This window comes from Malania oleifera, chromosome 8, assembly GCF_029873635.1.
Source record: "Malania oleifera isolate guangnan ecotype guangnan chromosome 8, ASM2987363v1, whole genome shotgun sequence".
Taxonomy (NCBI): domain Eukaryota; kingdom Viridiplantae; phylum Streptophyta; class Magnoliopsida; order Santalales; family Ximeniaceae; genus Malania; species Malania oleifera.
The window spans coordinates 10,118,226-10,190,314 of NC_080424.1; the positions used below are offsets into that span (position 1 = coordinate 10,118,226).

The window sequence follows — 72,089 nt, forward strand, 5'->3', positions numbered from 1 at the left end:
GATATAACATGTGTTCTTTCTTACTGAGAGGTGTCTCACCACTACTATATGTACATTTTTACAGGTCCTTTGGGTAACCGGAACTAGCTTCCTGGTGTAGGGAGCGTAGTGGCCGGTGTACTGCTTTAGCGCTTGGGTAAGTGCTAGGACTGTAGTTTTGTTGGGTTGCCATTTTGAGTTGTATTTGGGCACCCAGTTTGTACGTTTTGTTAGAGTCATGTTCTGATCTTGTATAGACTCTGGTATGGTACTGCATATGTGTATATAGATGACTTTTTTCCGCTGCGTATATGTTGTGATTGGATGTATTTAGGGTGCCTGGGAACCCCACGGGGTCGAACCCTCATCCAGTGTACTGTATCTTTTGATGATTTGTATGATATAGGGACAAGTTAGATTATATTTTCACCTTGGGTCCCATTTTCAGGTTCGGGGCATGACACCTTACTCCACCATTGCTAAGAAAAATCCTCCGTATAAAAAGTGGTGGTTTTGAGTGCAATCCTATTGAAAAACAATGGACAATGGAGCAGGGATTTACTCCACAAGAATTTCTGCCTCTTGTGATGAATGATCCACCTATTTATTTTGAAAATCCTCCACAATATAAGCAGCTAAATTTACAAGCTCAAATCCTTCACAAAATTATTTCTTATAATATTCTTCCTAAAGCAGGATCCTTTGATCATATTTCCTTATTCGATTTTTTTGTTATGTGGTGTGCATTCAAAGGCAAGAAATTGGATTTAGCAGCCTCATACTTAAGGGGATGGTCATGAAGCTAGAATCTCCTAGAATTGGACTTCCATATGGTGGCATACCTTCTTTAGTCTTTGCTCACTTCCAAGTTTTCACTCCATCCTCCAAGATAGTGAAACAAACCTATTATAATTTATTTTCCTCCACTACTCTAAAAAGAATGGGTTACAAGAAATATACTGAGGGTTGGATGTATGGAGGAAATAGGCATGTACAACTGCAGCTAGAAGAACCTAATCTAGCTTTTGAAGAAGCAGATATGCTTACATGGTTCCTTCCCTTCTATTAGCATTACTCCAGTTTCAATTCTGACATGAGGGCTGGCTTCACTTCTCTTCAAGAAAAAATCTCACACATTGATGCTAAGTACTCTTCACTGGATAAGCGTCTTGACAAAATATAGAAACATGTCACTAGTATAGCACCTATGGACATTAGTTCAGCACCAATGATTCAGATTCCAATAAAGAGAGTGAAGAAAATGATAATGGCTCACAAAAATCATCAAATGAAGGTTCACAGGACAAATCAAATGAAGGCTAAAGGAAAAGCAGTTGCTACAGATAGTATGCTACACATGCTCCACTTATGGTTGTATTATGCCTTTTTTTTTTTTTTAATGTCAAAAGAGGGAGTATGTGTGTGTGCAAAGTATTATGTTTCTGTTTTGTTGAACTATGTTTCTATGTTAATACACTATGTTTCTATGTTAAATATGAAGTATCTGAAATTATGCTTTCTAAACTTGTGCCTTAATGTGACACTAATTTTACTTTAACTTTGAAGATTTATGCTTATTGAAAGGGGGAGTATTTTTTATCTTTGCTCCTTATTTGTCATCATTAAAAAGGGAGAGATTGTTGGTTTAGTTAGGCTCACGACTCTTGATTTTGATGATAACAAAGTAAGGCTATCTAATTTGCTTCAAAGTGGTGATATTTCAATTATTGAAGGAAAAGTGGATTTTAGATGATAAAAGGGACAATTCCGAAAAGCTCATATCAAAATTCAGATCAAATGAAGCTTAGACCTCAAAATGATATATCTTGAAAGCTCTTGAAAGCTCACAAGGATCAAGGAACATGGAAGGTCCATATCAAATAAATGATCCATAATGAAAGCTCAAAGAAGATTGAAAGATCAAAGATCAGCGATAAAGAGAACTCAAAGCAAAGAAGAGTCAAATAAGTTTTTAGAACAAACTTTGTAAGTACTTAAAGTATGATTCAAGTATGACTTTTCATTTTGAAACTCATTAGGCAAAGAGACCTAAGAACCTTGTTTTAAGTCTTAGAACTTATTTTTCAAAGAAAAACAAATTGATATTCCAAAGATTAAATAAGTAAAGAAGAGAGAGAACAAAAATATTTTAAAACAAGAAACAATTGTTTGATAGGCAACTGACTACACATAGACAGTCAACTACCATGTTAAAGGATTTTAAATAAATAGACAGAGACATGACAGTCAACTGTCTAGAACTGAATAGGCGACTATCAGTGTAAATTAAGATGATTGCTTGTGTTTTGTCAGTCGTTTGTCACCCTTTTGGTCTTTTAAAAAAAACCAAGTTGTTCAGTGACAGACTCCTGACTCCTTGTTGACAGGCAACTGTCACCTTACTATTTTTGAATTTTATACGTGAAATATATTGACAACGGACTATCAGAATCCTCACAATCAACTATCACACAGCAAAATTTTGAAAAACATAACGGACATATTTTGAAATATTCAATTGCTTGGGGCTGAAACTTATTTAAATCTTGGACCCTACTCCAAGTAAACTTGGGGAGCAAGTTAGATACTTTTCTACATCTACAAATACACCCAAGTTAAATTGATTTAAACACAATAATTCAATTCAACATTCAAAATCTCTCTCAATTGTTCTGAAATTCTCAAAGTTCTCTCTTGCTCTCAACTTGTACGAAGTTTACTAAAGTCTTGCTAATTCTAATCACTGATATTGTGCTACAACTACTAATTCTTTCATCCATTGAAAGAATCATACGGTGAAATATTTCTAGAGTTTCAATCTGAATTTCATATTGTAAATTACATTGAAGTATATAGTTTTGAACTATACTAATCAGCTCTTTTATGAGCAATTCTTTGTACATCTATTTGATTTGTATCTTGTAAATTGACGATTTTAAGGATTGTTTGGATCGTTGGCTAAGCGTGAAGATATCGCTTAGAAAGGCGGACTATAGCCTAATTAAGAAGTGACCAAATGTGGGTACATCGTTTGGAGAGGCGGGCTCTAGCCTACTAAAAGAGTGTTGTAATCGGTGTTGTTACGCCCGGCAAATGAACTAACCTAGTGAATCCTTTGGTGGTTTGCCAAAGGCGAGGACGTAGGCTGGGTAAAAGTTGAGCCTCGTAAAAATCCCTGTCTCACTTTTTCTTTCCCTTACTCTTTATTTTCAGCACATATAAATTGTGTGGATGATTTAAATTCTTAAATCATATATACTACATATATTTGGAAATCAAGTAACTTATAGTGTAATTTTGATTTGGAATTGCGGAAACCAAAACGGAGTACGTTGGTTAAACTATACTTTGCAAAAACCATACGAGAGTATGTTAGTTGGTTAACACCTAAAGATAAATTTTTACGAGTTTATTTGAATTTTGAATTTTAGAAAGAGTGTGAATGTTTTGTTGAAAATCACTTTAAGATAGCTAATTCATTATCAAAAGGATTGCAATTAATCACAGGGTTTGAATCAAACTTTCATATTTTCAGGGCTGCAAATAAACAAGAGATTAGTTTGGTTGATAGATCCCATTATCAGAACCATCAACATTCAGATACCTAAATAACATTTATTTTAATTTTTAAATATTTTAAGTCATTTACACTTTTTGTGCAAATGCTTTTGTATGTTTGATAGATGAGAATATAATATAATTAGACAAAATAGAATAAAATTTATCACTTCATTTGGTAGAATGTTTTTTATATGTTTGATAGATGAGAATGGAATATAATTAGATAAAATAGCATAAAATTTATTACTTTTTTTTTTTATTTAAAAGTTTATTCATTTCTATTACTATTTCATAACATTCCGCAAGTTAAATGGAACATTAAATTTTTTATGTTCAATCAGTTGGATAAATAATATTACAACAGCCCTTGTTTTTTTTTTCACTGCAGATTGATGATGTGACCCCAATAGTTCTTAGTCCACGATTCCATTGTCCAAAGTCAACGTAAAAAAAAAAACAAATAAATTACATAGGTAATGATATTTTCATTCTAATTTCTCAAATCTTTTTCCCATTCATTTAGTACTCAATTATTTTAATTAATTAAGTAAATAAACCATCATTTTAGTTTTTAATAAACATAGGTCATTGGTACAATCATATTAAACTAAATATATTAGTATAGATGAAGAATTGAGGGTTCGAGCCCTGGTGGATACTCCTGAAGGAATGAAAGCATGCTTTGGCACGGTGGATACCGTTAGTTATGTCCTGAGGAGTGGATGGCTGGAATGTCCAACTGATTGATTTGAACCCGTGACTGCATCTAATTAACCTGGTCGGCGAACCAAGGGAGAAGGCCGCCGACCCGTGAGTTTGGTGCCGCATCAGGGGGGTCCAAAGAGTGGTTCGTCGATGACTAGAGTTCTCGCGATAATCCATATATATATATATAATGTATAGGATTCATAGTTTATGTTACCTAACTAATTTTTCCAAACATTTTTTTTCTATTTGTTTTTTTTCGATAAACTATAAAACAAAAAACAAACAAACAAATCTAATAAAACCAAATAAATCAACTCGGCTCAATTAAATAATTTATAAGGTCAAAGAATTTTCGAAATTGGCATGTATACTTGTTGGGAAGAGAAGAAAATTTTGAGATTTTAAAATTTTCGCGAACCTCTCATAAGATTTTAAGAATTTCAAGAACATCTTTCGAGGTTTATCAAAAAAGAGACAAATCTTTTCCCTTGTATTTTTTAAAAAGAATTTTTTTTAAGGGTAGATTTATGTCCTTTTGTCAAATCTTAGTAGAGATCTGTTAAATTTTTAAAATCTTAGGAAGGGTGAATTTTTGAAATTTTAGTAAAAATTTCGACCCTTTTGCAAATTTCAAAAGAGGTAAATATCTTCTACTTAATTTTATGATTTATTTAAATCTATCTACGTGGAAGTTGACAATTATTTCTTACTTTGATTTTGTATTGGCCCCCAACCCCAAAGACAAAATCATACCTTGATGAAAATAGTTTTTTTTTTAGGGGTGCCTAAGCACCTATTAGGGGTGTAATCGGTTTATTACAGTTTAGTTATGGGTCAAATCAAAAACTACACAGAACCTTACAATTTTTTAGTATTTCCAAACTAAAATCAAAACCGAACCAAATTTAATGTCCCCTGGAGAACGAAATATTCGACGATTCAGTTACGATTTTTTTTTCGATTTTTAACTGATTTTCTAAATATTCAACAATTGCTTTTTATAACTGTTGTTGAGAATCTATTGAGCATTTTGATTTTTAAATATTAAATGGACAATCATGTATTAACATACTAATTAAGTAATTATATTAATTTATACATATAATTTAAATTAAAATAAGTTTTTTTTTTTTGGGTTTTGGTCCGGTTATATTTTAGAAATCGAAATCGAAATCGAAATCGAAACCAAAACCAAAACTTTACATTTTCTAAGATCGAAACCAAATGCCAAAAAACTTTACATATTCATATCACATTCGTATGACATTGACTTCAATAATTTATCTTTGCAACTTGACAGTTTTTAATGCAATTTATATTACGCGTATCTAGATGCCAATTTGACATTTAGTTCCCTTGGATTACACAGTTTGTGAAAGATAATAAAATACAAATACTTTTCTTTATATTTATTATTATTATTATTAATTGTGACCATATACTATATGTGCTTGCTGTATTTTTAAATTTGTTATCTTTAAAAAAAGTAGGAAAAAGTTATGGAAACTTTTTAAATTTTATTCATGCTTATAAATTACTATTTTTAAAAAATAATATGGAGTCAAGAAAAAAAAAAGAAAATTGTGAAATTTTATATAAACTTTAAAATAGAACTAATTAAGTAAATTATTTTCTTTTTGAAATAATGATAGAGCTGGAGATCCATTTTTTGATAGTTATCTAATAGACTCAAATTAAGAAAATTTATTACTTTTAATCCCAATTATGGCTCAGTATTTGTCTTTATAGGGATAATACTTTACAGCGAAGACTTTCAAAGCCTCGTTCCGTCACTGAACCTGGACGGCCGTGCAGCCAGGTTCATCCGACTGCGACATACCCGCCGACCTAAAGTGCTGAGTTAGTGGAAACCACCGTGGCATTGACCGTTGACTATTGCATTGTCCACTAGCAAACGAAGTCGTTTCATTCCTCCTTTACGGCTTTCGAAGCCCACGCCGAGCGTGGCATTTCCGTAATTATTGCTTCTTCCCCGCCAAAGCAAACCGCAGGGAAAAGAAAAGAACCAGGACTTGAAATCAAACATAGGCAGCGGTGGTTGGGATACGGCAATACCGAACCCATTTTTTTCAAAAAGTTATTTTCTTATTTTTTTTAAAAAAAATCTATGCTATTTTCAAATCTTAAAGCAAAAAGGGTGTCGATCGCGCGTTGTATTCTGTTCATCTTCATTTTCTTTCTCATCTGCTCAGTTTGATTCGCCGAGAAAAAAGCCCAAGCGAATTTTCTCGGCGACCAAACAGAGCATCGTAAGCCTTTTTTCGCCAAGCGCACTCAGTATTGTTACTTTGTCAGAGGAGCATTTGTGTACGTGGTAAATTTCATTAATTTCTAATGAGAAAAATTACCGGAAATGTGGGGAGGGAGAAATCTCAGATTCACTGAACGTGGACGGGATTTGGGCTTGTTCGCTGTGATCTTATTGAAGAGCAGGTCAATTTGGATGATGATTGCATAATAAAAGTAGTAATTATCGATATTCCACAAAGACGAGGGCCATCGAGTGCGGTCGTATGGGAACCCAAAGGGAAGGTGGACACTGGCTCCTCTGTTCTCCTTTTCTGCTTTTGATTGATAAATTTTTTTTATTTTAATCTGCTGTCTTCTTCTTTTTCCTGTTTAGGTTATGAGACACAGTTTGATTTTTTGTGAAAGGGAACTTTTTGGATAGATGTTATCTCGTGCCTTTCCATCCACTATCGACGGCTTTCGTGCAAAGCATGTGAGCTGAGGAGGAAGCAGAGGTGGTGGTGATCTACATATTCTAATTCTATTTTTTAAGCTTTTATTTTTCCCAAAGGGCACTCAAATTGGAAATTACTGAACTGGGTATTTTCTGGGTGTTCATTTTATTGATTTATTTGCATTTACTTGTCCAAGTTTCTAGGCATGATTGGCTGTAATTAGATAAATTAATTAAACAGGATTTTTTTTTTTATTCTTCTCTTTTTTGGGCCAAAATTAAAAATGAAAATGAGTACTGCAGGCGTGGATCAGTAGTATGAAATATAAAAATAGTGATTCTGATTTGAGTAGTTGAATAGTTAAATGATGTTCAATATTGATCAAGTCAAGTTGGCTTTTAGGAGTTTCAAGAGGGACGTACTCTTATTGTTTTATTTTTATTCTTGATGTTTGTTTGGTAATAAACTACCTCCGTTATTCTAATTTTAATTAATATTTAGGATGCTCTGTCTTTTTTTATTTAAAAAAAAAAAAAGACAAGTTCATGCTCAACCAAGGTTTTACTTATAAGGTCTAGGACTTGGTTATTATTGTTCCAATACAAAACATTCTTTTGATTGATGACTAAATCTTCACTATGACAGAGTTAAGCATTTTCTTTTTGGAATTCTTTTTTCTATCCTTCTTTGGGTTCCTGTAGAACTGTAGAAGTGTTTACATCAAAATAGGGCCGTGGACAGGACATTGTCCTACATGATTGTTTGTTTATTATATTATAATTAAAAATGCTCTTTTCAGAGTCTTCTTGTGAGTTGTGAGGTTAGGGATCGCATCTCGCTTTTTTATTTCAATCAACTCAACATTCTTTGCAGCAGCACCATCCAAAAGGGAAGTTATTTTTGTTACTAATCATGAATTTTCAATCAATGTGGACCAAGAAAAGGACTAGGTAAGTTGACGTTGTGCTTCTAGTTTTCAATTAGCTGCCACCTGTACTTACTCCTGAGTCGAACCTCCAACTCTATTATAATGTTTGGTACATTGGAATGGAAAGGGCTAGAGCAGAATTTGAATAAAATTTTCAAGGAACATGTAGAAATAGAGTGATCATTTCATCCCTGCGTATCAAATACTGTGTATTTTCTTCTCTGTGAGCGCAAAAGTTACGGAAGCGATAATCGCCCATTGCATCAATTACTGGTTTTTAAGTAATCAATGGTTGGTCACTTCCAATTTTGATTTGTTCACAATGTTGTATCTGGCATTTAAGAGATCCAGGTTCATAGCATGAGTGATTACATAATCTCTCTTTCTGCTTGAAAAGTTTGACTTGTATTTCCTTTCAGACTCCTATATATACCCCATCCTTCTTTCCATTTGTCTAAGAAAGCTCCTCGTCTTGATTAACTACCATTCACTTAATTTGCTTTGGTTAGATTCAATTCCTTAGCTGTCAATGTGGACTGAACTAAGTTCCATCTTGTCATTTCAATAGTTTTGTTTTTCAACTCCAGATGTATGCATATTCGGACATCATTATAAACTGGGCTGAGCTGAACTCCATCTAGTTGCCTCAGTAGTTTACATTTGTGCATCCTTGATGCTTGCAAGTTTTTGAAATGATATAAATTCTCTCTCCTAGAAACTACAAGGCAAATTGAGATGATGGGTTCATGAAAAAAAAAAAAAAAAAAATTTGAGCCAGGGCATGTGTTACCATTTCTTGAATGTTCCTCTTGGTTTGACGGTAGTTTAAGATTTTGATCCTTCAATTACCGAACATCTGAAGTCAGCATTATGTTTTATTTTTGTGATAGTTGATTTCTTCATGGTTTTCAGTGCATTGCAGGAGAACGTCTAGTCCTTGTCTTTGATGGGTGATTCAAGTAACGAGGAGCTCAAAACAAAAGAGATGGACATTAGAAGCCTGTCATCCTCACAGAATCAGATGCAGAACACACTGTACATTCACAAGGTTGGAGTTCCTTCTAAGCAAAATCTCCTGAAGGAATTCACAGCTACTGTGAAGGAAACACTGTTTGCAGATGATCCTCTGCGCCCCTTCAAGGATCAGCCCAAGTCTCGAAAATTCATCCTAGGAATCCAGACTGTTTTCCCCATTGTTGGATGGGTGAGAAATTACAATCTTTCTAAATTCAAAGGGGACCTCATAGCTGGACTCACCATTGCAAGTTTGTGCATTCCCCAGGTAGATCAGAAACTTAAAATTTATTTTAAAATATGAAATTTTTAAAAGCAATATAGTTTTTCACATTTTAACAATCATGGTAATTCATTGAACTGCTATTACAGGACATTGGGTATGCAAAACTTGCCCATTTGGCTCCCCAATATGGGCTGTGTAAGTTTTGTACAATTCTACAGCTCGCATTCCCATATGTAGTCATTTTGTATTTGTTGTGAGAATTTCCTTCTTTTGCTCAAAATTACAGACTCCAGCTTTGTCCCACCTCTTATTTATGCCTTCATGGGCAGTTCAAGAGATATAGCTATAGGACCTGTGGCTGTAGTGTCTCTATTGTTAGGGACTCTTCTACGGAATGAGATTGATCCTATTAAAAATGCAGTTGAGTATCGGCGGCTTGCATTCACTGCTACATTTTTTGCTGGGATCACTCAAGTCTCCCTTGGGTTTTCCAGGTAACTAGGCTTTGCCTTTGTTTGAAGTACCTGAGCTCCATAAGTGAAAGTGAAATAAATAAATAAAGATTGAATGAATGAATGGAAGAACACCTATGTACAGGCATCCAATGGGCTTAACATTGACCCAAGGATGTGTCTTTTTCATTGCTTGTATTGTTGTTTACAGTTCCTTTTTTGATCTGTGGCTTTTGGTCACCTATTTATTGTTACCAGATTGGGCTTCTTGATAGACTTCTTATCTCATGCTGCAATTGTTGGTTTTATGGGAGGAGCTGCCATCACTATTGCCCTTCAGCAGCTTAAAGGATTCCTTGGCATACAGAATTTTACAACAAAGACTGATATTGTTTCGGTAATGCATTCAGTGTGGGGTTCAGTCCATCATGGAGTAAGTCTTCTCCCCTTTTCCTTTTCCCTGTCATTGTTGCAACTTTTTGGTGCAACAATAAGAATCCCCAATGAAAATCAACCTTTTATTTTCAAACTCAAGTTCTCATATTCACGACATATTGCAGTGGAACTGGCAGACTATAGTCATCAGCGCAACTTTTTTGGGTTTCCTTCTATTTGCGAAGTACCTTGTAAGAGTTTCTCCTTTGTTCTGCTGTTCACTTTAAAATTTTTATTGGATTGTGACTTTTTCCCTCCTGAATTCTGATATCATCCGTGGAACAGGGAAAGAAGAACAAGAAATATTTCTGGGTACCGGCGATTGCCCCACTAATTTCTGTTGTTTTGTCCACCTTTTTCGTCTATATTACCCATGCCGAGAAGAAAGGCGTTCAAATTGTAAGCACTTCTCATCATTTCCTTCTCCTATAACAGCAGCAGCGACAACATGGTAAACTAATTCATTAGCTTCTGTATGAAAGGTAAAGCACATAGAGAAAGGAATCAATCCACCGTCAGTGAATGAGATATATTTCAGTGGTGAATACCTCTCAAAAGGTTTTAGAATTGGTGTTGTGGCAGGCATGATAGCATTGACGGTGAGCTAATCCTACACTTGATCTCCAATTACCAAGATAAATTTGGTTTCCAGCTCTTGTACCTAATTTATTTATTACTTGTTCTTTTGGATGGGTGATTGATTTATCAGGAAGCCATAGCAATTGGAAGAACATTTGCTTCCATGAAGGACTATCAACTGGATGGGAATAAGGAAATGGTGGCCCTAGGAACAATGAATGTTGTTGGTTCGATGACTTCTTGCTATGTGGCAACAGGTGAGAAGAATGCACAAATTAATCCATTATTCAAAGAAAAGCATGAATTAAGTCGTGTGGTTTACTTGAATAGTGCTCAATGCTAAAAATGGGAAAATATGATCATTTCTGTAGCAATTTGAGCCATATAAGCCAATTTCTAGTCGCCACAAATAAATCCATGCATGCTGAGGAAGTCTCAACCGCCTCCATATTGCACCCTCATTCTTTTTTGGAATGAAGTTTTTGTATATATGAGAATGGAAAAAAGAAATGAACAACTGAAAGTTACATAGTTTGAATTGAATCAATATATGACAGGAATCCCCGAGTTGGTAACATGAAGTTAGTATGGGCAAGTGGGGTGAAAATGACTACAATTCAATTACTATTGACGTCTTCTTATTTCTTTTTCAGGTTCTTTCTCTCGCTCAGCAGTAAATTACATGGCTGGCTGCCAAACTGCAGTCTCCAACATTGTGATGTCCTGTGTTGTATTTCTAACCTTGGAATTTATCACTCCTCTCTTTAAGTACACTCCAAATGCCATTCTTTCTTCCATTATTATATCCGCGGTGATCAGCCTAATTGATTTAGAGGCAGCGGTTCTGATATGGAAGATTGACAAATTTGATTTTGTCGCTTGTGTGGGAGCCTTTTTCGGTGTGATTTTTGTCTCTGTTGAGATAGGCCTGTTGATTGCGGTAAGAGTTGGGATATGCATCATGTTGAATTCCTATTTGTCAACTAAGTGTGATCATTCCAGTTTCACTTGAATATATATAATATTTTTGTGTGTTTTTTGTTATGACAGGTCTCAATATCATTTGCTAAAATCCTTCTACAAGTTACGAGGCCACGGACTGCAGTTCTTGGGAAGCTCCCGAGAACAAATGTTTACAGAAACACCCAACAATATCCAGAAGCAACTAAGGTTCCTGGCATTTTGATTGTGAGAGTTGATTCTGCAATCTACTTTTCCAACTCCAACTACATAAAAGAAAGGTGCGAATGTTTAATAGGTTCTCCATGCATGGAATTCCCTCTTTAGACTTTCAGAACGATAAAGAAAACTAAACTCTCATATTATGTATCTAGGAAGCTTCAAATGGCCACCGTGCCAAACTATTTTTTTCTCTTCTTTTTTCTTTTTTCTTTTTTCTTTTTTTATTTTTTATTTTTTAAGTTTGTGTTTTGTGGGCAGTTGAGGGGGTAGGGGGGACTGAAATTGAAAAATATTTGAGCGTTGGTCCCCTCAAAGTAAAATTATTCAATTCCACTCTACAGAAGAATATCATGAGTGACTGCTTTGAAAAACTTAATAGTTGATATGGGAAAAAGATACAAGGGTAAAGTGGGATTTCCCTCTATGCATTAGCATAACTAGTAGGATAAGCAGCATTCTGATCTTCAAAAATAATGACCACAACAACTGAAAAGAACATCACACTGCGTTTGGGAGCATGGATTTCAGACTCCAGATTTGTATGTGGGTGGATTAGGACAAATTTCAATACAACTTTATGTTACATCTTATCCAAATCAAATACAAATTGAAATCCAAATTCTAGGTTTCTCCAAACGTAGGGTGAGAGTTTTGGAGAAATTCCATGCAAAAACTAAGTAGAAGGATATGACCACTGGAGTGTTTGAAATTAACGCCCAGTTAGCACTTGAAAAACATTAAGGTAGTGTTTGGAAGATCGGATTTTGGCCTCGATTTGAATTTGTGTAAATTTGAATGAAATTCAATACAATTTTATAATATGTTGGCCAAATCTCACAAATCTAAATTCGATGCCCGAAATCCGTACTTTGACATATAAGGTAAACCTTAGAGAAAGAAAAGTAAGGTATGAAGAAATTCACTTTTTCATATTTGGCTACCCAAGAAATTGAGACAAAATAATAGAACATGTAGTGAACCTATCAAAAAAATTTTGATTACACATTATTAATCTTTAATTTTTCTAAATTTTTAATCGTATTTGAATAAATTTTCATTCTTGAGTAATATTTGTTCCAGAAAGTAAAACATAAGAGAAATTGTTTTCTTTCTTCTTTTCTTTTTCTTTTCTCATCCATGATCCATGGAGCCTAAACCCCTGACCGCCCTTGGTAAATCAGAGGCCGTAAACTCCATGCCTGATCTACAACACAGTACTTGGGCAAAAAGCCAGCCACAGAAGTTCCCTCTCAGTACACATATTAAATTCTAAAATCAGGAAACAAATCTAAGCAGAACAATAACCATTCATATGCTAACCTGAAAAAAAAAAAAAGAATTGGGTAGCGACACTGACATGTAATATATGCTTTATTTTTTTATTTTGATGTACCCTCATCCAATATGTCAAAAGAATAAGATCACAAGGTCAAATATTCTTGTCTCGCACCATATTTTGCCATTGATTTTTTTGCTACAAGCAACTATGTGCACTAGTGTGTCTGAATTCTTTATCCAAGTATAGATCATTCAAGATGAGTCTAGGATTTTTCGATATTAACGCTATGTTTAGAGAGACCTTAGATTTGAATAAAATGCAATATAAAATTACATTAAAATTTGTCTAAATCTATCCAAAGCCAAATCCAAATCCAAGGTCGAAATTCATGCTTCCAAACACAGCATAAGGATACCTGTGTAAACTGTTCATCATACATCCTGTTGCTAGCTAACTGTCGGGTTGCTCAATATCTGCTTCCTTACAGGATATTGAGATGGTTGACTGATGAGGAAGAACAACTCAAAGCTGCATATCAACCACGAATACAGTTTTTGATTGTTGAGATGTCACGTAAGAAATTCTTATCCAAGTTCTCGAAGTCCATTTTAGCAAAACATGTCATGCATTTTCTACATCATTTAAACTGACTCACAATCTCGTGCTCTCTGCAGCTGTGACTGACATTGACACTAGCGGCATCCATGCCTTGGAAGAGTTACACAGGAGTCTCCAGAAGAAAGATATTCAAGTAAAAAAAATGAACACTAAAACTAATGCATTTCTTGTGGTTTTAGAAACAAGACACTACACATAATAGTAATATTACATTATTACCTCACAGAAAGTACTTTCCGTGCTTTTGTACAGCTCGTTTTGGCGAATCCTGGGCAGTTGGTGATCGACAAGCTTCATGCGTCGAATTTCGGAGACCTGATTGGGGACGACAAGATCTTCCTCACGGTGGCAGATGCCGTCATTACCTGTTCTCCAAAACTAGTCGAAGAAGCTTGACGATTGCCCGAAAACAAAAGCATACAACAGCAATGGGAGTAGAATGGTGAGAGTGAGGAGGTGTGAGAGGAAGAAGATGGGTTGCATATGTATAGCTTGTGTGGTGTAAATTGAGAGAAGTGCTATGGTCCAGTTGGGCAGCGTGCGTGAATGCAGCTGCTGGGGCTCTGATATAAAGGTGGTATGGAGTGTCTGTATCTTAACACAGAGGCAGAAATTCCTGATTAAGTTACACTCTCTTTTTTCTCCTCTTTATAAGAATCGCTATGTGTAGCTGATGGGTTCAATGATAATCTATTGTGCATTTGTGCTTTAGTTCAGGGACAATTCTCAACTTTTTTATTAATATTTTTTGTCTAACAAAAGAAACCAGCTGATGAGATTTCCACTCAGAGATGGGTGTGAGAATGCATTTGGCTTCCTTTGCGTCTAAGTTCATGGGGGGGCCAAAGGGAAACTGCTCCCTTGATGTGCATCCCAGCTCAACTCATATCCGAAAGCAAGAAGCTAACGTTGCTTTACTGTTTTTGTTTTTTAGTTGCTTAAGGATCAACTTTGCCAATCTACTGTCATATTTGTGAATTGTGATATGCCAACTTTTTTTTTTCTATGATTGCGGGATTTGAATTTCGAAACTTTGTGCCGGCCCCCATCTAGTGGATGAATGATTTATGTTGAGACTAAGATTACGCTTAGTTTACAACTTAATAATACATGAGAATAGAAAAGCAACTATATGGGAACTGATACAATAAATTTCACTCGGGCAAAAGCATAATCGTGAAATAAGTAGATAGTCAAATGATGGAACTTTAGAAAATTTATTTTCTATCTATTTTGAATTATAGATAAATAAATATTTTCATTGTCAAGTGCTTTATGATAACACTTATTCTTTTCTAAGCTAACAAAGTGAGTTTTTTACGGAATTAATAAAAAAAATAAAAAACACAGATGTGGGCGGAATGAGCAAATACTACACAATTATACTCAAATCAACTTTTCAGTATTAAAAAAAAATTACAAAACCTTGGGTAGCAGTCAAAGCATGGAAATTCAAAAAAAAAGGGAAGAAAATCTACTTTCCAAAAGTCGATTCTCTACGTCAGCGCCTACAACGATGAGACACCACGCACGGAGCACGGAAAAAAACATAAAATAACCAAACTAACTTTTGGAAAGTCAATTTGGTCCTGCCATCCACGTCGTCGAGCATGCATACACATTTCTTACGTGAAAAGTTACAAAATCGACTTTCTAAAAGTCGGTTTTGACATGCACTTATCAAACCCATTCACGTACCAAACCATGCAGCTCGTGCACTTACTTACCCCCTTCCCCACGTGCCCCCTCTCCTATTTATTCGTTTACTCCCCCTCCCCCCCCCCCCCCCCAACACTTTCACTCATCATTTCTCCTTCTTTCATTTCATTATTCTTCCTTTATCCTCCAACCTACTTCACCACCTCCAAGTGTTACGTGAACTTGTTGGAGATTTATTTGTAGAATTATTTTCTTGCAAAGGTCAGTAACGATGGTGTCAGCTAATTCACGGTTTAACTAATTTTCAGCTTTTACTTTTATTTTGTATATTAATTTCATTTCATATTGAGCTGTTGAGGTATTAATATATTCTATAAGATAATTGTTTATGTAAATGCATATATATATATATATATATATATATATATGTTCCATATTATCGTGATTTATGAAAATTTCTTTATGTTGTAGATAAACTATATTTTTGAAAATTCAGAATGACGTCAAATTTGTCAGCTAACAAAGTTATGATCTAATGATACATTAACGGTGAGATTATACACGGATCAATCGGTATTGAGTACAGTACAAGGCCAACGAAGGCCATTCGAGTTAGAGGAAGGATGAGGTTATAAAGTTTTAAACAAAAAATATATGATGGATTAAATATTGATCTAAATGAGTACATGTTAGAATTAACATTAAGATATCCGTAACAAGGGGGTGGTAGAAATTTTTTGTATGCCAATATCCCAACAAAAGATGATGCAGATGTTCTAATTGCGCTGGACCTACAAAGTTCTTGTTCGAACGTGTATATAGTTGAGATTTATGTTAAATGCATTCCTCGAGGCAACAGTATGGGTGAAGCTCCAACTGTGCAGGGGGAAGCATTTCTCTATCCTCAACCATGTAATGAATACGATACTACTGAGACGAGCAAACTATTTGATTACCTTTCATATGTGACAGCTGTGATGACCCAAAAATATATATACGATTAAAGCATAATTATAATAAAATAAAAATGGTCATTAAGTTAATATCAATATAGAAGTGTTTTTCTGTAGGGTCCTTGATTCCATGTTTGATGCCTAAGAAAGACCTTGTCTTAGCGAGTGCTCAGAGACCATTGCGGCTCAGTCGCTCCTTGGAGGTCGGCCTGGTCAAAATGGAATTTCATAGGATAAACAGGATAGACACTGTTTGTATACGTAAATAAGTATATATATACATAAAATAATGTTTTGACTAACATAATTTGCAGGAATATATGATACAACAATAATAATATAGGTATCATATGTGGGGCCCACAAGACTATATGGGGTCTACTTGAGTCCCGGAGCCACAAGACAATATACGTAAATAAGTACATAAAATAATGTTTTGACTGATATAATTTGTAAAAATATATGATAAAATAATAATAATATAGGTATCCTATGCGGGGCCCACAAGACTGTGTGGGGCCCACATGAGTCTCAAAGCCGTATGGAGGTTTACACGAGTCTCAAAGTTATGTAGGATACATAAAATCGTATAAGAGTTATTGGAGTTACGTACGATCCATTTTGGTCTCGAAGTTGTGTGAGGCCCACAAGACCATGTGTGTGATGACCCAAAAATATATATATATGATTAAAGTACAATAATAATAAAATAATAAAAATAGTCATTAAGTTAATATCAATACAGAAGTATTTTTCTGTAGGATCCTTGATTCCATGTTTGATGCCTAAGAAAGACCTTGTCTTAGCGAGTGCTCAGAGACCATTGCGGCTCAGTCGCTCCCTGGAGGTCGGCCTGGTCAAAATGGAATTTCATAGGATAAACAGGATAGATACTGTTTGTATACGTAAATAAGTATATATACATAAAATAGTGTTTTGACAGACATAATTTGTAGAAATACATAATAAGATGATAATAATATAGGTATCATATGTGGGGCCCACAAGACTATGTGGGGTCCACATGAGTCCCGGAGCCACAAGACACTGTTTATATACGTAAATGAGTACATAAAACAATGTTTTAACTGATATAACTTGAAGAAATATATGATAAAATAATAATAATATAGGTATCCTATGCGGGGCCCACAAGACTGTGTGGGGCCCACATGAGTCCCGAAACCGTATGAAGGTTTTCACAAGTCTCAAAACTATGCAGGATGCATAAAATCGTATAAGAGTTATTGGAATTACGTACGATCCATTGTGTGGGGCCCACAAGACTACATGGGGCCCACAAGACCATGTGGGGCCCACATGAGTTTTTAAAATTTAAATTTAATTCTTGTTCAAAAATAAAATAAAATAAAATAAATACTAAATATAGTTTAAAATTAATAACAATGATAATAATAATGATTAAGAAAAATAATAAAATAATAAAATAATAAAATAATAAAATAATTAGTTAGGTAATGGATTAATTAATAAGGTAAGTAATTAATTAAAAATTTATTTAGTGAGAATGGTGGCAAGCACTCCCAAATGGCCTCCACTCAAGTTTAAAATTAATAACAATGATAATAATAATGATAATAATGATTAAGAAAAATAATAAAATAATAAAATAATTAGTTAGGTAATGGATTAATTAATTAGGTAAGTAATTAATTAAAAATTTATTTAGTGGGAATGGTGGCAAGCACTCCCAAATAGCCTCCACTCAACCCATACCTTGCCCATCCTTTGCCCATTCTTTAATTTTTAAAATTATAATTTCACCCATCTCCCCACACTTTTATAAATTCTATTTCTTCCCCAAAATTTTCCTATAAATAGGGAGCTCTCAACCTTCATTTTTCACAACAATTTTCCAAGGAAGAGAAGGATTAGTGAGTGAAAGAATTTGTGGTGGAGAGAGAATTTTTGAATAAATTCTCAATCACCCACTTTTTCCGATCTCATTTCTTAAAGATAATTATTGTGTTCGTAGCACACGGTAAAAGAAGAAGGTAAGTAAATTTTGATTATGTTAGTTTCTTTTTATTTTAAATTCATACCCGAGCTTATTTTGTACGTAAATTTTAATTATGTCAATTAGTTCCACAAAATTTTCATGAGTTTATTTTCACGCATATTTAATTATACCAGTTCTATCTTTAATATACTTGCATCTATTTTTGGGTTAAGAAATGTTCCAATCTTCTCGGGTAAATTTTCAGCATTTCTTTCTATTCAAAAATAAAATTATATATATATTTTTAACACAAAAATTGTGTGGCATGAGTTTATTTCTACGTTACATTTTTTATGTAAATATGAGTAAAGATAAGATTTTCACGATATTATTTTAAATTGCATAAATGATAATAAGATGATTTTCAAACCCCTTATGGCAACGAAAGTTCAAAGTTACAGATGCTCGGTACCGCAGCTTAAAGTTTATACGGATCAGAGTGCACCCACACTGTTTACAGAGTGGTTATTTATGTTAGTGGATTTCTCCTGAGTGCACACCTGGTTTAAGTCCAGGACTTAATAAGGAAAATCTCACTTAAAGTTTACGTACGTTGATTTAGTTTGGTCGGCCAGCCAGCTAAGTCCAGTCTTCGGACCGCACAACCCAGTCATGGGGGTAAACATGACTTACGGCAAACAGGCCTAAGGGTGGTTTTTATAATATATGTTTATACATATTTAATTACGTATACAAGTTACTGATGATTTGAAGGAAAAGTATAAGTTTACGTGAAAAGGATCATTCTGGTGCTTAAATGAGGATCTAAGGAAAACGTATAAGGAAAAGTATATGTATGTTTATCATTAAATGTTTTTACAGTTTTAAAGTTAAAAGTTTAATTTAGCAGTTATAATATATGATTATAAAAATTTACTGTTGAAATTGATGACAAAAGTTTTATGCAGAAATTTTTAAATTTATATTTATTCTAAAAGCAGTCTAGAAGTTATATTATTAAATATTGTTTTACAAAATTCTTTAAAAGCTCATTTTAGCCACACACTAATAATAATCTTATTTACTTACTGAGCGTCGTCTCACCCCAATCATATTTTATTTCAGATAACTCTGAAGGACATGTCGGAAATCAGGCTTAGCAAGCATGCGGGTGGGGATTAGAAAAATAAAGATTAATTAGAAATATAGTATGATTTCAGATATTTACGTTTGTGTAATTTTCTTCTTTTGAAATAAGTGATTGTAACATGAATAATTAGCGCTCTGGTTTGAATAAAAATTGAGTGTATTTTGCTTCCGCTGTAAATTAGTAGTAAAAAGTTAATATCCCAGGCCCCTCGGGGTCGGGGTGTTACAATGTGGGGCCCACATGAGTTTTCAAAATTTAAATTTAATTCTTATTCAAAAATAAATAATAAAATAAATGATTACTAAAAATAGTTTAAAAGTAATAATAATAAGAATAATAATGATAATAATGATAAAGAAAAATAATAAAATAATAAAATAATAAAATAATTAATTAACTAATTGATTAATTAATTAGGTAAGTAATTAATTAAAAATTTATTGAGAATGGTGGCAAGCACTCCCACATGGCCTCCATTCCCATCCCACACTCAACTCATACCTTACCCATACCTTGCCCATTCTTTAATTTTTAAAATTTTAATTTCACCCCATCTCCCCACACTTTTATAAATTTCATTTCTTCCCCAAAATTTTCCTATAAATAGGGAGCTCTCAACCTTCATTTTTCACAATAATTTTCCAAAGAAGAGAAGGATTAGTGAGTGAAAGAAATTGTGGTGGAGAGAGAATTTTTAAATAAGTTCTCAATCACCCACTCTTTCCGATCTCATTTTTTAAAGATAGTTATTGTGTTCGTAGCACGCTGTAAAAGAAGAAGGTAAGTAAATTTTGATTATGTTAGTTTCTTTTTTTTTTAAATTCATACCCGAGTTTATTTTGTACGTAAATTTTAATTATGTTACTTAGTTACACAAAATTTCCATGAGTTTATTTTAATGCATATTTAATTATACCAGTTCTATCTTTAATATACTTGCATCTATTTTTGGGTTAAGAAATGTTCCAATCCCCTCGGGTAAATTTTCAGCATTTCTTTCTATTCAAAAATAAAATTATATATATATATATTTAACACAAAAATTGTGTGGCATGAGTTTATTTGTACGTTGCATTTTTATGAAAATATGAGTAAAGATGAGATTTTCACGATATTATTTTTAAATTGCATAAATTATAATAAGATGATTTTAAAACCCCTTATGGCAACGAAAGTTCAAAGTTACAGATGCTCGGTACCGCAGCTTAAAGTTTATACGGATCAGAGTGCACCCACACTGTTTACAGAGTGGTTATTTATGTTAGTGGATTTCTCCTGAGTGCACACCTGGTTCCGGACCAGGACTTAATAAGGAAAATCTCACTTAAAGTTTACGTACGTTGATTTAGTTTGGTCGGCCAGCCAGCTAAGTCCAATCTTCGGACCGCACAACCCAGTCATGGGGGTAAACATGACTTACGGCAAACAGGCCTAAGGGTGGTTTTTATAATATATGTTTATACATATTTAATTACGTGTACAAAGTTACTGATGATTTGAAGGAAAAGTGTAAGTTTACGTGAAAATGATCATTTTGGTGCTTAAATGACGATCTAAGGAAAACGTATAAGGAAAAGTATATATATGTTTATCATTAAATATTTTTACAGTTTTAAAGTTAAAAATTTAATTTAACAGTTATAGTATATGATTGTAAAAATTTACTATTGAAATTTATGATAAAAGTTTTATGCAAAAATTTTTAAATTTATGTTTATTCTAAAAGCAGTCTTGAAGTTATAGTATTAAATATTGTTTTATGAAATTCTTTAAAAACTCATTTTGGTCACACACTAATAATAATCTTATTTACTTACTGAGCGTCGTCTCACCCCAATCATATTTTATTTCAGATAACTCTGAAGGACATGTCGGAAATCAGGCTTAGCAAGCATGCGGGTGGGGATTAGAAAAATAAAAATTGATTAGAAATATTAGTATGATTTCAGATATTTATGTTTGTGTAATTTTTCTTTTTTTGAAATAAATGATTGTAATATGGATAATTAGTGCTCTGGTTTAATAAAAATTGAGTTTATTTTGCTTCCGCTGTAAATTAGTAGTAAAAAGTTAATATCCCAGACCCCTCGGGGTCGGGGTGTTACAACAGCGGCTTTGGATTTGAATGACGTCCCCAGTAAATCATTTCAGCCGAAATTTTTGTCAACAAAGATTCAACATAAGGAAGCTACTTTGCATGGATTCAATGTGGGAAGCAGTTATTGTAAAGATCCAAAAAATTAAAAATGATTAAAATAATTAGAAATAATAATAATAATAATAATAATAATAATAATAAATAAAATAATAAATAAACAATAAAAGGAATAGTATGAAAAAAATGATTAAAAAATAAAATATAATAAAATAAATTAATTATTAATTAATTGAATTAATAAATTAATTAAATGTTATTTAATTGAATTAATTAAGTAAATTCAAGTAATGTAATGATTGAATTAAATAAATTGGATTTCAATTTGAAATCCAATTCAATTGAAATCCATACCTTTGTTCACGCTCAAATCTCTCTCCCTCTCACTCACTTCCCAGATCTCCATCTTCGTCTCTATCCTTCTCTCTCTCTCTCTGTCCTCTCATTTCTCGACAGATATTTGGCTAATTGGAAAACGAAAGGTACCGTTAGGTTCCTAGCTCCGCCACCGACATTTCTACTAGAACGGATTTGTTGTAGGAGAGGCGTAGATACCATTCCTGGGGTAAAGTAAATTTTTTCAATTTACTCAATTTCTTCTTAGATCTTCAACCAAATCGACAATCGGGTACCACCATGAGGTCCTAGTCGCAATCATCATCATTTTGGGTGGAGTAAATTTTCAATTTGGGGTTTTTAATCCCGACTTCAAAGCGAGAGTGGGATTTGGGAAAATAAGTAAATTGGTTATATTTGAGGGTATAATTATTTATTTGAAATTTAAGAGCCTAGGAAATATTAAAATAGTATTTTATTTAAGATTGATTTAATTGAATTAGGATTTTTGAACAAGGGTCTGGGTGAGCGCCGCAGGCATCTGTGTGGGATTCCTGTTGGTGTAGTTCAAGTATTTAGGTAAGGGGAAATTATATATTAAATCAAGTTTTACGAAATAAAAGATAAAGAATTATGTTATACTTATGTATATGTTTTGGTATAGGTTTCAAAATGTCAACCATGTAAATTATGTTTCTGAACCTAAGATCGCTTATTTAGCTATGTATATGTGAAAATGGACTGATGAAAGTAAAAGATATTTTCTAGAAAATTATGTAAGAAATGGAAATTATATTTTCAGTATTCAAATGCTAAATGTGAGTTGACTTATTTTACAAGGAATATGTATGAATTTTATTGCTAAATTGTATGGTATGAGTAAATGTAAATTATGTGCAAATATATGTTAAATGTATAAGATGCAGGCTAAGTAAATAATGCATTGAGAATGAAATATAATATGAACTATGCTGCTTGTGTATGTTAATGCAACCATGTAAATGTAAGATAGCTGAAAAGAGTCATGTTAACAGATTCTAGCGCATTTCTATGTGGACTGACTAATAACGGCTAAAGAGTAGTTGTAGTACGAGTGAATGAAATGAAAATGGAATTAAATGGCAATGAAATGACAATGGAATAAAAGGTGAAATGTGAACGATGCAAATGGGAAAGAGTCACTTAAAGTGAAATGAAATGAAATGTTAAAGCTATGAACATGGACAGTTATAAATGGCTGAATAATGACAGAAAGAATAATGTATTATGATATTAGAAGTATTTATGCTAATAGAATATGTTACAACTAGGGTGGGGCATACTCTTCACCTAAGGGCTTGCTAAGAAAGGCGAGTGCGCTAGTAGTATTAGATGTAGCAGTAGGTTGTATAACGCACTAAGGCAGTGGGAACCTACTTGTATGGGCGGGTAGATTTCTCTATCCTTGGGGCCTTCGCTTGTAAACCTTTCTTTGAATTGTGTGAGTACGAGATCAATCTAACACTAGAAGGCTTACTGGGTAAGGTGAGTGCCCTGATATGCTTCAGTAGTGACCTTCGAGTTGCCAAATGTATCAGAGCAGAGGGGTGCTACTTGTATGGGCGGGTAATCACCCCTATCCTTGGGTAATCTCATGGGTTAAATCTTTTGCACGTGATTGATTAGGTTCAGAGAATGATTTCAGAAATTATGTTAATGATTTGCAAATGATGAATAATATGTTATATACAAACCTCATCTTAGCCACACACTATTTTAATATATTGTTTATTCCCTTACTGAGATGTGTCTCACCCGATTACAAATTTATCCTTTTCAGGACCACCATGTAAACGAGCTTAGAGAGCTCGAGGTTTTATAACATTTTTGAGAGATATAAGAAAAAGGGTATTAACATTTTAATGATGTTTTTGGGAATGTAAATATTTTATGTTTTATGTCTTATGTTTTAAGGTTGATAAGAAAGGAATGATTGTGAATATTGGATGTTTTTGGGGATATGTATATATGTTGAATACAAGTGGATGATTAATTCATTATGGTTGGTAGGCAGGTATAGGAAAACTCTAATATTATATGATTGAGGATTATATTTATGTTTTCCGCTGCGTATTGATTTATTGATTATTAGGATTTTTTCAGGTATAACGCATCAGACCACGTTTAAGGGTTCAGTGCGTTACAGTTATCATCACAAACCACAACTATCAACAGAGTATAGGCATGACCAAAGTTCACCTAGAGCTGTGTCTATATCAGTCTTCGAAATAGTTCCATCTATTGTGTTGACTCTACGAGTCCAATCTGGTTTTGATAATGACAAATCAATTGGTATTTGATTTGTGCATTAAGCTTGTGAACATGAACTATATTAAGCATGCACGAAAGGATAACGAGTCATGGAAGTCAAAAGTAAAGTTGACATATCTTGGCAAGATCCATGGAACTCAAAGAGTACGAGAATCAAGATGCAAGCGGCAAAGTTCAAGAACGTCATGGGAATGAGTACTTAGAACTCATGTATTTACATTTTCGTATGATTTAATTTGAGGCTCAACTTATACCTTAGAATGACTTTAAGACTCATACATTTCATGAACATCATTAGGGGACTTTCATGGACTTAAAAATGTTCTTAAAACCATGGAATGTATTTTTATAAAGGACCTAAGAAAGAGAGCAAAGTAGATTTTTAAATTAGAAAGGAAAAATTCAGAAAAAGGGCACTTCGGTAGCCTAAACTCAACCTCAGTCGCCTGAAGAATTTTTTTAGGAGCCTGAAGATTAAGTTCAGTAGCCTGAAGAATTAATGGGAAACACAGAATCTGGCCGAGGCACTTCGGTCGCTTGAACTTGGGACTTCAGGCACCTGAATTCACCACTTCAGCCTGAACCATACTTTAGTCGCCTGACCCTGTATTCCAAGTTAATTTTTCAAATCTTTAAGGGACTTCGATCGCCTGGGCTTCGACCCTAGTCGCCTGAACTTGCGGGAAAACTTAAAATCATATTTTTATTAAAAGAACTCGCGAGCTATTTCTTTGATCCAACGGTTGAAATCAATTCTAAGGGTAAGACACTATATATACTGAATATCTAAATCCTAATAAAAAAGCCAAGATCAACGAGAAGAAAAGAGAACACTTTTTGAAAGCGAATTGAGAATGTTGAGCACTTTGCTATACGATTGCCTGCACTTCAACTTATACTTATCAAGCTTGGGCAAATCAACTCAGAAAAACAAAGGGATCCCATATACTCTTCTTGATTTCATTCTGGTGTTTCTAGTTAAGAGTTATTCTCATAGAGTTTCATTCTCTAAACAGATTTTTTTGATTGATATTCATTTTTCAAAGAGATTGGTATTGCAAAATCTATTTTTGATTAAGTATTAAGAGGTTGATCTTGTGTGTGTGTGTGTCTATATATATTGATCTTGTGTGTGTGTGTGTCTATATATATATATAATCACTTTGATATGATTACACTTGAAAAGAGCTTTAACTATTGATTAAATACTTTAGGTTCAAGTGAGTTTTTCCTTTCAAAGACTTGATATTTTTTAATACTACAAATCCACTTGATTGGATATCCTTGAAGTTCATAAATATATATATTGTTGAAGGATATTTTGTGAAATAGACTACATTAGTTTTTGATCTTTGGAATACATATCGTCAATATATATACTTGCATATTACAAAGATTTTGTTGTGATTGAATATTTGAAAGAAAGCCTTTTGATTTTGATTAATATAATATTCAAGATAAAGCTTTTAATAAGTTCACATTAGATATATTTGTGCATTTTTACAAAGTGAACTAGAACCCTAATATACTTCAAAGCGTTTCAAATATACCTTTACTTGGGAGTTTTTGATAAAAAAAGGATTTGTGTGTTGAGGCATATCATTCATAAACGATTGTATCGTTTCATACATTCTGAGCTTCAAGTTACATCATATGTTAATGTATTAAGAATTTGAATTGTACTCACTAGCTTTTGTTGGAAGCGATTTTGAGTGTTTTACAGATTTCATTGTATTCACGGTTCGGCTTGTGAAGCGGGGTTTGAGGAGAGAGTTGTATCTCTTGTAAGCAGTAGATTAGGAGGGAGTTGTACCTCTTATAAGCAGCGGATTGTAAGGGAAGTTCCGTCCCAATTTAAGGAATAGGGATTATAGTGAAATCCTTGAGTAGGTTGCTCAAGGCGAGGACGTAGGCCGAGTTAGCTGAACTTTGTAAAAATTGCGTTTGTCTTCTCTCTTCCCTTAACTCTTTACTTTCCGCACTACATTATATTATTTGCATTGCATTTGGATGTTAATTACTTTACATACAATTAATTGGGTAAAAAGAACTCATTGATAAAATAATTTTAATTCTGTCATAAATCCATGAAATTGATTTGTTAAATATACAAATAAGGATTAAGTGGTAAATAGGTTTAAAGAATTTTAAAATACCCAATTCATCCCCCCCCCCTCTCTTGGGATTACACCTAAATCAACATATTGTCATGAATGAGAGGGGGCATACATGGTCTGGCCAATGCAACCTAATATGGACTGTGACCATGAATCAGAGGAAGAATAGGATTTACAAGAGGATTTTGAAAAGGTAGACGCGAGGGTATATTAAGCCAGTGGATGGAATAATTATGGGGTTCAGCATGAAGAACTTGTCATGCCTCCTCAGAACACACTTGTGGGTCAGAGAAGGGTACGTGATGTGCCACTATTAGTGCACATGATCGATGTCAAAGTCGATAATACCATAAATGAATTTGAAAGTTCCCTTAAGGGCACTCGATGAGATGGTGTCACAAAATTTGGGAAGTGTATGATTTTTGACATGAAGGATGATCTAATCCACTCTGTGCACATCCACCATGCACAAACACACCACAACTTCAAGGTGATGCAATCCACCCCAACCACATGGGTGGTTAGGTGAAATGAAGACGAGAGTTGTGCTTGGCGGTTGCGTGCAACTCAATGTAGAAAACATGGGCTCTTTGAAATTACACAATACAGAGGGCCACATACATGCATAAATGAGACTCTCTTGCAAGACCACACGCAACTGAAGTCCAGCTTAGTCGCAAATGAAATCATTAAAATTATCAAGAGTGATGTTGGTGCTTCCATTGAATCTTTGCAAGCACACCTGAGGTCAAAGTACCAATACCATGTCTCGTATAGAATGGTATGGATCGGGAAGAAAATAGCAGTTACAAAGGTGTTTGGAGACTAGGATCATATCAAATGCTTCCAAAGTCGATGCATGTTATGTGTGAAACAAATCCAGGTACAAAGATGAAGTGGGTGTGGACAGAAATCTATGATGCTAACAATGCTACTATTTTGACATGTGTATTTTGGTCATTTGCAGCATCAATACAGGGATTTCGTCATTGTTCTCCAATTCTAGGTGTGGATGGAACACACTTGTGCAGGAAATATAAAGGTAAATTGTTAATTGCAACGGCCCCTGATGCAAATCAATAAATATTTCCTGTAGCATTTGCAATTGTTGAGGAGGAGATTTTGCAAACATGGTCTTGGTTCCTTAAGTGCATTCGAGATGAAGTGACTGATCGGGATAATTTGTGTCTTATATCAGACATAAATCCTGGTATTATTGGTGTCACTCGTCAAAATGTTGATTGGAAACTGCCATGTGTGCACCATAGGTTTTGCTTGCGTCATTGTTAGCAACTTCAACAAGAGGGTGCACAATACTATGCTCAAGAGGATGGTTGAAATAGCTGGTAGGGAGTGCCAAGTTAGGAATTCAATGGTATGATGGAAAGAATCCTAATGGAAGGTGGGCTAACTGTAAACTCCTTTTTTGAAGAGATACCTCCTCACATGTGGATGCAATATCATGATGGTGGTCAAAGGTATGGAAACATGACCACGAATCTTATAGAATGTTTTAATGTCGTTCTAAAAGGAACTTGCAGTCTACTGATAATGGCCATTGTCCAGATGACATTTTATCATGTTGCGTAGTACTTTAGTGCTCGGCGAGAGGCATCTCGCCAAGCAATGGAGTTGGGGAACGGTTACACCCCACATATGTTGTTGCAAATGCAGAGGAGGGAAATGGCGTATGCTGGACATAAGGTTATCAACTTCAATATTTAAATGGGATTGTTCAGTATTCAAGCTACACTGCACCAGCCAAATAAGGGTCGAAATATTCAAACAGTTGACATTAAGATATGTTAGTGTACATGTAAGGACTCGAACCCGAATGGGTTATTGCATATAAATTTTTAGCAGACGCACATAAATCTAAATTATTTTTATTACCAGAGCACTAATTTGTTTTATTACAAATATTTGTCTCAACTATTAAAGTGAAAATTTCTAAAATTTTAAAATACACAAACATATTATAAATTGTATTATGCTAAATTTTTATTCTACTCTACTCTTTCTACTCCCACCCATGCACTTACTATGCCAGATTTCTAATACTCTTCAAAATTATCTGAAATGTAAAATAACGATTAGGGTGAGATAACGCTCAGTAAGTAAATAAGATTATTATTAGTGTGTGGTCAAAATGAGCTTTTAAAATAAATGTGAATTTAAAATTTTCTACATAGAACTTTTACCATCAACTACAGTAGTAAAATTTTATAACTATATACTATAATTGTTAAATTAAACTTTTAACTTTAAAACTGTAATTATAATATTTAATTATATACATATACACTTTTCCTTACACGTTTCCTTTAGATCATCATTTAGGCACAAAAATGGTCATGTTCACATAAACATATATTTTTCCCTCAAATCATCAATAGCTCTATACACGTAATTAAATATGTATAAATATATACTGTAAAAATCACTCTTAGGTCTGTTAGTCATAAGTCATGTTTACCCCCATGACTAGGTTGTGCAATCTTGTAGTGACCCAGAGAATTATGATATTTAAATAATGGAATTTTAAACAGGACTTCGTTGACGAACACAGGGGATTTGTTAATGAGAACACATGAGGGGCTCGTTGACGGGGACGTGTCTCGTCGACGAGGGGATACCGAGAGGATGTTTTGGCAATTTTGAATTTCGTCAACGAGGGGTAGAGTTCATCGACGAATTGCCTTCTTGACCTTGTCGATGAGGTGACGTGGCTCGTCAATGAAGGCCAGTGTATAAATAGCTCAAACTTCATTTTTTGGTTGAATTTCGATGCACCAAACCCTCTCTCTCTCCTCCCTTCGTTCCCCATCCCTTCTCTATAAGTTTCTAGGCGGATTTACGCCAGTTCGACGATCTGAAGCCACCACGACACTTGTTGGCCTTACAAGACTTAACATCTTGTTTTGATGCTAACAAACAAGTAGAACTTAACATGATTTGTTTAAGTGATGTATTTTTAGGACTCAATGATGAATGAAAGGTTAAAGAATTCATGAAAGCTTGTACTTCAAATAAGGATGATTATATCAAGCTTGAAGCATGGATTCAAAAATGGATTTAATGATAAAGCTTGAAGATAATGAGAGCATAAAGATTAAAAAGAACTTAATGAAAGCTCAAAGAAAGATGAAGCAAGTATAAAGACCTCAAGGAATTCAAGAATTGGAAATTTGAAGGAGTTTATAGGAAATTTTGTATAAGTACTTCAAATAATTTCAATATGGATACATGAAACTCTTAGGTAAATTTTATTGGACCTAGATACCTTTAAACATACTTGAAAAATATTTTTATAAGATCAAAAATTATTTCAAAAAGGTTAGAATCATTTTTGGAATGAAAAGCACCGAAAAGAGGTTTTTCCAAATGTTGTTAATTTTTCTACATCTGCATTGAGGTGTATTTTTATCTATCAAAAAATATTTATTTTAAAATGTGTTTAACATGAAAATTTTAGGATTTTCTCTTAGCTTTCATTTGACTTTAATATCATCAAATTTGGAGTTACAAAGAAAAAGTTATGACCGAAAAACAAAGGGTACTCGAAGTTGACAGCAACAAGTAAAATGCCTGAATCAGGACAGGCGCCTGGGTGGTCAAGCCAGGCGACTAGCTATGTCCTAGCAGGCGACTGCCACCCTACTGTCCCTGCTGCTCCTTTAAAAATAACATGGCAGGTGACTAGTGGATTGGGGCAGGCGACTGCCACGAACAGAATTTGAAAAAAAACCTTAACGGAAACATTTTTTAAATGGCTTGCTTGGGGCTCAAACTTTGTGAAAACTTAGAGGATACTCCAAGTCACTTGGGGACCAAGTTACATACCTTTTAAAGTCTATAAATAAGCCTCAAAGATCATTGAATCAATGTACTAAGAATTCAAATTTAGCAAAAATTCAAAATCTCTCTCAATTGCTCTCAAATTCTCAAGGCTCTCTCTTGCTGTCAACTTGCACGAATTCAACTAAGTTTTTATTGATCTTCTTCCACCGGAATTGTGCTACAAATTCTAAATCTTTCAAACATTGAAAGAATTAATCGGTGATATACTTCATTGAACTTCAAGTTAATTTCCATATTGTTATTTACTTTGAAGTATATTATAGTTTTGAATTGTTGTACTAATCAGCTCTTTTAGGTGCAAATTCTTTGTACACAAATATTTGATTTGTATCTTGTAGATTGACGATTTCAAGGGTTGTTTGGATTGTTAGCTAAGCAAGGGGATATTACTTAGAGAGGCGGGCTCTAGCCTATGTAAGGAGTGACCGAACGAGGAGATATCTTTTGAAGAAGGCAGGCTCTAGCCTTAACCAAGGAGTGTTGTAAAGGTATTGTTCCGCCCGTCAAAGGGATAGGTTTAGTGAATCTTTTGGTGGTTTTCCAAAGGTGAGGACGTAGGCTGAGTATAAGCCGAACCTCGTAAAAATCTCTGTCTCACTCTCTCTTTCCCTATTCTTATTTTCAGTACATATTTAAATTGCGTGGATGATTTAAATTTAAAATCATATAAATTACGTATATTTGGAAATTAAGTAAACCTTAAAGTTTGATTTTGATTTAGGTTGCGAAAACTGAAAGGGAGTACGTTGGTTGAACCATTCTTTGCGAAAACCATACGGGAGTATGTTACTTGGCTAAACACCCCAAAGATAAATTAACTTAAGAGTTTATTTGAATTCTGAAGTTTGGAAAGAATAATTGGATTTTATATTGAACATCATATTGAAGAAGAAATTTCATATATACAAGGCTTTGTTCAAAACTCACATTCACCACAGGGCTAAAAACATCAAAAGCTGAAAGTTACATATATTATATTGATTGTGATTGGATGGTATAAAGATTTGTTTTATATTCCAAGAGTCTTAAATCTTGAATGATTTCATCAATCTAATAGTGCTACAGTGAACTTAAATTTGGTAAATAAAGTGTGGTTGTGTTGGTTTGGAAATTGTGATTAATTGTTTGATTATTTTTTCTTTCAAAGTGTGGTTGAAGATTGAATATTTAATTTTGTTTAATTGTGTCGTTGATTGATTGTTCAAAAGAAACCAAGTTCTTGTTTGATTGACAAAATAAATAAACAAGTCAAAGAATTGGTTAAATATTAAAAGAAGTTAAAGACTTTAAAAAGAAATTTTTAAAAACCAATTCACCCCCCCCCCTCCTGGGAAGCTATTCCTAATTTCAATTGGTATCAGAGCGGGGTTATAACAAATCTTAATTAGTAGCTATAAAAAGATCTAAATGGCTCAATTAGGCGTAGCTCACTTTGGAGAGGGACAATCTTCAACTAGGCCTCCTATTTTTTGTGGACACAACCATACTTTTTGGAAAAAGAGAATGCAAATATTTTTCTAAACCATAGATTGGAAAGTTTGGGAGGTTGACACAGATGGTGATATAATTCCTACCAAATTAGTAGATGGAAAACAAATCCCTAAGGAAAAGAAGGATATGAAAGACTTAGACCATAAGATGCTACAAGTTAATGCTAGTTCTATGAATGCATTATATTGTGCTCTAGATGCTAATGAATTTAATCGAGTAATGACTTACAAATCAGCTAATGAGATATGGGATAAGCTAGAAGTAACATATGAAGGAACAACGGATGTTAGTGATAATAGGGTTGATATGCTCACAAGCAAATATGAAGCATTTAAAATGAACCCGAATGAATCCATATCCAGCATGTATACTAGGTTCACTCATATAATAAATTCCCTAAATGCCTTAGGAAAAACTTACACTACTTATGAGATGATAAGAAAAATTCTAAGAGGCCTTCCCTCTATGTGGGAACCAAAAGCTACTGCTATCATGGAAGGTAGAAATCTGAAAAACACATCCTTAAATGAGCGTATAGGTTCTCTCCTTACATATGAAATGGCAATGAATGAAAAGAATGGAAAAACCAAAGCCTAAGAATCAATAGCCTTTAAAGCCTTAAAAGAAAACTCAAGTAGTGAAATGGATGAAGATGAAGAAGCCTTCAAATCGAAAAAGCTAGCAAGGATACTAAGAAGGAGAAACAAATTTAAAAGAAGAAACCAAGACTCTGAATTAGATGAAAAAGGAGAAGAAGTCAGCAAAAAGAAATCTAAAAGTAAAACTCCTACATGCTATAATTGCAACAAAGCTGGACATTTAAAATCGAAATGTCCACTACTTAAGAAAGAGTCTAAGAAGAAAAACAAAAAGGTCATGAAAGCCACTACTTAGGATAGTTCAAGTAGTTCGGAAAATGAATCAAGTGACCAAAAGGTTGCTTATACTTGCTTTATGGCTTAGGATGATGAGGAAAGCTCCTCATTCAAATCTTCAAATAATTCTTGTAGTGATGAATCCAATGATGAGTGTATGTCATCTTATGATGAATTGCAAAATGATCTATTCAAAGTACATAAGATGCTAATCAAAGCAACCAAACAAAACACATCATTGAAAAACAAGAATGAAGGATTAATGAAAGAGTTAGAATCAATTAAGGCCGCAGAATTAGAAAAGGATTCTAGAATCAAGAAAATAGAAAGCAAGAATGAAGCTATGACAAAAGAGTTAGAAACTAAAAATCTTGCTGAAAATGAAAAAGATTTAAAAATTAAAGAATTAAAAAGCAAGAATGAAAAGATGATAGAAGATCTTCAATTCCTATCCTCTATAGAATATAAGAAAGATATATATATATATATATATATATATATATATATATATATATATATTTCTGAATTAGAGGATAAGATACGAAAACTATCTCTAGAATTAGAAAAATCACTAAAGAAGGTTGACAACAAGAAAGTGATAGAGTTAAATGATCTCAAAAATCAGATTAAAGATAAAGAAAAGATTATTTATAACTTTACAAAAGGAAAAACAAATTTTGACAAAATGGTAGGCTCCTAAAGAATGTCTCTAAACAAAGAAGGCATTGGATTTAATGGAATTGAAAATAAAAAGAAAAGGAATCTTTACATGGGTTATTTCTCAAAAGCCTCCAAAAATAATGCAAGCACATCCCTTAATGCTTACACTAACACCATATGTTATCAATGTAAGAAAAATGGGCATATAAAGTTTGAATGTCTATTTAAGAGAAAATGTGTGAAAACTAAACAAATATGGAGAGTTAAAGAAACATCCTTTATGAAACCAACCGGACCCAAGAAGGTATGGGTACCGAGATAATAGACTAGTTCATAAATAAAAAACTCCATGAATTAAGTCATTCCCTTTAAAAATTGAGAAAGTAACTTAATTTATGATCAACAAACAAACTCGTTAAAATAGAAAAACTTAAAGAAGAGTTTAAGATAAGTTTGAGAATGAATGACTATATGAGATGTTATATGCTTACATGCCTATATGATATGCTACATGATATGCTTGACTTATATTGAAAATTTATGGCTCACTATGTTGAAAATTTGAGCATGATACTATTGTGTATAAGCATGGATTTTGATATGAGATTAATTCTTGATCATGCATGCTATTGATGAATTACATGGATAGACTTATTGCTTTTTATATTGATATCCATGAGCTATGAGAGATATAATAGTTAAATTGGTATCCATGAGTTGTGTATAATGTGATAATGACTATCTATAAAGTCTTTGGTATCCATGAATATTTTTGGTATCACATTTTCAAAATTTTAATTGCTATCACAATTTTTTTTTTTTTATAAATAAAGTAGCTTATTTGGTATCATAATCTAAAAGATTAATTGGTTTTTTAAGCATGACAAGAATAATTATATCTATGAGCATGGTATGACATTAATGATATGAGTATAATATTGATATTTGATATATAATGTGAATCATTGTTTTGAAATATAGGATGATAAAAGCATAATTGATAACAAAACTAAATGTATTGAATTTAGGGGGAGTGTTATGATATATTATGATTGTTTCCTTATTAATCAATTTAGAGAATTTTTAATTGGTATTATGAATTAAATTTTCAATTGGTGTCATTTCTCAATTGGTATCATGAATTTTAAATAGATAACGTGAATTCAATTTTAAATCGGTATCATAAAATCAACAATTGAAATCTTGAATATTGTCTAAAGGAAAAAGCTGTTAGTAATGAAGTTAAAGCTCATATACTTGAATGTTATAACACATTACACATGCTATATTGAAAAATAATAAATTGAGTGTGTTCATATGTTTGATACGTATGTTTGATGATATGCTCAACATGTGATTTTACTTGAACTTAATCATTTTTTTCCTTTTTGATGGATGTCAAAAGGGGGAGAAGTTTTAAAACAAAAATTGAGCATAGTATTGCAAATTGCAAAAACTGAGCATGAACATAATATATATCAAAAGGAGAAGTAGTTGATAGTGTTGAGCATGATTGTAAAAGAGGTTTTAAAATTGATATTGATCTTGCAAATATTGTTAAAATGATGCTTATTGAAAGGGGGAGTCTTTTTAAGGCTCACTCCAATTTTTGCTTCTTGTTTGTTATCATCAAAAAGAGGGAGATTGTTGGCCTTACAAGACTTAACATCTTGTTTTGATGCTAACAAACAAGTAGAACTTAACATGCTTTGTTTAAGTGATGTATTTTCAGGACTCAATGATGAATGAAAGGTTAAAGAATTCATGAAAGTTTGTACTTCAAATAAGGATGATTATATCAAGCTTGCATGGATTCAAAAATGGATTTAATGATAAAGCTTGAATATCATGAGAGCATGAGGATTAAAGAGAACTTGATGAAAGCTCAAAGAAAGATGAAGCAAGCATAAAAACCTCAAGGAATTTAAAAATTGGAAATTTGAAGGAGTTTATAGGAAATTTCATGTAAGTATTTCAAATAATTTCAATATGGATACATGAAACTCTTAGGTTAATTTATTTTCAGTACATATTTAAATTGCGTGGATGGTTTAAATTTAAAATCATATAAACTACATATATTTTGAAATTAAGTAAACCTTAAAGTTTGATTTTGATTTGGATTACGGAAACCAAAAGGGAGTATGTTGGTTGAACCATTCTTTGCGAAAACCATACGTGAGTACGTTACTTGGCTAAACACCCCAAAGACAAATTAACTTAAGAGTTTATTTGAATTCTGAAGTTTGGAAAGAGCAATTGGATTTTATATTGAACATCATATTGAAGAAAAAAATTTCATATATACAGGGTTTTGTTCAAAACTTAAATTCACCATAGGGCTGAAAACATCAAAAGCTGAAAGTTACATATATTATATTAATTGTGATTGGATGGTATAAAGATTTGTTTTATATTCCAAAAGTCTTAAATCTTGAATGATTTCATCAATCTAATAGTGCTGTAGTGAACTTATATTTGGTAAATAAATTGTGGTTGTGTTGGTTTGGAAATTGTGATTAATTGTTTGATTGTTTTTACTTTCAAAGTGTGGTGGAAGATTGAATGTTTAATTTTGTTTAATTGTGTCATTGATTGATTGTTCAAAAGAAACCAAGTTCTTGTTTGATTGACAAAATAAATAAACAAGTCAAAGAATTGGTTAAGTTCTCTGCATGTGGAGTTACTTTGAAATTCATCCCAAATTTAAGGTAAGGTTTTTTATTTAAAATTTGGTCTTTCCATAGTTATAGGAAATGTTATACACGAAGAAAAACTAAAGTTTAGTTTTGGGAGTTGTTATTTTTAGGGTGTTGAACGGAGAACCCTACGGGGGCAGGACCAGTATATTTTATGGGGCTTTTCAAAAATCAGGTAAGAGAATAAATTAAAACAGTTATTTTTTCATGAAAATTATTGTTAAATTATTAGAAGAATTATTTTCAAGAAAGCATGTATTATATTTGTATATTATTGAGAAAATGCATATTTGGGAAAATACCGCTATGATACTAAAATGTATGTATTAGAAAGAAATGCCAGAAAATATGATTTTAGAAAAGAATGTATGGTTTTATTCAGCATTGTGTGGTATGAATATTATTTTACGTGAAAAGTATTATGTTATGACAATTTTACGAATAAAGTATATTTTCAGAAATGATGGAATATTGCAGTACATTATGGTTTCAAAATACATGATAAATAGATTATTTATTTGGAATAATATGCATGAAATGTTTGGCCTAAGGTCGTGATTGCTAGCCGACGCAAGGTCGTGTAATATGTATGATTTCGGTGCAAGACCGTATTTATGAATATTTGGTGTAAGGCCGCAGATATGAAAGAAATCGGCGCAAGGTCGTATGTATTAATGTATGTTATTACAGAAGATGCTATCAATATATTTATGTTAGACAAGTATATTATCATGTATTATATTTTATCAGAACCCAGATGATAGTTCAGTTCAGTTTCATGAGCACACTACCGTAGTTATACAGATCAGATTATTATGTTGCAGACTTGTGCTAATCGTCCCTGCAAGTAGAGGGGCTGGGAGATAGATAGTTGATGTGGCTTTCAGTGTAGAGTTGTAGACGTCAACCTGGCCACCCGGACCTGGGTGTGGCAGGCCCATCATACTTACAGACATTTTTTGAGTCAGTAGTGGTCAGCCAGCCATGGTCAGGTCCCACCTTCGGGTTGCACAACCTGTCATGGGGGGTAATACATGACATTAGCTAGCTATACATCCTAGGTAAATTATAGTATTATCAGTTATATTAGACATTTCATGTACAATATGATTTATTAGAAATTACGAAAGTATATGCTTATTTAGTTATGTTATGATTAATGTTTTGTGGTATATGAGATGTATTGTATATGTATTATAGCACCAAATATTCATGTTGCCACACAGCTGTATTTAGTTTATTTTTCTTTACTGAGAGGTGTCTCACCCCCAACATTAAATCATTTTCAAGAAACCCAGAAAGATTGGTGGATCGAGGCCGTCGTTGAGTTAGTGCAATACTACCCCGCTAGGAGGGTAAGTTCTAGTATAAGAACAGGAGAATTGTGTTGTGGGTTCCTAAATATGTGTATATTTTTGGTGTTTTGGAAGATTGTATATAAACACAGTATTTGGAATTTAGTTGACTCTAGTATTATGTATTTTATGGTTATGAGAATGTGATTTACATTTACTGCTGCTTAGGTTTCTGCTGTGTATGTCAGGTGTTCCCCGTTACCCACGGGTTCGGGTTCTTTTTATTGATTGTGATTAATTATATAGTAAATAAAGCAGGTCATTACAGTTTGGTATCAGAGCCTAGGATACTAGTTTTTGTAGACTCTAGAATGCAGCAATAATAATACTAGAGTATAGGATAAGAGAATTTAAGGTTTGGTTTTGTAGTCTAGAAGTAGGACTTCCGTGGTGGTTTATGTGATTTTCCTGAGGTGACGATTTCAGAAAAGCCATGGTAAACAATCATCGGGTTAGGTATCTAGGTTGCAGGATTGAACCTTGAATTAGGATTAGGAGTGATGAATTAATTAAGGAAATATTGTACTAGTTGGATGATATGTTATGGTGATAGGGTTCTAAATTAAGTTATTTGTTTTTCAGGATGGATCCGGGAGGCAGTAGTGCCCATGCTAGTGGTAATGAGGGTGCTGGGCCCTCAAGTGCTGCGAGCGATGTTTCAGATGCAGTTTTACACAGCGTGGCATAGCAGGTTATGATTGAAATTGCCAGGAATTCTAGGAAGCTGGGTGGTTCGTCTGCAGGCCACGACAGCTTGATAGAGAAATTCATTAAGATGAATCCTCCAGCTTTCTCAAGAGGAATTGATCCTGCAGTCGCTGAAAATTAGGTGCAGGAGATTGAGAAAGTGTTTGCAGTGTTGCAGTGCACAGAAGAGCAGAGGGTGCTATTTGCTACATATAGATTGACTAGAGAGGCCGAGAGATAGTGGATGGCGGTGAAACTCCTAGAGCAATAGAGGACAGTACCTATGGAAATGACGTGGGAACGATTTAAGGAGATATTCTGCGATAGGTATTTTTTGAATTTGTCTAGGGAAGCTAAGATTGAGGAGATCCTGAATCTGAAGCAGGGATAGCAGAACGTGTAGTAGCACGCGGCGAGGTTCATTGAACTATCTTGCTTCGCCCCATACATTATTCCAGATGAGGCAAAAAAGGTACGACAGTTTGAAAGAGGTTTGAGGAGAGAAATATATAAACAGGTGTCAATACTAAAGTTACAGAATTTTACTGAGTTGGTAGATAGGGCCACCATAGCAGAAATTGGTGAGCAGTTGGAGGCTGAGGAGTATAGACAGAGGAAGAGATCTATGCCTTCTGGTTACCAGTAGGGAGTCGGTCGTGGTTCATGGAAGAGGGGTGGCTACTACAGAGACTGGAGGCAGGAGACAGGGAATCGTGGTTTACAGGGTATGCAGCCACTACCAGCTTGCCCGACTTGTGGGAAGAGACACACGGGGGAGTGTCGTGCCAGGCGAGGTATCTACTACCGGTGTGGGGAGCTAGGGCATGTGATAAGGGATTGTCAGGTGCAGATTGGTGCTGCTCCTGCTCCTAGACCTGCTCATGGAGGCTATCAGGCATCATATGGAGGCCAGTAGAGGAACATGGCTCCAGCTAGGGTTTTCACTCTAACGCCGGGTGATGCTGAGGCAGCCGGCGACACGGTGATAGGTATGGTTAGTATGTTTTTATTTAAAGTCATCGCATTATTTGATTCAGGTGCCACACACTCGTTCGTGCCTTCGGGGTGTGTTAAATTATATGGGGCAGACACATAATCATTAGATGTTGAACTATTAGTGACTACACCGACTGGGTCAGCAATGAGGTGTAGTAGGGTACTCCATGAATATCCAGTTGATGTTCAGGGGAGGATTCTATCTGCTGATTTAATAGTCTTAGATATGTATGGGTTTGATATCATTGTCGACATGGATTGGCTAGCAACTAATTTTTTCAGTATAGATTGTCGTGCAAGGGAAGTGATATTCAGACCTCCAGGAAAACCAGAATTCAGATTTATAGGGTCACGAGTGCAATCTCTACCTCAGATGGTTTCAACTATTTAGGCAAGGAGACTGCTTCAAAGGGGTTGTTAGGGATTCGTGGCCTTTGTGAAAGAAATGTTAGGGAATGAATTGAAACTTACTAGTACGCCAGTAGTGAAAGAATTTACAGATGTATTTCCAAATGAATTACCAAGTCTCCCACCTAATCGTGAGGTAGATTTTCCTATCGATCTACTTCCAGGTACAACGTCGATCTCTAAAGCACCTTACCGAATAACGCCAGCAAAGTTGGCAGAATTGAAGAATCAGTTGCAGGATTTGCTTGATAAGGGTTTTATACGACCTAGTGTATCTCCATGGGGAGCTCCAGTATTATTTGTGAAGAAGAAAGATGGGTCCATGAGGATGTGTATAGATTATAGGGAAATTAATAAAGTGACCATCAAGAACAAGTATCCTCTACCCCATATAAATGATTTATTTGACCAGCTCCAAGGTACACGGGTATATTCCAAGATTGACCTCATATCAGGCTATCATCAGGTAAAAGTAAGGGCAGAAGATGTGTCGAAGATGGCCTTCAAGACCAGGTATGGACATTACGAGTTTCTTGTTATGCCATTTGGTCTGACGAATGCTCCTGTGATATTTATGGATTTGATGAATAAGATCTTCCATCTATTTTAAAATCAATTTGTTGTTGTTTTTATTGATGATGTACTAATCTATTCGAGGAGCTATGAGGAGCATGAGATACATTTGAGGTAAGTTTTATAGACGCTCAGGGAAAAGAAGTTGTACGCCAAGTTTAGTAAATGTGAATTCTGGCTTGAGAGAGTTGTGTTTTTAGGACATGTTATCTTAGGGGATGGAATCTCTATGGATCCTAGTAAAATTGATGAGGTAGTGAATTGAGCTAAATCGAGGAACGCCTAGGAGATTAGGAGTTTCTTGGGGTTAGCTGGTTATTACCGTCATTTTGTTGAGGAATTCTCAGCCTTATTAGAGCCTCTAACACGACTGACTAAGAAGAATGTTAGATTTGAATGGGACGACAGCTGTGAGTAGAGTTTTCAAGAATTGAAGCAGAGGTTAGTTACAGCACTAGTACTGACCATCCTGTCAGGGGGTGAGGGTTATGTCATTTACAGTGATGCATCCTAGAAGGGACTTGACTGTGTATTGATACAGCATGACAGGGTGGTGGCTTATGCTTCCAAACAATTGAAAGAATATGAAAGGAACTACCATACCCATGATCTTGAATTAGCTGCAGTGGTACATGCATTGAAGATTTGGAGGCATTATTTGTATGGCGAGCGATATGAAATTTTCTCCAACCATAAAAGTTTGAAGTATTTCTTCACTCAGAAGGAACTAAATATGAGGCAAAGAAGGTGATTGGAGCTTATTAAAGATTTTGATTGTACTATCAGTTATCACCTAGGAAAAGAAAATGTAATAGTTGATGCATTGAGCAAGAAGTCTGCGAGACCAGTGGTAGCAGCTATGAAGATCCAGTATCCGATCATGATGGATCTGGAAAGACTCGGCATAGAGTTGGTAGAGAGTGATCCTCTAGTATGTATCGCAAGTTTAGTGGTACAACCTACTCTGTAGGAAAGAATTAAAGCTGCTCAAAAGGAAGACCCAGAATTAGCAAAGGTATTAGACATAGTGCAGAATGGTCAGGAGGAGGAATTCTGTTTGTTAGATGACGGAGCTTTTCGGTTTTGATCCAGATTATGTGTTCCTGCCGATGTTGACATCAGGAAAACTATTTTAGAGGAGGCTCATAGATCTTTGTATACAGTTCATCCTAGCAGTACAAAAATATACAAATATCTGCGAGAGTTTTACTAGTGGAGTGGTATGAAGAAGGAGATTGCCGAGTATGTAGCGCAATGTCTGACGTGCCAGAAGGTAAAAGCTGAGCACCAGAGGCCGGCGGGTCAGTTGCAGCCACTATTTATCTTATAGTGGAAGTGAGATCATATATCCATGGACTTTGTTTCAGGACTGCCATTGGCGTTACATGGCCAGAATGCAATTTGAGTGATTGTAGATCGATTGACTAAGACCACCCATTTCTTATTTATCAAGATCAACTATTCCCGTAACCGTTTGGTGGAGATTTACATTCAAGAGATAGTTCGTTCTCATGGGGTGCCAGTATCTATTGTGTCAGATCAAGACCCGCGTTTCACGTCACGTTTTTGGAAAATCTTATAGGAGGCTTTATGGTCTCAGTTGTCTTTTAGCACAACATTCCATCCTCAGTCAGATGGGCAGACTGAGAGGACGATATAGATATTAGAAGATATGCTCCGAGCGTGCATATTGGATTTTGGGGGTAGTTGGACCCAGTTCATGCCGTTGGTGGAGTTTGTGTATAATAATAGTTATCATTCCAGCATTGGCATGACACCGTTTAAGGCTCTATACGATAGGAGATGTCGTTCTCCTCTATATTGGGATGAGATGGGTGAGCAGCGAGTCGTGGGACCAGAGTTAGTGCAACAAACATATGATAACGTTCGGCTCATCAGGGATAGAATTAGTGCAACTCAGAGCCGACAGAAGAGTTATGCCGATAATCGCCGTAGGAAATTAGAATTTGATATTGGTGATCATGCATTTTTGAAGATAACTCTGTTAAAAGGGGTTATGAGGTTTGGAAGGAAGGATAAACTTAACCCTAGGTTTATCGATCCGTTTGAAATTTTAGAGAAAGTGGGACCGGTTGCCTACAGGTTAGCTTTACCACCTGTGCTATCCAAGATGCACGACATATTCCATGTTCCTATATTAACAAAACACATCCCAAACCCTTCTCAAATTATCGGTTATGGTGAATTAGAGCTCAGTTATTCACTAGTATATGAGGAGGTACCAGTACAGATACTAGATAGAAGGGAATAGGAATTACGTAACAAGAAGATTCCTCTAGTAAAGGTTCTATAAAGGAATCACGCGATAGAAGAGGCTTCATAGGAGCTTGAGGAATAGATAAGATAGAAATACCTTGTAAGAACCCGAACCGTAGTATGTGGAATAAAAATTCGAAAGAAGGTTAAAGTGGAAAGTTGGGCAAGCTTCGTCGACGAAGTCATAGTTCGTCGATGAAGTCCCTTTTGTTCTTGGTGACGAAATTCAGTGTCTCGTTGAAGAGGAGATCTTGAGGGATTTTGGAAAATCTAGAACCTCTGGCTCATCGATGAAGCCATCGTCTCGTCGACAAAGGTAATGGCGGACTCGGCGACGAGGACGCCAATTCGTCAACAAGGGCGGCCGAGTCAAGGGCTATAAATATCAGTTTCCATTACTTTGGAGCTAAGTAATCTCAAAATATCCTCTCTCTCTCTCTCTCTCTCTCTCTAAAACTTGAAGAACTCTCTCTCTTTTGATTTCTTCATTGTTTTTCACCTGATTCGTAAATCCAACATTACTGCAAAGATCAGGGAAGGATTCTCTACGTTTCTAGCAGATCAGAATCTCATTTCGAGCAGTTTCGAGTTTCAGGCCAAAATCGAGGTAAGGCTTGGTTTTCATTTATGTTTCAAAATATGTATGGTAGTAAGGATTGTAAGCATATATCGTACTATGGTTTGTAGGTTTCAGAGTCTCGATTCATAGTTTTGGGGACCGTAGAGTTCGTAGTTGGAATTCGGGTTAAGGTAAGGGGATTCAGTTTATATTAGATTATTTTCAAAATCAAGATTGGTAAGCTTGTAGGCTACGATTGTATGTATGTTTTGGTATCTTATTTGGGGAAATCTATCGGGTAAAAATACGGGATTTTTGGGTTGCAGTTTTTGGGAAATTGGGGATTTTGGGTATCATCTCTACTTTTATTGGAAAATCGTTTGTTTTGTTTAAACTGTATTATTGAGATGATTGTTATCCATATTTGTATAAACTGTATACTTGAATTGGAAAACAATATGATTTGCCGTAAACCAAATAAGTGTGGAATATATGGTTGTATGTAATTATTCCAGGTATTTTGCAAAATAGCTAGTGGCGGCTAATTACCATACGCTAATATGTATAGGAGTGTGAGCTCCAAAATGATTCCAAGTTTTGTGAAATCGGTTAGGGACAGCTAATTACCGTATGCCAAAACAGTTATGTGGCGGCTAATTACCGTACGCTGTGCCATGTACCGGTGTGAAAATCCTGGGCAAAAGTGTCCGACTCTATATCCGAGGGTGTGAAATATCACTACGTATCCCCAATGGTCACCGAAGGGTGTGAACTACACTGTATTGGCAATGTAATCACTGTGAAGCTTCAGGTTTCATGGAGTAGTTGCGTATTAGTGTGAGCTACATCATATTGGCAATGTAATCGCTATGAACCTTCGGGTTTCATAGCGTAGTTGCGTGTTAGTGTGATGACACTGACCGTATGTTTTGGGTATCGTATGTACTGGAATGAATTTTTGAAAATACTGGAACTGTATGGAAATGTTTTTGAACTGTATCGTATTATATAGTGTTATGTTTTACGTAAAATAACACAGGTATGCCACACACTGATATAACCTGCTTTCTTCCTTACTGAGAGGTGTCTCATCCCGAATGTACGTACAATGTTTTCAGGTTCATCAGGTAGCAGTAATTAGCATCCTAGCAATCGGAAGTGGGGGTGTCGTTAGATGCTGTCAGTGCCTGTTTAGGTACGAGTTTATGTAATCGGGCTGTCATGATGATTTTTGTAGACACCCGGAGTATGTACGGTATTTATGGGATTGTATACCTTAGTATTGTTTGGGTTCGCATATCCTAGTGTTGTACAAACTCTGGTATGGTATGTTATATAGATAGATGAAACATTTTCCGCCGCGTAACTGATGAGTATGGATGTATATGTGTATGTGTATAGGGCATCTGTGTACCCCACGGGGTCGGACCCTCTTATTGTATTGTATCATGTATGTTTGAATTGATATAGAGACAGGTTAGATTACTATATTGATACCTAGGACCCATCTGCGGCTTCGGGGTGTGACAATTTAGTATCAGAGTTAACCAGGTTGCTAGGTCTTATAGACTTGGTTAGGTGTATTGATGTGTACATACCGGAGTATAGGATGTAGGAAATGGGTAGTGTAGGTCGAGGATTGTATTGTTGCTAGACAGGGACTCATTGGTGGTGTTCTGTGTCCTTCCTGGAATGAAGATTTCAGAAAGATCACGGCAAACCATTGATGGATTCGTATCAGTGTGACAGGACAGTCCTAGACCCGTGGAATTGGTAGTTAACATGATTAGGTGTTTGATTGTGTTAACTGTGTACGATATAGGAATTCTAATCCTATTGTTTTTTAGAATGGAGCCCAAGGATAATAACTTGGAGAGTGGCTCCGAGGATACGGTGTGTGATGAGTCTCCTTCTGTGTCTCGTGGTTTGGTGAGGCAGGTTATCCGAGAGATCGGATGGAGTGTTAGGAGATGTGAATGCTCTCCTACAGATGCGCGGTGTACCATTGAAAGGTTCATATGCATGCACCCTCCGACATTTATGGGAGGACCAGATCCGATTGTGGAGGAGGACTGGGTCGAGAAGACCGAGAGGATTTTGGAAGTCCTCCACTACACTGATAGGCAGAAGGTCTTGTACGCTACATTCTAGCTGACTAGGGAGGCAGGGCGTTGGTGGACTATGGTGAGTCTGCTTAAGAGGCAGAGAACTAGTCCATCTAGTATGACGTGGGGCCGCTTCAAGGAGGTATTTTTTGAGAGATACTACCTCGTCTCCACTCAAGATGCGAAGGCCAATGAGTTCTTGGGCCTGACGTAGGGAACTCTGATGGTGCAGAGGTATGCCGCCAGATTTATCGAGTTATCTTGGTTTGTGCCATACTTGGTCCCAAATGAGTACGAGAAGGCTCGGAAGTTCGAAAGGGGTCTGAGGAAACACATCCGCCATCTTGTGGGGATGCTACAGATCTGCGAGTTCTCTATCTTGGTGGATAAAGCCATCATAGTTGAGATCGACCTTTGGGGTGATGAGGTGGTGCAGGAACAGAGGAAGAGGCCAGTTTCTTTTGGTTCTCAGTCTGGTCCTCGACAGGGATAGTGGAAGAAGAAGAAGAACTATAGTTCAGGTTATCAGTAGTCTACCGAGTGGCAGAGTTATTAGGGGGATCCATCCTCCACACCGTGAGCTAAGTGCCGTAAAAGGCACAATGGGGAGTGTCAATCATTCTGGGGTAACTGCTATAACTGTGGCAAGCTGGGCCACATATCCCGAAGCTGTCAGGCACTAAGGAGTGATACGTCTGCATAGAGCCAGAATTGCGGAGTAATCCGATGCCTCAGGGAAACTACCAGGCAACCACGACTCCGGCGAGGGTATATTCATTAACTCTAGCGGATGTGGAACACGCTGGGAATGTGGTGACAAGTACCATGTCTTTGCTTTCGAATAGAGCTATTTTTTTATTTAATTCGGGAGCAACCCATTCGTTTATATCTGCTAGTTTTGTGAAGTTATGTGGGTTGAAACCCGAGCTATGTGTGAGAGATTGTCTGTGGCTACACCGACTGGGAGTGTAACGATCTATAGTAAGATGTTAGGAAACTGCCTAGTGGTAATTGAGGGCAAACTGCTACCGGCAAATCTTGAAGTATACAACATGTCAAGGTTCAATGTCATTCTGGGGATGGATTGGTTGTTCTCCAGTTATGCTGTAATCGACTGTCGTAGGAAGGTAGTAGTGTTTAGACCTCCTGGGGAGCAGGAGTACGAGTTCATAGGATCATGTGTGCGTGCGACGCCACAAGTTCTATCAGCTTCACAAGCGAGGAGGCTACTCTTGGACGGATGTCAGAGGTACCTAGCTTGCGTGAAGGAACCGCCGCGGGATAAGTTGAGACTCGAGGATATTTGGGTAGTCAACGAGTTTCCGGATGTGTTTCCTAATGATTTACCCGGTTTACCTATGGATCGTGAGGTGGAGTTTGCAATAGAGTTGCTGCCTGGCAAGGCGCCGATCTCTAAAGCTCCGTACCGGATGGCTCCAGAAGAACTTCGAGAGTTGAAGGAGCAGTTGCAGGAACTACTGGACTAGGGTTTTATTCAACCGAGTGTTTCGCCCTGGGGAGCTCTAGTTTTGTTTGTGAAGAAGAAGGACGGGTCGATGCGTATGTGCATTGATTACCGTGAGATTAACAAGGTGACGGTGAAGAACTGTTATCTATTAGCTCATATTGATGATCTCTTTGACCAACTGTAGAGAACACAGGTCTTTTCGAAGATCGACCTACGGTCAGGGTATCATCAAGTGAGGGTTAGATATGAGGATGTAGCGAAGACCGCTTTCCGAACCAGATACGACCACTATAAGTTCTTGGTTATGCCGTTTGGTTTGACTAATGCCCCAGCAGTGTTCATGGTTCTAATGAACATAGTTTTCAATGAGTACCTAGACCAGTTCGTAGTGGTGTTTATCGATGACATTCTAGTATACTCAAGGAGTCCAGAAGAGCATGAAAACCATTTGAGGTTGGTACTACAAATTCTGCGAGAGAGGAAGTTGTATGCTAAGCTAAAAAAGTGTGAGTTCTGGTTAGGTCGCGTTCTTAGGCCATGTGGTGTCTAAGGGTGGTATCTCAGTTGATCCTAGCAAGATTGAAGCTGTGGTCGACTGGATGAGACCGAAGAGTGTGTAGGAAGTTCAGAGTTTTCCGAGACTAACAGGTTACTACCGTCAGTTCATAGAGGTTTCTCTAAATTGTTTGGACCTCTGACACAAATAACCAGGAAGGGGGTGAAGTTTGATTGGACTAATGATTGCGAGCAGTGCTTTCTTGTGTTGAAACAACGGCTGGTTACTGCTCTAGTATTGACCATTCCTTCAGGGGATGGCGGTTTTGTGATTTATAGCGACACATCCCTAAAATGTTTGGGATGTGTGCTTATGCAATAGGGTAAGGTAGTAGTTTATGCTTCTCGGAAACTTAAGGAGTATGAGAAGAATTACCCTACATATGATCTGGAATTAGCCGCTGTAGTTTATGCATTGAAGATCTGGCGACACTACCTGTATGGTGTTCAGTGTGAGATTTTCATTGACCACAAAAGCCTCAGGTACTTTTTCACGTAGAAGGAGATGAATTTGAGGCAAATACGGTGGCTAGAGTTGATTAAGGACTACGATTGCATGATCAGTTATCACCTGGGGAAGGCTAATGTGGTAGCAAATGTGTTGAGTCAGAAGTCAGAGTATGCAGCAGTATCTGCAGTTGTAGCTCAGCATCATGTTAGACGGGATCTGGAAAGCCTTGGCGTGGAGTTAGTGTCTGGTGATCATCAGACTTTCATTGCTACCTTGGTGATCCAGCCAACCTTGTTTGTGCGTATTAAAGCCACGCAGGCTAGTGATGCGGAGTTAGCTGAGATTGTGGAGAAAGTGCAGCAGGGATTGGCTGCGGATTTTAACATCTCCGATAGAGGTGTGTTGAGGTTTGGGGTCAGGCTGTGTGTTTCGAACGACGATGAGATTAGAAGGACGATTCTGGACGAAGCGCATCGTTCTACGGTACATCTGGATAGTACGAAGATGTATTAGGATTTGCGCGAGTTATTTTGGTGGAGTGGTATGAAGAGGGATATTTCCCGGTTCGTGGAGCAGTGTCTAACGTGTCAGAAGGTGAAAACTGAACATCAGAGGTCGGCAGGACCGTTGCAGCCTTTGCCTATTCTAGTGTGAAAATGGGAGCACATATCTATGCACTTTGTTACCGGATTGCCGCCAGCACTTCATGGGCAAAATGCTATTTGGGTAATCGTGGATAAGTTGACGAAATCTGCTCACTTTGTACTGACGAAGGTTAGCTACCCTTTGAGTAGGCTAGCGGACCTGTATGTGCATAAGATAGTGAGAATGCATGGAGTATCGGTGTCCATTGTTTCATATCGAGATCCAAGGTTTACTTCTCGATTTTGGAAGAGCTTGCAGGAAGCACTGGGGAAAAAACTTACTTTCAGTACAACGTTCCACCCCCAAACTGATGGACAGTTGGAGAGGACGATATAGATCTTGGAGGATATGTTACGGGCTTGTGTATTATACTTTGGTGGTAGTTGGATTTAGTTTTTTCCATTGGTAGAGTTTGCCTAAAACAATAGTTTCCAGGCTAGTATCAGAATGGCACCGTTCGAGGCTCTGTATGGTCGAAGGTGTCAATCTCCTTTGTATTGGGATGAGGTTGGTGAACGTCAGGTTTTAGGACCTAAACTCGTGTAGCAAGCGTCTGAGAAGGTGGGTTTGGTCCGGGAGAGGATTAGATCGGCTCAGAGTTGGCACAAGAGTTTCGCGGATGTTCGCTGCCAAGAGTTGGAGTTCGAGGTGAGGGGTATGGTATTCTTTAGAATCGCTTTGACAAAAGGAGTGATGAGATTCGGGAAAAAGGGCAAGTTGAACCCGAGGTATATCAGACCGTTTGATATTCTTGAACGAGTGGGTACGGTGGCTTACTAGATTGCACTGCCCCCTGCGCTCTCAAGGATCCATGATGTATTTCACGTATCCATTTGACGAGGTACGTGTCGGATCCAACGCATGCTATTAGTTATGAATCTTTGAGACTTGGGGATGCTTTGGCGTATGAGGAAGTACCAGTTCAGATTTTGTATTGAAAAGTTCAGAAGTTGCGTACCAAGGAAATACCGTTAGTAAAGGTATTGTGGCAGAATCATGTGGTTGAGGAAGCTTCTTGGGAATTAGAAACGAAAATACGCCAAAAGTATCCACAGTTGTTCTAAGTAGTGGTTGTATAGCAGGGTTGGTATGGATATGTATGTATGCATGTAATACTCTGTTATCGTATTAGTATTGTGTGGTTAGTCTCTAGGAGAGTCTTGTAAACATTGTTAACTCTCGAGACCATGTATGTATATAACCACGGTATTCCTCCGCCATAAGTGAGGGAATGTACGTATGTATGTATGTATCATAACGGGGCTGCGTATAAATGGCCGCTGATTCTTCTTAGAGTATGTATGTATTGTATCGGGGCTGCGTATAAATGGCCGCCGATTCTTCTTAGAGTATGTATGTATTGTGACAGGGCTGCGTATAAATGGCTGCCAGTTCATTTTAGAGTGTGTATGTATTTGGTAGTATGAATGTGTTCATAATGAGAGATTGCAAATTTCGAGGACGAAAATTTTGTAAGGAGGGGAGGTTGTAAGAACCCGAACCGTAGTATGTGGAATAAATATTCGAAAGAAGGGTAAAGTGGAAAGTTGGGCAAGCTTCGTCGATGAAGCCAGAGTTCGTCGACGAAGCCAGAGTTCGTCGACGAAGTCCCTTTTGTTCTCGGCGATGAAATTCAGTGTCTCGTCGACGAGGAGATCCCGAGGGATTTTGGAAAATCTGGAACCTCGGGCTCGTCGATGAAGCCGCTGTCTCGTCGATGAAGGTAATGGCGGACTCGTCGACAAGGTCGCCAATTCGTCAACGAGGGTGGCAGAGTCAAAGGCTATAAATATCAGTTTCCATTACTTTGGAGCTAAGTAATCTCAAAATATCCTCTCTTTCTCTCTCTAGAACTTGAAGAACTCTCTCTCTCTTTTGATTTCTTCGCCATTTGTTGCCTAATTTGTAAATCCAACGTTACTGCAAGGATCAGGGAAGGATTTTCTACGTTTCTAGCAGATCGGAATCTCGTTTCGAGCAGTTTCAGGTTTCGGGCCAAAATTGAGGTAAGGCTTAGTTTTCGTTTCTATTTCAGAATATGTATAGTAGTAAGGATTGTAAGCATGTATCATACTGTGGTTTGTAGGTTTTAGAGTCTCGATTCGTAGTTTTGGGGACCGTAGAGTTCATAGTTGGAATTCGGGCTAAGGTAAGTGGATTCAGTTTATATCAGTTTATTTTCGAAATCGGGATCGGCGAGCTTGTAGGTTATGATCGCATGTATATTTTGGTATCTTATTTGGGGAAATTTATCGAGTAAAAATACAGGATTTTCGAGTTACAGTTTTCAGGAGAATTGGGGATTTCAGGTATCATCTCTGCTTTGTTTGGAAAACCGTTTGTTTTGTTTAAACTATATTATTGAGATGTCTGTTATCCATATTTGTATAAACTGTATACTTGAATTGGAAAACGATATGATTTGTCGTAAACCAAATAAGTGTGGAATGTATGGTTGTATGTAATTGTTCTAGGTATTTTGTAAAATAACTAGTGGCGGCTAATTACCGTACGCTGATATGTATAGGAGTGTGAGCTCCAAAATGATTCCAAGTTTTGTGAAGGTGGCTAATTACCGTACGCCGAAACAGCTATGTGGCGGTTAATTACCGTACGCTACACCATGTACCGGTGTGAAAATCGTGGGTGAGAGTGTCCGACTCTATATCTGAGGGTATGAAATATCACTACGTATCCCGGTTGGTCACCGAGGGGTGTGAGCTACACTGTATTAGCAATGTAATCACTGTGAAGCTTCAGGTTTCATGGAGTAGTTACGTATTAGTGTGAGCTACAACGTATTGGCAATGTAATCACTGTGAAGCTTCGGGTTTCATAGCATAGTTGCATATTAGTGTGACGACACTGACCGTATGTTTTGGGTATCGTATGTACTTGAATGAATTTGTGAAAATACTGGAACTGTATGGAAATATTTTTGAACTGTATCGTATTGTATGGTGTTATGTTTTACGTAAAATAACATTGGTATGCTACACATTGATATAACCTGCTTTCTTCCTTACTGAGAGGTGTCTCACCCCGAATGTACGTACAATGTTTTCAGGTTCATTAGGTAGCCGTAATTAGCATCCTAGCAATCGGAAGCAGGGGTGTCGTTAGCTGCTGTCAGTGCTTGTTTAGGTACGAGTTTATGTAATCGGGTAATGAATTTGTGAAAATACTGGAACTGTATGGAAATATTTTTGAACTGTATCGTATTGTATGGTGTTATGTTTTACGTAAAATAACATTGGTATGCCACATATTGATATAACCTGCTTTCTTCCTTACTGAGAGGTGTCTCACCCCGAATGTACGTACAATGTTTTCAGGTTCATCAGGTAGCCGTAATTAGCATCCTAGCAATCGGAAGCAGGGGTGTCGTTAGCTGCTGTCAGTGCTTGTTTAGGTACGAGTTTATGTAATCGGGTAATGAATTTGTGAAAATACTGGAACTGTATGGAAATATTTTTGAACTGTATCGTATTGTATGGTGTTATGTTTTACGTAAAATAACATTGGTATGCCACATATTGATATAACCTGCTTTCTTCCTTACTGAGAGGTCTCTCACCCCGAATGTACGTACAATGTTTTCAGGTTCATCAGGTAGCCGTAATTAGCATCCTAGCAATCGGAAGCAGGGGTGTCGTTAGCTGCTGTCAGTGCTTGTTTAGGTACGAGTTTATGTAATCGGGTTGTCATGATGGTTTTTGTAGACACCCGGAGTATGTACGGTATTTATGGGATTGTATACCTTAGTATTATTTGGGTTCGCATATCCTAGTGTTGTACAGACTTTGGTATGGTATGTTATATAGATAGATTAAACATTTTCCGCTACGTAACTGATGAGTATAGATGTATATGTGTATGTGTATAGGGCATCCGTGTACCTCACGGGGTCGGACCCTCTTATTGTATTGTATCATGTATGTTTGAATTGATATAGAAACATGTTAGGTTACTATATTCACACCTGGGACCCATATGCAGGTTCGGGGCGTGACATACCCGCAATTGTTCCTCGGAGTTCATTCATGATCAAAGAAAATGTAGGTGATTGTATAATGTTTCTTTTGCAGGTACGTGTAATAATTAGGTTAATAAGTAGTCTTTTGGTTTTAGGGGAAATTTTATTTTATGCATGTAATCTCCCAAGACTTGAAATGTAACCACGGTATTCCTCCACGATAAGTGAGGGTAAGTAATAAAATAAGTAGATCGTTTTGCCTTTAAGGGATGATGAATTATATGAATAGAAAATTTCGAGGACAAAATTTTATAAGGAGGGAAGAATGTAGTGACCTAGAGAATTATGATATTTAAATAATGAAATTTTAAACAGAACCTCATCGGCGGGAGATTCCTCGACGAGAACACATGAGGGGCTCATTGACAGGGACATGTCTCGTCGACGAGGGGATACCGAGAGGATGTTTTGGCAATTTTGAATTCCGTCGACGAGGGGGAGAGTTCGTTGATGAATTGCCTTCTTGACCTCGTCAACGAGGTGACGTTGCTCGTCGATGAAGGCCAGTGTATAAATAGTTCAAACTTCATTTTTTGGCTGAATTTCGAGGCACCAAACCCTCTCTCTCTCCTCCCTTCATTCCCCTTCCCTTCTCTCTAAGTTTCTGGGCCGGAGTTATGCTGGTTCAACAATATGAAGCTATCACGACACTCCTAGGGAAGTTCTCTGCATCTAGTCAAATGCTTTAATGCCATCTTGAAAGGATCTCACACTTTACCAATAACTATCATTGTAGCAAATCCCCTGTCCACCTCACACAAGGTACGATCCAGATGTACGACTTTTGGAAAGTAGGTTATGACACAAATTTTTATTTTCCCTATGTCAGAATCGACTTTTGGGAAGTTTGTAGGGACCCCAATCCGGAAAATAAATAAAGAAAAAAGAAAAGAAATTAAAAAGGATAAAACAGCAGAACTCGTCGACAAGACTCCTTTTCTCATCGACGAAGTCTCTTCTGTGGCTCATTGACGAGATGTAGGGGCCCGTCGACGAGAAGATATCAAGGGATTTTTGAAAATTCTGAAATCTCAGGCTTGTCGACGAGGTCACTTTCTCGGCGATGAACGCCCTTCTTCGGATCGTCGACGAGGCTGGCCTGGTCAACCTAGTTACAAATAGAATATTCATTGCTTCTTCGCTAAGTTATCTCAATTCTCTCTCTCTCTCTCTAGAACACGAACCAGCCCTCTCTCTCTCTCTCTCTCTCTCTCTCTCTCTCTCTCTCTCTCTCTCTCTTTTTCTAAGATTTCGTGCCATTTGTTGCTAGAATCAACGATTCAACGTCGATACGTGGATTAGGAGGAGAATCTTTACAATTATTGCGGATCAGATTTTTGTTCTGAGGATTTTCTAGTTTTCCCTAAAATCGAGGTAAGGATTTGATTTCGTTTTATCTTCGGTAGATATGTAGTAGCTGAGATTATAGTGAAATATTGTTCTTCGGATTTTATGTTTCGGGGATCCCGTGTCGTTGTTTTGGATTGATTCATTCGTGTTTCGATATTTGGGATTAAGGTAAGGGGATTTGTTTACATTCGTTGTTTTAGAAAACGAAACCACAAGATATGTAACTTATGTTTATATGCACTCGTTGACTGCTTATTTGCAAAGTTTTACCGGGTATAAATGCTGGTTCTTACGATTTTACAGTTTTTGGTAAAAATGAGGGTTTTGGCATATGATATCCAAAGTTCTTAAAATTTGTTTATTTACACTAAAACTAAAGTAAGAGATGCTTGAAACTCTTAATAACAGCATAAATGATATTTTACGAACTAGTTTATATGAAATGTATATTTGATCAAATAGGTGTGACATATGTAATGAAATGACATGAAATGGAATATACTGAATTGTTTGGTATATTTATGAAATAGGGGAACTGAATTTCCGAATGATTTTCAGGAAAAACAGGTGTCGGTTAGATACCGTGGCATATATGAAAAAAAAAAGGGGTAAAACCGAGAGGGTATATGCCGATTTTTACCACAATATGAATGAAAGATAGTATATATGAAATACTGCATAAATGAGATTGTGAGAATACATGAATTGCGCAAGTTAATATGTTATATGGTAAATTGTATATATGATAATTAGGATCGCAGCTTGTTACTCAGAGCATAAGAAGCTCAATAGTATATGAAGCCTTAAAAGGTTATATTATGTAAGCGCGATACCATTGCTAAACCAGATAGATATAGTGCAACCACACACGTGTTTTTAGTGTGGGTATCTAGTAGTCGGCTTGGTCAAAAGGGATCAGGGTGGTGATGGCCAAGTTGGGCTACAATATGTTATGATGCCTGACAATGCCTACACGAATAAGGCTCAATTAGTGCTTAGTTATTGCACAACCCTGGCCATAGGGAGTTAATGGCATAGTTATGATAGTTTCAAAGTTGGACGGTGTTCTAAATATGCATATACATGATTTAAAAGTTTTAATGGGCAAAGTCACAAGTTTGAGTACTAGGCGGAGGGACTGTGCAATGTATGGACTTATACGGTACCCCAACCTCGGGAACTCTCGCTTGTTACAATGCTGAGTTATCTATTGTAGGAATTATATACATATCTCCTATATTACAGTACTGAGAATATTGTGAATGTTAACTACCACTAATGGTTTAAACACATGTTGTCACACACTGATGTAATATCTTCTTCCTTACTGAGAAGTGTCTCACCCCAATCTTACAACCTTTTTTTCAGGAGTTACAGGGAATCGGTCCTAGTCTTCTAGAGAGACTGTGGAGCATAGAGTCTTGTTAATTAACGTAAGTTTCTGTATGAGTACTGGGTTGTTAGCCTGGTTGGCTTTTTGAGAATGTAATACAGTTTATGTTTTACATGCGGATGAATGTATGTAAGGAATAGTTAGATACTCTGGTACATCTATTGGAATCCATATGAATGTTTATGTTTTCCGCACTGTATGAGAGTACATATCATTATGAAATACCAGTATGTCCCTGTTTAGGGCGAGTAGTTATGTATGTTATCAGAATTTGTACAGGTTATGTATGTATAGTAGCACTCTGGGGCTGTATAAGGGCCGGGGCGTTACAAAGTCCATTCTGACACCTTTTTTTTTTTTTGGCACTTGAGAAGAAAGGGAGCGCAGGGGGATAGGGGGCGGGGGCACACACACAAGTCACCTGACGCGCGGATACATATATATATATTTTTATCTAAGCAATTTTTTTTTTTTTTTTTTGCTTTACAAGAATCGACTTTTCAACCACTTTTTTCCAAACATTTCAAAAGCCAGTTCTAGTTGCCAACCATCTTTCCCCTAACATTTCAATATTTTTTAATACTAAAATTGTCTTTTCAAAAATCGATTGGGTAAATTTTGGTAAATTTTGACCTAATTATCCTACTTTTAGAGAAATTATACCGGAAACCTCCTCCTTCGCGTATTTGTGTGTCTGTTTCCTTAATTATACACTTACTAAAAATGAGTCACTCTATGATATTAATAAATATATGACCAATTTGGCACATGTCTAACATTAAGGAAACAGACATACGTACACGTGGAGGGGAGGTTCCCTGTATAATATCTCCTACTTTTATATCTATGCTATTTTATTTTAAATATTTCCATAAATAAAACTCCAATGGTAAACCCCAGGCCATGAAGCCGCAGTGTTTTCCCTCTATGAAGTTTCAAATTTACACTGCAAAGTGTGTGGCTCTTTTTTCGGCATCACGTTATCTCATCGCACTCTACTACAACCTCTCCCCTATTCCTCCTTTCGAGACCTTCTTTTAAGCATTTATCCCTTCTCTTCCCCAAATCGGACCACCCAATCTCTAAAACCCTCAGTCGACATATTGCCTCTACCTCCCAAAATAGAGGTCACCTCCCTCCCTTCACCTATCTCTCTCTCTCTCTCTCTCTCTCTCTCTCTCTCTCTCTCTCTCTCTAACAATTTTCAAGTTCTCATTATAGAATTAAAGTCACTGATTCTCAAGAAAGATGAGAGCTTGGATTGTGGTGGTGGTGTCAATGCGTCCTAGTTTGGGAGTTCAACCACAATTTCCACCATTGTCACTTCCTTAGGAGGTCCACCTGGTGTTGTGGGGATTGTGCGATTATCAGACCCTTCCGTTGTGGCCATTGTTTCTTAGGTCTTTCGTCTAGCGAGGAAGAAGAAGAGTAGAGATGTGGCGGGTTCGTGTTCATGGGAGCCCACCAGCCATGTTGTCCAGTATAGTGTTGTTTTGGACCCCCAGCAAAATGTCGTAGACGAGGTAAGGTTTGATTTGAGATTCCTATTGTACGAGTTCCTTGTGAGCTGAATTAATGTGTTTCAGTGGTCTGCTTAGCAACGAAAATTGGTCTTTTCTTCGGAATTTGTGTTTTAACCCATAACATGAAGATAAGGGTTTATTTTGAACGAATCTCCGTAGAGATCTCAAAGATTGTCTTCATTTTTAGGTTTTGGTCATGCCCATGTTGGCCCCAAGATCTTGCACTCAGGAAGATGGGGCGTGCTTTAGTGCCATGATAGTGAAGTGTGTCTTTGTCGTGTACTAAGGCTTTGTCTTGAAGCTGGAGCAAGGCTGGCAGAACTAGGTTGGCTTTCTCTCAAAACTTTCAATTGTGAAATTTCAATTGATGTAGGAGGGTTATGTTGTTTTGTTGAATTTAGAGCGCTATTACTTTACAAGAGGAGTATTCCCTGCGTACCACATCTTCCTATGTCAGTGATGAGTGTGTGTTATACTTTCCATGTATTGAAAAATTTAAATGTCTTTTTACATCGTTAAATAATGACAAGTTACGTCCAGTTTTACGTGAAGATAGTATATTGTAGGTGGCGAGCTTCATGTCCCCATGCATATTCTTTTAAACTGTAAATTTCCATTGAAACTGTAAATTTTCATTAGTAAATATTGAGTATTGTTTTTACACGTATCATTTTTTTTTACAGTTTATATGGATGTCGTATACGATGAAAATCTAAGCAAGACTATCGTGTATATGCTTTAGTGGAGTACAAGTTTGGCTGGTTTGAACTTCCTAGATTTTCTTTTAGACTATGGAGTGACACCTGCCATAAAAGAGTTGTACAGCAGTTCAGGCTGATGTAACAGATCCCTCGTCCACCTCACACAGGGTACGACCCAGATTTATGATTTTTGGAAAGTTGGTTATGATACAAATTTTGATTTTCCCATATGTCAGAACCGACTTTTGGAAAATTTGTTTTGACACTATCATTTTTATTTATTTATTTATTATTATTTTTGTGCCTGGGAAGAAAGGGAGTGTCGAGGGGGAGGGAGCAGGGACACGTGTCACTTGACGCATGGATACATTTTTTTTGTCTTAGCATTTTTTTTTTTCGCTTTACAGGAACCGACTTTTCAACAATTTTTTCCCAGACAATTTAAAAGTTGGTTCCGACTGTCAACCATTTTTTTTTCTTGATATTTTAATTTTTTTTAAATAATAAAATCAACTTTTCAAAAATCGATTGGGTACATTTTGGTAAATTTTGGTGCAACTGCCCTACTTTTATATTTATATTATTTAATTTTAAATGTTTATAAATTCCAGGCCATGAAGTAGTAGTGTTTTCCTTCGTGAAGTTTCAGATTTGCACTGGCAAAATGGACACAAATCCATTAATCAAAACCGAATCCGAAATATTTAAAAGAATTAAAACCCATAAAGCCAAGTACCCAACCGAGTGCCCATCAACCTAGGCGGCAACCAGCCCAAGTCAAAGATTGCAAGTTGCAATCTGCCAGCCGGCCCAGCCCACTTTCAATTTCAAGTTAAGTTTACTGTTCATCACTTCATCTTTTAAAGAAGTTCAGGGTTTCACACATTAACACAGCCGTCATAGCGCCGGAGCGCCAGCCTCAGCCACTTCGGCCCTTCTCCACAGCCCTCGTGCCGTCGTACGCGCAGCGGTTGGCGCCTCCCGCCCTCCCTCCTCGCGGCTTACAGCCTAATCTGTAGCGCAGCTAGCGCTGCACCACCACCACCACCACCACCACCACCTCACGCTCTCTCTCTCACGCGTAATCGTGTACACCCTCACTGCACTCCTGCGCGAGACGTCGTGCGCACGACCACTACTGGCGACGCTGCTGCCTGCTGCCGCTGGACTCCGCCCAAGCCACGCCCACCCTTACCTGTGCTGGCTGTGGTGAGGTTTTTTAAATTTTACACAAACTCAAATTATTTTCTAGCAACTTATGATTCTTAAAAATCTATAATTGATTAATTCCAATCTTATTTGGTCGTAATTTCAATGAATGTTTGCTTTGAACTCGACTGATTTGGTGAATTAACATTCAATTAGAAGACGCATATACTTTTAGTCGTTATGAAAGATTGTAATTTTTAATTTGTATTGAAATTACAATAATTTAAAAGTCATAGGAACTGAAATTACAATAATTTGACAGGTGCATTAATTACCTTAAAATAAATTTACATTAAACAATTTAAAAAAAAAAAATAAAAATGAAATGATCAAAACTATATTTAAATCTGCAAGGAGTAACAAATTAATTGTCCTTAAAAAAATTCAAATTTTCAATCACTTTAGGCAGCTCAACTTGATTAATTATTTGAAATCCTTCTTTTCAATCATATTGGAATCCACATTACACTGATTTAAAAAGTGCAGTAACTGAAATTGTAAAAATTAAAATGTTCATTAATTACATCTTTACTGTGATCAATAATTTTTTCTTTTAAATTAATGACAAAAAAAACTGCATTTAAAATATCTAATGACTTGGCTCATGAAATTATTATTTCCTCAAAATAAAGTTCAAATTTTCTGTCATTTTTTCGCTGGCATTGCTTAATTATTTTAAATAAAGTTCAAATTTTCAGTTGAATCGGATTTGCTTGCTGTTTTGGACATATTTTACCTCATTTTTCAGTATTTCAATTCAGTATAGTTCTATAATATTGACTATTGTTACACACTTTATTTTTTCTTGATTTCTTTGACTTTGAGGATGATGACATTAAGAACAAGACTTATGATCTTATTTGTTCATTCTTCCTTTATTTGTTTGGTTAGTAACAATGCTTGCATTTGATTTCCTGTTTCTCTATTTTTGAAGTTCATTACTAGGATTAGAAAAAAATGTTTGGGGCCGAATGCAATTGATCAAAATGATGAAATGAGTGAAGAAGAAATTCAGTTGCCAGATTCATCAAATGTAGAACCTACAAATGAAACAACTTATCATTATACCATAGTGGCATACTTATTAGGTATTAGGCAAAATAAATTTTTACTTTGTGATTGATTTTTAAATGTTTTACAACTTTAAAACTTCTTTAATTATTATGACACAAAATAAATTATTAATAAAATGATAATAAAATTATATTTGAGAATGGCGGATTATCTGCCATTCGCCATGAATTATCTGACCCGAACCACCATCAATCCGCCACTTAAACGAGTCGAATATGGATTATGATTTTTCACTTGATAATCAGCCTAATCCGTCACCGATTATCTGACCTGATCTGCTTTGCCAGGTCTATTTGCACTGTAGAGCGTATGACTCTTTTTCCAGCATCACGATATCTCATCAGCCATGTCTTCGGAAGAGCGCCAACATCAATGTTTGCTGCAGCCTCTTTCCTATTCCTCCTTTCAAGACCTTCTAAGAATTTCTCCCTTCTCTTCCCCAAACTGGACCACTCCATCTCTAAAACCCTCAAACCACATGCTACCTCTGCCTCCCAAAACAGAGGTCAACTCCCTCCCTCCACCTCTCTCTCTCTCTCTCTCTCTCTCTCTCTCTCTCTCTCTCTAACAATTTTCAAGTTCTCATTACAGAATTAAACTCACCGATTCTCAAGAAAGATGAGCGCTTGGATTGTGGTGGTGGTGTTAGTGCATCCCAGTTTGGGAGTTCGACCACAATTGCTGCCATTGTCACTTCCTTAGGTGGTCCGCCTGGTGCTGTGGGGATTGTGCGGTTATCAGGCCCTTCCGCTGTAGCCATTGTTTCACGGGTCTTTCGTCCAGCAAGGAAGAAGAAGAAGAATAGGAGAGACGTGGTGGGTTTGTGTTCATGGCAGCCCACCAGCCATGTTGTCGAGTATGGTGTCATTTTGGACCCCCAGTTAAATGTTGTAGACGAGGTAAAGTTTGATTTGAGATTCTTATTGTACAAGCTCCTTGTGAGCTGAATTAATGTGTTTTTGTGATCTACTTAACTATGAAAATTGGTCTTTTCTTTGGAATTTGTGTTTTAACCCCTGATATGAAGATGAGAGTTTATTTTAAACGAGTCTCCTTATAGGTCTCAGTGATTGTCTTCATTATTAGGTTTTGGCCGTGCCCATGTTGGCCCCAAGATCTTACACTCGGGAAGATGTGGTTGAGCTTCAGTGCCATGGCAGTGAAGTGTGTCTTCGTCGTGTACTGAGGCTTTGTCTTGAAGCTGGAGCAAGGCTGGCAGAACCAGGTTGGTTATGTTGTTTTGTTGAATTTAAAGCGCCATTACTTTACAAGAGTAGTGTTTCCCTTGGTACTTGATTTGCTACAGAATGAACACTGGTCAACACTCAGAAAATTTCTTCTCGTGTATGGAGCTTTAGATTGGTCGATAGATTTATTATTATTAGGGTAAAAGACACTGACCTCCTTGAGCTTTGTTTTGGGGTTTGGGGGTTGGAACCTTGACATAGGGGAGAGGAATAATTGGATGGATCTTGACATTTCAGTGCTGGACTAGACTACTTGAGAGTTATATGATATGCCCTGTTATGGATAATATCCAATCATGGCGAAACAGGAGAGATTTATAGGGAGAGAAGTCCCTAGTGGTGGCTGTATAATTTCAATCCATTGGTTAAGAATTGTGGATCTCAATGTTGGCACACAAAGCAGAAGGTGTGTTGTTGGGGGTTGGGGCTTTTCGGGGAGACATGTACAAGTTGATGACTTTTTCTTATTTGTTTGTTAGGTGAGTTCACCCTACGGGCTTTCCTAAATGGCCGATTAGACCTCTCCCAAGCAGAAAATGTTGGAAAGCTAATTTCAGCCAAATCTGTGGCTGCAGCTGATGCAGCCTTGGCAGGAATTCAGGTATGTCTTCTTTTAAGATGTCAATTTTCATGAATTACGGGCTCTCACTCACATTATAATTATGCTTGAGCTTGGATTCTTTACTGCTAGTATTATAGTTGTCATGTGAACACTGGTTGTCTGAATGATAGATGGGCCTGAATAACTAATGTCCTGAAATAGGGTGGTTTCTCTTCATTGGTCAAATCACTAAGAGCACAGTGCATGGAGTTGCTTACTGAAATTGAGGCCCGTTTAGATTTTGATGATGAGATGCCGCCTCTAGACATGAATCTACTTATGGATAAAATACGCGTCATGTCACGAGATGTAGAGAATGCATTAGCAACTGCCAATTACGACAAGCTTCTGCAATCTGGATTACAGGTATATTCTACACATTTGGTTTTATTTTTATATTAATGTGTAGGATAATGTCTCGCTTCAGTATGTTGGTCATTTGGTTGGTAGTGGCTGACCTCTTTCCACAACTTGCATATTTGATTTGGTCTCAGCATTATGGTTCATGCCCATTGCATGAGTTGGTCACTTTGAAGCATATTTGACCAAAATTACGCTTTATATTTTAACTAGTTATTTAGTGGGATCTTCACATAACCTTTGTTACTGCATCACTACTTCTCATTGCCTTCACTGTTATAACTTATATGATTGTGAAATGGGGTTGTTCATATCTCTCTTGGAACTGCATTGTGTTTGGTACCATGAGGTTTCAATCTTTAGTCATGGTGCTGGTATTTTGGATTTCATTTATTTATTTGTTTATTTTTCTGCAGGTTGTATGCTTTGTGCACTTTGTTTTAGTGTTGTAGATATATTTGTAATTTTGTACGGTAATGAAGTACCCTCTCCCGTGTCTCTGCAGATTTGAAATTTTGCTATTACTTTTGTTGTAGGTAGCTATCGTTGGTCGGCCAAATGTTGGGAAGTCTAGCCTCCTCAATGCCTGGAGCAAAGTATGTTGCAATAAGTTAATTTTTTCCATTAGTTCCTTTTATGCTTCTCATTCAAATGATTGAAGGAGTTATGCTTCCTTGTGCAATGTTGTTAAGTACACATGACATGCACATGATGCATTTGATCCCTATTGTATATCTTTTATGTGCACTGTATGTGTCACTAAACAGCCAAGAATGTAAAAGCCAGCAACTAAATGTTGGTACATAATTGTATCTTTTATGACTCTATTTGGACTTTGTAATTGTTAAAGCTTGATATACATTGTTGGCCCATAACCTAATAGCTTAAGCTTTTAGGTAAAGTGGTAATCTAACATGATATCAGAGCTGGTTACCAGGAGGTCCTGGGTTCTAGTCTTATTGCCGTGTTTACTGTGTGGGTTTAAATAATATTATTGTGTTCATTATCATGGCTGTTATTAATTGTGTGTTTATCTCTCTACGTGCTGTCGGGCTGTACATGCTGGGGAGTTTAAAGCTTGATATACATTGTTGGCCCACAACCTAATAACTATGCTTTTAGGTAAAGTGGTAATTTAACAGTAATATTTAGAATTTTGTTGGGTTTTGTTTCCAAAACAGCTGTGGAAAGTACTGTCATGTCTGTCAATGGAAAAAATGAAGATGTGGAGAAAGTTGCTGTTTTGGGAAGTTTTTCAATTGTTAGGAGATTCCACTCTTGAAATTTCTGAAAACAACTTCTATTTGTCTCCAAAAGTTGTCCATTTCTCAAAATATTCTTGTTAGATGATTTAAAAAAAATGGCATATCAAATGTGTTTTCATAGTCATTTTCAAATTTTCATGTTTGGGAAAAAAACAGAAAACAATACTGGATATTAGAACTGGTGCAAAAATTTTACTTGTAGATGAATATTGATGAAAAAAAATTCTAGAAGCTGAATATTCTTCTAGGTGAGCTTGATTTAAATATACACTGTCAGTGACATATGGTAGTCATATATGTCTGTAGTTTGTGGCTGAATTATTGTTGATAAATGGATGCGTTCATTTTTTTTTTTTTTTGGGGATAAGAAAATATATATTAACAGTGAACAGTCAAGGTGCAAAGGGCTGACTTGTTGATGAATGGACTTTCATATTTTATTTATTTTGGGATAAGAAATATATACTAACAACTAGGGGTGGGCATAATTCGTTAAAACCAAATTAACCGAGTAAATTTGGTCGGTTAGGTTAAAAATTTATTCAGTTCGGTTCGGTTCGGTTTTCATTTTTGTTTGATATTCGGTTTTTGGTTTTCGGTTCAATTTTTGAATTCGGATAATTCAGTTAACCGAATGGTATAAATTAATAATAAATAATTATATTTTTTATATGTATACTAAAATTTTATTTATTTATTATATATTATCCCTATTAAAATTTTATATATACTATTTATATTATTTATATTTTATATATATTAAAACTATATATTTTATATATATAAAAATATTAAATCGGTTAACCGATTTAACCGAAATTTTGTTTAGTTGGTTTTGAGTTCGGTTAAATATGGAATTTCAGTCAGTTCGGTTCAGTTAATGAGTTTTTTTAACTGAAATTTTTTGATTAGTTTGGTTAATTAGCCGAATTCATTGAACCCACTGAATGCTCACCCCTACTAACAGCAAAAATCTAGGTACAAAGAGAGGGACAGAGTGTTCTCCTAAAAACCAAAAAGAGAAGTTACTATAGAATTACATTAAAGCTGCCCTCCAATACTTTGAAGGTTGGACAGGGACACCCCCCCCCAAACAAATCAGCCCAGAAAGAAGCCTAGAACACTAGTCTGCCCATAAAAAACTAGGAGAGACAAATGGGTGCTTTCATAAGAAAATTATATTTTTTCTCTGAGATTAGTTTTGGATTATTATGGAAATTTTAGGGTTCTTTCCTTGCACGTATGTCAGTGCTGCAGTGGTAATCTATTGTATGCAACATGAGAAATAGGCTATATGTTATTGACTGTGGTTTCATTTGACCTGATGCACTGCTTATCTTCTATTTTGCTATGTTGATGCTCTTGATTCATAACAGGCCACATGCATGTTACATTGAAAGCCATCTTTCCTTCTAGCATGCAGAGTGAGAGAGCAATAGTTACAGAAGTTGCTGGAACCACAAGGGATGTGATTGAAGCCAGTGTCACAATTCGTGGTATCCCTGTGACGCTCCTTGATACAGCAGGTATCAGGGAAACAGATGACATTGTTGAAAAGATTGGTAAGGCTTCTAGCATAAAATTTATGGCTATGATTATTTAGAATGATATTTGGAGAAGAGCAAATGAAACAGAGTTGATTGTGAAATAGATACATTTTTCATTATAGCTCAGAAAATTTGTGGGATTATTTTTCTTGTGATATTTTCTTTTATTGAGGCAATGTGCTGTGGAGATCAAATAATTTTCTTGCTTTTTTCATTAGATTTCAGATTAATTATTTGCGTTTCTGATAATAACTCTCCCTTTAGATTTGTTTAAATAAGGGTGCTATAATTTACAAAAAAGAAGGGGACGTTGTTAGGTTTAAACTAATAAGCTTATTCAATTTATTTTGACAATTCCAGTGATGTCTGAAAATAATAAAAGTTAGGCCAAACACAGCTTTAGCTGGACTTGCACCGACCACCGGGTAATGGCCTTTAGGCGGTGCACTGATTTGATATGTGAATGAAGACAAAGTTATATTGATTCGATTTATGTGGGCCATCCAATATTCCAGTCCAAAGCTTCTTTAGGTTTTTAAAACTAATATTTTATGTGGGATATGTTTTTACACATTTTGTTTGGAGTGTTGTACATATTTGTGGGGTGATAAAATTATTTAGGAAGTGTTACAATGGATTTGTATTCAATTTCATTTGGAATCATTGCAGATTGTCTATGAACTTTATGTTGAATGGGTTGATACAACAACACAACCTAGGCAAGTTGACTCCATAATTATTACAAAGCTCTGCATTTTGTTTTAAAGATTTAGAGATGATTTAATTGTGGAAAGCAGTTATCATTTTCTATTTTCAGTTTTTGAAGTAATTACAAAAATGCAACCTTGTTTCCAGTTTTCTAATATTTGTAAATGAAAGTTGGAAACCTTATTTTTATTGTTCTCCAAGCTTTCTATACAAAATTTAGATAACTAGAAAAAAGGGGCAGTTTTCTTATTTTTTAGAAAACTGAAAATGAATGATTAAAAGTGTTTTCCACAACTGAGCAAACCCTTATGTTTTCCAAGAAGCAACTCCATATGGATGTGAATTGTGCCGCTGAAATCTTAAGTGAACTTAGAAACCCCTCTTTTATTAGGTCTAGTTCAAGTGTTGTGATAAAATAAAAGAGCGATCGGTCAAGCCCTTGATAAACCAGTATTAGCCACTGAGTTTGAGGTAAAAGATTTGGGACAAATGCAGTGTCTTTTGGGGATGGAAGTCGCTAGATGAAAGAAGGGGATCGGTGTTTCTCAGAGGAAGTGTGTCCTAGACCTCCTAACTGAAACCGGCATGCTTTGGTGCAAACCAAGCGATACCCCCATTGAAGCAGGAAAAAGAAGAGAAGACATCGGAAAACCTGTTGAACGAGAAAGGTATCAGAGATTAGTTGACAAACTAATTTACTTATCACACACTAGACTTGACATCGCATTTGCAAGTAAGTGTGGTGAGTGAACACATGCATTCACCAAGGGAAAGTGACCTAGAAGTAGTGTACAGGATTCTTGGATATCTCAAGGGATCTCAGGACAAAGGACTATTCTTCAAAAAATGTGAAAGCAAAGAAATAGAAGTCTTCACAGATGCTGAATGGGCAGGATCAACAGAAGATAGAAGGTCCACTTCCGGGTATTACACCTTTGTATGGGGAAACTTGGTGACTTGGAGAAGCAAAAAACAGAACATTGTGGCCAGAAGTAGTGCTGAAGCAGAGTTTAGAGCAGTGGCGCAAGGGATATGTGAAGGACTGTGGTTACGAAAACTCTTGGAGGAGTTGCATGTCACAGTAAAGTTCCCTATCAAACTCTATTGTGATAACAAAGCAGCCATTAACATCTCTCTCAATCCAGTCCAGCATGACAAGACCAAACGTGCAGAAGTGGACAGACACTTTATCAAGGAAAAGGTTGAAGAAGGAACCATTTTCATGACTTATGTTCCTACCAAAGAACAAACAGCCGACATCTTCGCCAAAGGACTACCTCGACAAAGTTTTGATGATTTCACATACAACTTGGGTATGGTCAATATTTATGATCCAACTTGAGGGGGAGCGTGGAATGACGGCCACGGTTGGTGAATGATGGCCAGCAGTGTGAACGACGGCCATGGTTGGTGAATGACGGCCACCGCCACCTACCATGGTGGGTGAGCCACCACCACCTACCATGAGATCTTGCCACAAGCCAGAGACTATAAATTGAGACCCCCCACCGAAGCTAAACTACACACATCTCAACTGCAAGTTGTGTCCTCTTCTGTTTTTCCATATTTTATTCTCTATGTGCATGTTAAATAGGGACCCGAGTATGTAAAGAATACACAATTGAATATACAATTGATTCATTTTCATTCTCTACAATAATCCCCTTCTTTAATCCATTTCACCCTTGATTTATGATGGGTGCTCATGTCCTCCCTTGATAATAGCATCTCCAAATCATTGCACAGATTGGTCCTTCTCGTCCTAGCCTCCTCATCTAGCAAACTGTATTCCTCTAGTCCATCCAGTCCAGCAATATCATCTAATATGTTATTTTTAGCCTATATTCTTCAACACCTCTTTGCTCCATTATTTCACCTTCATCTTCACTAACTTCAATTTTTCATTAGTTTGAACCCCTCCCCCCCCCCCCCCCCACAGAAAAAAACTCCTCACAGTCTCCCTGAACAAGGGGTGTGTCGATGAAATGTTTTGCACACGATAATGGTCTGAGACAGGCCTCGCAAAGGTCTCTTGCTCTACATATAGGAAAGTATCTTCCCACACTTTGGTGAATAGGAATCTATCAATTTGAGAAGTACCCTGTCTGTCTCTTGACGCAATCCTAGTGAAATTGCTAATTTCGGAAGAAATGTCCTTGAGCAGCCTACAAGTGCAATCTCGTATTAAGATGTCAAACCTCCTCGTACTGCTAGTGATCCTTAATCGCCTCAGTCTATCCCTAGAACTTATGACTTGGAGTCATTCCTGACCAACCACTGCCAACAAAAAGCAGACGAAAGACACTAGCTAGCTCTTTGAAAAAAGAGTTTTGTGAGGAGGAAGGGTTTGAACCATAGATAGAAACGCTAGCCAGCACTTCAAGAAAAGAGTTTTGTGAGGAGGAACAGTTTGAGCCATTTAGAGATGTGAAACACCACTCTCTGGAATCTCTAAGATCTAGCAAGGAGGGAAAAAGACCCCACAAGAGGGTGTTTGGAAGAAGCAATCCTCGTGTCCCACAACCATTTTCCAATTAGAGAGTTGTTTTTAGAAACTACATTGCCAAGGTCTATGCCCCTTTGCAATTTAGGTCTCCTAACAACCTCCCAACTTACTAGGTGATCTCTTTTATTCTCCCAAAAACCAAACCAAAGAAGGTCACACACCAGCCTCTTAAGAACCCCAACGAAGCTTGTGGGAACTCTAAAAAAAGAAATAAGTAATAAATGGGCATGTTGGAGAATAGAGAGGGAGGCACTAATGGGAACCTTAATAGTTGATTTGTTAAAGTTTCATATTTTTGGCCTGTTAGTTTAGTTTTTTTTTTACAAGATTAGTGTTGAATTCCTTGTGAATAGCTTGAGTTTGGTGCTTAGTGATTGCTTTTTTTCTTGCTCGGAGTGCTTTTGTGGGGGCTAGACAGATTATGGATGCTATCTTAGTAACCAATGAGTTGGTCGAGGATGCTTGTCATTGAGAAAACAAGGTTATATCTTTTAAGTTGGATTTTGAAGAGGTCTATGGACTGTTGGGAGTTTTTATATGAAGTTTTTACATAGGAAGGATTTTGGTGAGCAATGGCAATCTTGGATGAGGTGGTGTGTTTATCTAATGCTTCTTTCTTAGTGATTATTAATGGGGAACCAAAATTGTGGTTTAGATCTTCAAGGGGGGTTAGGTGAGGGGATTTGTTATCTCTCTCTCTCTCTCTCTCTCTCTCTCTTCCTTCTTATGGTGGCAAACATATGTCCAAATCCGTGCATTAAAAAAATAAAAAATAAATAAAATGCAGATGTTTTTTTTTATACAATTATTACAAACTTGAGCGGGGTGTTAGGAGGGTTAAGCTGAAGCCTTTTGTTAGTTATGATTAACATTTAATTAGCACTTGCAGGGTTTTGTTTGTCAAATCATTGTTCAAGGGGGTGTTTTTGTAAATAAATATTCTAATATTATATGAGGGGTGGCTCTTCTAAAAGAGGGATTCTCACTCGGTGATCACTCTCTCCTTTCTTCTCTCTGTCTTTTTTAACCCAACTAATAATATCTATATGCAATAACTCTTTTGTTTGCAGGTGTTGAAAGATCTGAAGCAGTTGCCTTGGGTGCTGATGTCATTATCATGACAGTAAGTGCTCTGGATGGGTGGACTTTGGAAGATTCCCAACTTCTCCACAGGATTCAGTCCAATCAGGTTTATGAGCCAAAATCTCTCTCTCTCTCTCTCTCTCTCTCTCTCTCTCTCTCTCAATTTTGAAATTGAATTTTTTATTTATTTTAGGGCCTTCCATTATGATTAATTTCTCAATCAGGCTGCTTACTTCCTTTTTATCCATTGAAATAGTTTCTTCACATAATGCTCTTTTACTTTGTTTTTTTTTGTTTTTTTTGTTTTGGTTTTTTTTTTAACATGACATATTAACATGTCGAAGGGTTTAAAAAATGCAGCTCCTAGAGCATACTATTTTTAGAATCTACCATTTTACTTCTACCAGTTTGTTCACTACCTCAATTAAAATTGTTTCTGCATTGCATCAGAAAAGTTTTAATGATAGATGACCATGACGGTGCTGTTCTTAGCTTAAGATTGTATAGAAGCCCAGAGGATTGTGACGATTTAGCCTGTTAGCAATTACTTTAGTTTGATGCTTTTTTGTTTATGTTGCCCACCTGAGGATGCATTTGTATCTTCGAAGGCCTCCTCCCCACCCCCCCTTTTCCAACTTTCTGTTCTTATCTTTTTTTCTCCTATACAAATCTATCATTGGTTTAAATTTCTTTTTTTTTCTAAATGATACAAGCTGTTTGTTTTTCTTTGTCATAAAAGGCTTTTTGTTCAAGTATTTAACTCTTGTTTTTTGATTCTTTTTTCGGTTTCTTTAGTTTTTCAAATTTGACAAACAAACTAAACTTGCGGGAGGGGGGAGAAAGCTTTTTTTCATGATACATTTGACCTTTTTTTGGACAGTATGGGGGAGAGTTGAAGAGCATTTGAAGGTAATATACACATTTTTTAAAAGATAGATGGCTTAGTTTCAATACCAGCTGGTTTAATGGCTTGTGTGGTTTGGATACTCGCACAATTTTTAATTTTGTGGATTTCTTGTATCTCAAGTGATGTTCTTTTTCCTTTGTATAAGTGTATTTAGGCGGCATTGCCTTGGCACCTTTTGATGAATGTATCTTTCTTTTGCTGAATAAAATTATTCTGAGAATGATGTCTTTTTGGTTATTCAGAAGTCCATTGGATCTTCTACTCCGATGATCCTTGTAATTAACAAAATAGACTGTGCTGCATCTGCTCCCACTGAATGGTTAAACAGTGAGGATAGTTCCTTCAATAAGAACGTCTGCACTTGTGCTGTTACTGGTCAAGGATTATCAGATCTGGAGACAGCTGTACTAGAGATTATCGGTCTCAACAGGATTCCTGCAGGAGGACGTAGATGGACTGTGAATCAGGTCAGCCACCTGTCAATGCGACTTTCACTTCTTCTTTTTTTCGGAAAAAAAATAATTCTTTTAAAATGTTTCTCACTCTCAACAACTATAATTCCAAACACAGCAAGTGTAGTGATATGAACTAGAAGCCAAACCATGGGTATAATGGAGGGTGATTTAGAAGAATTGGATTAAGGAATTATTGTCCTAAACCATAACGTGTTTAGGCAATTAGAAGTATTATTTGTGCTTAGTTTATGATGTAGTTAGGGTTATATGTGGGGTTTGCTTGCAATAGGTGTCTCATTTTAGGGATTTGTTTGTCATTTCATGTGTGTGTGTCTGTCCTTTTTTTTTCCCCCTATAAATTTGCATGCAGATATTATGTAAAAGACGGGTTTGTGGATTTGAAGGGGAGAAGTTAAATTGTGTGTTTCCCTTGTTTCCCCTTCTTCTCCTCTCCCATCCACTCTTCCCTATTTCTCTCTTGGCAATAACTCCAACTGTTTTTCTGCATCATCCAGTCATTACTCAAATAGCATTTATGGTCAAATAGTTAAGTTGATGGGTTCCACAATTTGAGGTGATGTAAATAAACTTTTAGATGATATATGTTTGTGAGTATATGATGCAAAAGGGTAATTGTGATGATGAAAGGTTTATGGTAAAAGTGATCCTTTTTGGACTTCCCAAATAATCTTCCAAGAATTATTAGTATTGTCATTCCTGTTTATAGCTATAAGAGGACCTGACTGGTAAGGTTAAAGTTTACCTCTCAGCCACAAGTTTCTCCACTTAGTCAGATTCTTGTACCCTGGAGTTTGCTCAAACGATTAACAACCCACTCCACTTCCCCATTGTCGACCTATTTATGAAGTATGAGTTCCAGTCAACACCATTAACCCCACAAAAAAGTGTATATTACTAGTTTTTAATTATGTTTGGAGATCTGAACAATGCTAGAAAAGCTTCCCTTAAAACTTTGTCGCCTTATCCAACCAAAATCTCATTCTATTGCTGTTCTCTAGAAAGCCAATAAGTTCAGAGGAAGTACTCCATTGTTACATAACCTCCTTCCAAAAGATGAGAACTATGAGAAATATTCACCTTTATGAAGCATCCTCCATCAGCCTGATTATATATTTCAAAAAATCCACCTGTTCCCAAAGTTCATTGTTCTCCGCAGCACATCTCAACAACCACATAGCTGCATTGAAGTCCTGCAAATGCCTAAACCTAAGAACCCCAGTCTTGCTGGATGAGCAACCAGTACACTTCATCAATGTGATTTTCTTTCTTCTTCTGGGCTTCACCAAAGGAAATCTCTTTGCAACTTTGCAAGTCTTCTGATCACTTCTGTTGGGATTGATAAGGACAAAATAAATGGGCGAACCGGACAAAATACTTTTCATGCGCATGGCTTCCTCCCTTAGACAGGTATTGCTTCTCCCTTCTCAAGCCTTTTTCAAAGCTTTAAACCCCCATGTCCAGCTTTAGATTTATGTGCTAAATTTAGTTTGCGAGGTATATGATGCCCTCCTGGAATGGGATTCTTGGGTCCTTGGAATGAGATGCCTCTCCATGGGTGTATTTTTTCTATTGGTTTACATAATTGGATTCATGGGTAACCAATGCGTGTTTAGTTTAACATGGAAATCCTATTAGATATTTTTATAAAATTGCCAAAATACCCTTGACACTTGTGTGTAATAATGCATGAGGACTAATCATATTTTTCATAATATTGAATATCATATGATATTGCAATCAATTATGTTATTATATTTTTAAATAATGTTGCATTATTATAAAAGAATATGATAGTACTTTATTTTTTAATGTTATAATAATTTATTTTTTATAGATATCATAATGGCATTAACAGTATATTACTAGTTTTGTGCCTGCACTACGTGTCCAGTCCATTCAAAATCCAACCTAGTACATTTGAATTAAATAAATGAACATAAAAATAAAATGTTACTAAAGCTCCTGCATCCCTCAACCATATCGCCCCAACATATGCACACCCACCATGTGTCAATACTGGATCATCTGCCCAAGACCCACCTAGGCCACCAAAAGGTGTGCCTTAAGATGCACCTTAACCCAACTTCAATAAATTTATGGATGAGATAAAGTACATTATGTGACAGAATATT

At 36.3% G+C, this 72,089-nt stretch overlaps 2 protein-coding genes and 1 long non-coding RNA gene across 10 annotated transcripts in view; 2 read left to right on the plus strand and 1 right to left on the minus strand.

The window, feature by feature from the left end:
* Positions 1 to 6,144: 6,144 nt before the first annotated feature.
* Positions 6,145 to 14,382, plus strand: LOC131161919 (sulfate transporter 1.3). 6 transcript variants are annotated; one of them, XM_058117940.1, is made up of 15 exons: positions 6,145 to 6,801; positions 6,893 to 7,013; positions 8,794 to 9,163; positions 9,268 to 9,316; positions 9,408 to 9,615; positions 9,832 to 10,006; positions 10,134 to 10,199; positions 10,294 to 10,407; positions 10,491 to 10,607; positions 10,718 to 10,844; positions 11,241 to 11,527; positions 11,638 to 11,828; positions 13,536 to 13,621; positions 13,723 to 13,799; positions 13,919 to 14,382. In XM_058117940.1, exons 3-15 carry the CDS (start codon positions 8,828 to 8,830, stop codon positions 14,060 to 14,062), a joined length of 1,977 nt encoding a protein of 658 aa, XP_057973923.1. In that variant the 5' UTR covers positions 6,145 to 6,801; positions 6,893 to 7,013; positions 8,794 to 8,827; the 3' UTR covers positions 14,063 to 14,382. The 6 variants fall into 6 exon arrangements, with proteins under 6 accessions (XP_057973923.1, XP_057973925.1, XP_057973927.1 ...); XM_058117942.1 differs by having other exon boundaries at positions 8,804 to 9,163; XM_058117944.1 differs by lacking the exons at positions 6,145 to 6,801; positions 6,893 to 7,013 and adding an exon at positions 8,338 to 8,385.
* On the minus strand, positions 13,123 to 13,999 carry LOC131161920 (uncharacterized). Its single transcript, XR_009138647.1, has 2 exons — positions 13,886 to 13,999; positions 13,123 to 13,778 (listed from the first exon to the last, which is right to left on the minus strand). It is a non-coding gene; the product is annotated as an uncharacterized LOC131161920 (long non-coding RNA).
* Positions 14,383 to 57,836: 43,454 nt separating the features above from the next.
* LOC131162387 (uncharacterized) overlaps positions 57,837 to 72,089 on the plus strand; it is a 17,484-nt gene continuing 3,231 nt past the window's right edge. The window contains exons 1-10 of one of the 3 annotated variants that reach the window (XM_058118821.1): positions 57,837 to 58,183; positions 59,545 to 59,762; positions 59,849 to 60,156; positions 60,344 to 60,482; positions 60,984 to 61,105; positions 61,268 to 61,471; positions 62,002 to 62,061; positions 64,154 to 64,292; positions 68,562 to 68,680; positions 69,724 to 69,948. In XM_058118821.1, coding sequence (XP_057974804.1) covers positions 59,567 to 59,762; positions 59,849 to 60,156; positions 60,344 to 60,482; positions 60,984 to 61,105; positions 61,268 to 61,471; positions 62,002 to 62,061; positions 64,154 to 64,292; positions 68,562 to 68,680; positions 69,724 to 69,948 — 1,512 coding nt within the window. In that variant the 5' untranslated portion in view covers positions 57,837 to 58,183; positions 59,545 to 59,566. Of the gene's footprint in view, positions 58,184 to 59,544; positions 59,763 to 59,848; positions 60,157 to 60,343; positions 60,483 to 60,983; positions 61,106 to 61,267; positions 61,472 to 62,001; positions 62,062 to 64,146; positions 64,293 to 68,561; positions 68,681 to 69,723; positions 69,949 to 72,089 lie in introns of all 3 variants that reach the window. The other 2 variants (XM_058118820.1, XM_058118822.1) reach the window with 2 other exon arrangements.

Bases quoted from the DNA above. Each gene is read 5' to 3' on its own strand.
- LOC131161919 (XM_058117940.1), top strand. From the start codon at position 8,828: ATGGGTGATTCAAGTAACGAGGAGCTCAAAACAAAAGAGATGGACATT. The intron at 10,200-10,293 runs GTAAGAGTTTCT...TCCGTGGAACAG, and splicing joins TTCTATTTGCGAAGTACCTT to GGAAAGAAGAACAAGAAATA. The intron at 11,829-13,535 runs GTGCGAATGTTT...GCTTCCTTACAG, and splicing joins TCCAACTACATAAAAGAAAG to GATATTGAGATGGTTGACTG.